Below are 72089 nucleotides of genomic sequence, written 5' to 3'. Positions count from 1 at the left end.
AACAGAGACAGGGTGATGAGACGTAATCGTGGGTAAAAAAACAAGGTGATTGGCATGTTGTGAAATGATGGCGTGATGATTTGATATTGCCCCCAACTACGGCTAGAATAATGAGTTTTAAATGTAGGGCGATCGTGGTAATAATGTTGTAATCTTCTCATTTGACTATAGTTTAATAATATTTAGACATACAAATACATACCTCATGTTTACCTTTGATTGATATTCGGAAAATATATAGTATACATTGCTAATAGATCATCAATGGTTATGGAAAAGGGGTTTTGAAAAATGAGGGTAGTTGTATGAAAGGCCTACATAATGATAGGAGAAGGCAATGAAAGAATAATGCAATAGATGATTCTCACAACTGAAAGTAATGTATATTCATTCCTTGAGAAGAATGGTGTTTTGGCGACAAGAAAAATGGTAAGAGTTAGTGTTTCAGCAATGGGAAAATGGGGAAAGGTTGGTGTTTCAGCAACGGGAAAATGGATGGAAATTGGTGTTTCAGCAACGGGGAGAAAAATGTTGCTGTAAATGGGAGAAATAAGGAAAATGTTGCTAAAAAATACTTATGATAAGAATGGGAAAGATGTTGCTGAAAAATAATGGGGGACATAAGGAGGGGAAAAGGAAGAATGATCAAAATAGGGGAATGAATTGTGAATTGGAGTGAGATAACAATGCTTCACAAGATGAAGCTTAAATCTGCTTGTAGTAAGATTGTTCTTTTCAACCAGCTTCCCTACATCTGAGATCTTCAAAATAATCAATTGTAACATGGCAACCCTTGACACGGATTATTAGTTAAGAAATCTAATCTAATACTAAAAAGAATATAATGCAGAAATTAAATACAATGAGGGGTAGCAGGCTCCCCCAAAAAGATATAATGTGAATGTACCATGCAGGTAGCTTTAAAATCCTCTTTAGAAATGGGCTGCTGGTAGGGACGAAGCCGATACCCATTTACTAATAATGGTGTTCTAGAATCATCAATTGTTAGGAGCCTTACTGTTCCATTGGGAAAAACAGTATCTATTTCATAAGGTCCCAACCATCTTGTTCATAATTTCCCTTGAAAATTTTCAAACCGAGAGTCATACAATAAAGCCCAATTACCTTTTTGGAACTGCTTATGCTTAATAGTTTTATCATGCCACCTAGTTCTTTACTGTTGAATCATAATTGTTTGATGGATGGCATCTAACCTGTTTTCATCCAATTCTTGAAGCTGCTGCAACCTGGCTATCTATGCATCAGTCAAATCAAGGTTAACAGCTAAAGCAGTTCTTAAGTTTTTAATCTCAAATTCCACAGGAAAAACAACACTTTTACCATAAACCAGTTCATAAGGAGAAAATCCTATAGTGTTCCTCCAAGTAGTTCTGTAAGCCCATAATGCCTCAGACAGCCTTTGAGACCAATCCTTCCTATTTTCCTTCACTGTTTTTGTTAAAATAGCTTCTATGACCTTGTTTGTACTTTCCACCTGACCATTGGCTTGGGGGTGGTAAGTCGTAGTCATTTTATGATGAATATGATATTTTTGAAGCGTGGATTTAAAACCATGAGAATTAAAAGGAGGTCCTCCATCTGTAACTAGTTCTCTAGGCACTCAAAATCTAACAAAGATTTCTTCAAATAGAAAAGTTAAAACAACTTCTTCATTAGCTCTAATAAGTGCCTTAGCTTCCACCCATTTAGTCATATAGTCTGTACAGACCAATATGTAAACTCTTTGACTGGATGGAGGATTGATGGGTCCTATAAAGTCTAGAGCCCATCTTTCAAAGGGTTCAAGTATTACCTAGGGATTCAATGGCATTTCATCTCTATGATTAGGTTGACCCATTCTCTGACAGCTATCACAGGCCCTAACATATTTCTTTGCATCCTTGAAAAGTGAGGGCCAATAATAGCCCATTATGAGAATTTTATGTGTTGTCCTCTTATTAGCAAAATGCCCTCCACAAGGGCCATCATGACAAGCCTTCAATATATCATAAACCTCATCTTCTCTAATGCATCTTCTAATTTCATGATCAAGTCCTGTATGGAAAAGACACCCACTTATCCAGCTATACCGAGCACTTTTTTGAATAATATTTCTTTTCTCCCGATGTGATAAGTGTGATGGTAGCTTCCCTACAACCAGATAATTGGCAATGTCTACATATCAAGGTGAGTGAGCAGATACTGCAAATAAATACTCATCAGGAAAGGAATCATCTACTAGAGTATTATCATCAATTTTTATTTGAGAAAAGAAATCAGCAACTACATTTTCTTTACCTGGTCGATCTACAATTGTAATACCAAATTCTTGTAATAGCAATAACCATCTGGTAACTCGAGCATTTGTGACAGATTTGTTCATTAAATACTTAATATCCGAGTGGTCAGTATGAACAAAAGTAGGATAACCAGTGATGTAATGTCGAAATTTATTAATAGCATAAATGACTACTAAAAATTCTTTCTCAGTAACTGTGTAATTAAGCTCAACAGGGGTCATATTCTTACTAATGAAATAAATAGCATAAGGAAGATGATTTTCTTCTTGTCCCAAGACAGCTCCAATTGCAGTATCCGAAGCATTAGAGGATATATGAAAGGGAAGTTCCCAATCAGGTCCCCTTAGAATAGGAGTTGTAGACAACTGATACTTAAGTTCATCAAATGCTTAATGGCAAAGATCAGTCCACTTAAATTCAGCGTTATTCATAAGTAACAAAAACAAAGGAGAAGTTATTTTAGAAAAAAAATTGATAAATCTCCTGTAATATCCAACATGTCCTAAAAAAATTCTTACATCAGTTTGTGTTTTAGGGATAGGAAAGGTCTGAATTACCTGTACTTTGGATGGATCTACCTGAATCCCTAGGAATGAAATGAAGTGCCCTAGTACAATTCCTTCGTTCATCATCATATGACTTTCTTTAGTACTCAAGGAAAGGTGAGCTTGTATACAATGTTTAAGTACTCTCTCAAGGTTTTGTAATGCATCTTCAAAAGTCACACCATAAGGAGTAAAGTCATCCATAAATATCTCCATAGAGTCATTAAGGATATCAGAAAAGATTCCTATCACTACTCTTTGAAACATTGCTGGAGCGTTACGTAGTCCAAATGGGAGAACTCTATAAGCAAAAGTTCCCCAAGGACTACTAAAAGTGGTCTTGTCTTGGTCTTGGAGTGCAATTTTGATTTGGTTATATCCGCTAAATCCATCTAAAAAGGAAAAGAATCTCTTCCCTGACAAACTATCTAGAACCTGATCAATGAATGGCAAGGGGAAATGATTTTTTTGAGTGACTTTGTTTAAGGCTCTATAGTCTACACACACTCTCCATTTCCCATTTTTATTAGGTACTATCACCAATGGAGAAACCCATTCACTGTCAGATATGGGGTATATAAACCCTGAATTAAGCAATTTTTGAAGTTCTTATTTAACAATTTCCCTCAAATTGGGATTCATTCGCCACTGGGGTTGATAGACTGGTCGGCACCCTTCCTTAATATAGATACGATGAGTACATAATTCAGGAGAGATCCCCTTCATATCTGTATTGTCCCATGAGAATGCTTCCTTGTTTTCTCGAAGTAACTTCATTAGCTGTTTTGTTTCAACATCTGATAAGTTGGGGTTTATGTTCAATGTTTTGCCAGGTTCAATTTCTACTATTATGCTTTTGGAGGAGATAGCAGTTGATGTTTGAGGTAAATTTTCAGATTTAATCTTTTCCTGGGTTTCAGGTTCGAAAATTGCAGTCAACTGATTATATGTTTCAAAAGTGATCGAGGAGGGTTTGGAAATAAAATTACTAATTAGTTCATCCTTCGTGGTATCTTTAAGAGCTAAGGCTTGTCCGATAGTCAAAATAGGTTGAGTAGCATTATCATCATAATCCAACCATACAGAATCATCATTATTAATCATAGGTGTGGCACGAGGATAAAGAGTAAGTTGCTTAGTTTCACATCCATTAGAAATTGCCATTGAACCTAATCTACAGCTAATAAAGGCATCTACTGTAGCCAGCCAGGGTATCCCCAAGATTAGAGGATGTCCCCCCAACTTTGTTTTAGTCTGTAATACCACAAAGTCAGCTGGGTAATTCCAGGATTCAACTAAAATGATTAGATCTTCAATGACTCCTTCTGGTTTGATTGGGGAATGGTCAGCTAACTCCAGGATGGTTGGTGTCTCTCTGATTACATTCTTTAACTGTAATAGTTGTGAGGTTTCAAGGGTCATAATATTTATAGCAGCACCTAAGTCTACCAGAACTCATGAAACAATAGTTTTTCCAATCTGTATTGTAACCATAGGATGACCGGGGTCACTGTTTGGTCAATTTAGTGTGATCTAAATTGCTAATTATAATGTCAATCCGGGGTTCATAAACTGACGAAATGAAGTGTACTATATGTACTAGATAACCATTTCCTTAATCTTTTTTCGTTTTTGAGTTTTTTTTAGTTTATTTTTGGATTTATCTTTCCCTAATGTGTGATGGTGAGAGTGAAAGTGAAGTATGAAGTATGGATGGTGATGGTGGTTTCTACGGTGATTTTCTCAAACTTGATAGTGCTCAAGAAGAAAGCTTTAAAACAACTAAACTGAAATCAATTCTTAAGAGAAAGTAAATGCATCAAAAAGTGAACTAATGACAATGGCCCAGTATCCTTGCTGCTGAATGAAAAGAAAGTAAAAATTGAACTTAAAGCAACTCAAACCAAAAGCAAAGCAACTAATTCACACTACTTAAACTCTTCAGATCCTTTACCCTTCAGCTCAATCTACCTTGTGGGAAGTAATCATGAATAAGTCAAGCAATATGCTATCTAAATGGCAAGAAATTAAATTGCATAAAAGAAACTAGTCACACTACTTTAACTCTTCTGGTCCTTTACCCTTCAGCTCAATCTACCTTGTCGGAAGCAACCATGAATAATTTTACGCAATATGATAACTAAATTGCAAGAAATTAAATTGCAGAAAGGAAACTAATCACACTACTTCAACTCTTCTCATCCTTTACCCTTCAGCTCAATGTACCTTGTGGGAAGCAATCATGAATAAGTTTAAGCAATATGATAACTAAATCACACTACAGTTAGTGATATTCTGATTTCTTGCTAATAGAGTCACTTCACTATAGAAAGAAACCATAAATTGATGAGCAGTATGATATCTAAATAACAAAAAAAAATAAGTAAGCAAATCACAACTTGGAAAAGACAGTGCTGAAATTAAACTTCAGAAAATGAAAGTTAGCAGGAAGGACAAGATGATCTCATATGCCAATAGTTATCAAAAAGATGAAAATTTACCCGGGCTGCCTAAGAAAACCTGCAGAAAAGCACTGATCAGTTGACAGTTATAAGAAAACAGAGGTGAAAATCTAAACATCAGTGAGTTACGAAACATCAAACAGTGTGTTATGTACAAGCTAATGATACAAGAACATAATAAAACCAAATTAAAACTTTACAAGGCTTCAGCGCGCAGGGGCCCTCTGCCACTTCAGCCGGTCAACAAGTAATCACACGAATAAACTCAGAAAAGTCTCCTCATATATTAAAAACAACAATATGTATAAACAGTGGGGTGACAACACAACAGTTCAAAATTTACATATCAAGGAAAAAACTCCTTTACAGTGTTCATCGACGCGTTATTTATAATGACAAAATGCTGAGACTAGCTAACTAACTCGTACGTTATTGACTGTGTTGCTAAAGACACGTAGATCCCTTCAGCCGAGATCTAGCGTAACTATCATCATGTCTATTAAATCTTTGGAGTGGTTGTTGTTAGATTTCGGTTACAGAAGTGATCTCCAAGTGTGCTGGTGTCTTCGTGAGCTGAGGACTGTGCCACGTAACGTTCACGTGCTCAAAACAGAAACGTGCCACCGCTGAACTCTTTGGTTGGCTCTACCTTTGACCTTCATTGACCGTTACCTTCCATGGATGATTTGGCTACTTCGAAGGGACACGTTACATGTATCCGTCACCTGGAGCTTGCCCATGTGGCTCGTTTCTTCATAGGACACCTGTAGCACAACTTTTAACAAAATAGTTGTGGAATCTTGTGCTGGCTGCAGAAACCTATGCTGGCTGCAAAAATTGACAAGTTTCCACAGCTGCATGAACAAAAAACTAAACCAAACAACAGTCATAAGTATAGTCAAAAAACCATGTAAAGAGCTCTTTTTAAACTACAATGCAATGATTTAGCAGCTAGGTGGATGCAATAAGTGGAAAAGGAAGGCTGAGAGAGTGTATAGGAAGGTGCAGGTTTGAGGCTCAACATACCCCCACTGTGAAGGTGTTGCATGTCCTCATGCAACCAAAATTGAGTTATTTCCCTCTAATCCATGTGTTCTGATGCTTCTGCAAGGACATCTAGCCCTCTTTTCTTCTTCCTTGATGCTAACATCATCCTTGGCTTCCTAACTAGGCATTTGAACTTGAGGTTAATCAATGCTCTGCTTAACTTTTTGCACTTCTTCTTCAGTTTTCTGTTTTTCTTTTGCCACAGTCCTAAATGGAGCATAGTATTATCATGGACAATATTGTCTACTTTACTCTGCTCTTTGAGTGCTTCATTTTCTTGTATGATATGCCTATTTAGGACTTCTAACTCAAATATTTCCTGTTTCAAAGACTGAACTTGTGCATCAGGTGGTAGAGAGGTACTTGGTCCTGCAGCTGATTGTTCTAAGGTTTCCAGGTAATTATATGCTTCTTGTTGATTAGAATCTACCTCAGGTGTCTTTCTCGGCCTAAACTCGAATTCTGGTGAAGGAGGACTGCTCTCTTTCCGGCCGAAAAGGGATTTCCTCACGTGGAGGACTTGACTCAATGCTCGGCTGAGTTGGAGATTTCTCAAGTGTCTATTTATCTAAATCAATAAAGTGAGACTGTTTTTCTTTGGTTTTATTCCCCTTCCCTTTTAGCCTAGTGCTCCTTCTTAAGTATGAACTAGTACTCTTCTCTTGTGCACTCTGTTTTCCTTTTTGCTCTTTCTTGGCTATGGCAGCAGCTTGAAGATCTATTAATCTTTCTGAAAGAGGTTGATAATCCTCTTCTATGGATTGCTCAGGGGATGGATAGACTTCTTGGATAGTCCTTTTGCCCTTTTCCTTTTTCTGTTCGTTACTTCTAGCTCTATCTTCTTTTCCTTTTTGGACTGTTTCTTGAATTTCTATTGTAGGGGAGTCTTGGATTGTAATGCTTTTTTCTTTCCTCCTACTTTTCCTTGGAATTTTTGGTGGACTGCTTCCAGAGGCCTCAGACGGCTCTTGGAAGTAGTTCCTTGTCAAGAATTGCCCCCAAGTATCCTTAGTTTTCTTCAACTATTCCTCAATAAGAATTTTGATGAGTCCATGGTGGTAAAGATGAGGTTCAATATTGCCTACATGTTTTTGAACTGTAAAACTCATCTTTTTCAAACTTGATAGCAGAAAATGAGGCAAATTAAGAGTGTGACCGTCCATGAAATTCATCATCAGTCTTACATGATATATATACATAGAGCCAAAACGACCTTCACACGTGATAAATTTCTGAATGACTAACAATAGACTAGACCATTCCTCTTTTAATACATTAACAGGGATGCCTCTTGTGAATATAGTGGTATCCATACCTTGGTTTTGTAGCATGGTTCTCCATATTTGATCTTCCACACTTCTATTTTTAAACCACCTTTCACCCTCTTGAGGTAGGCCTGTGGCAGCTGCTACTGTGGCCTCGGTCACTGTGAATTTTAAATCTCCAACCTCCACTGTTTTCCATTAAACGCCCTTGAAAAAGCTTTGGTCACCTCCTTGTTATAGCCTTTAAACTTCTAGATAAATCGTAGCCATCTGACTTTCTTCAACAATTCCTTAACTTGAGGATAACCCTCCAAGTATTTCGGTCCTTCCGGCTCAGCTCTCAGTAATTTTCCCATTCTCTGTTTTAAATTCCACTGAGAGTTCTTGTGTGTGTGAGGGTTAAGAGAAAAAATAGCTCTGTTCAGGGTTTTGGATAGACTATAATGACGGTAGTCAGGGTTTAGAGCAAACTGTAGTGACGGCAGTTGGAAATAGAGAACAGTGACTGAGCAGCGATAAACGAGTTCATAAAATGAAATGTGGACGCATGCAAGGAGTATGATATAAGTGGAGTATGAGTGGAGTGATAAGCGGTGGAGTAACGGCAAGATTCCTTCGGGTCGGATGACTGTGTATGAGATCTTACACGTCTCAACAGACGGTTGCGGAAATTACAGCTGGGAAGAGCCGTAGCACAATAGGTCACGTCTCAAGAGTACGGGTAATAACTAGAAGTGCAGTCACATTTGAGTTCAAACTCGGAGTAATCATGAGACCTTTAGGGAGATAAATGCGAGTGTGTGGAGTGACATCGCGGAATAAGAGTGATAGTGGGCTAATATATCAAATCATTGCACATAGGAGAGCCTGTTATGGTTTAATAACTATACATAATTATGACTTGAATTGTTATTTGATAAAGATTTTTTATCATACCTTTGGAAACTTTGTCAATTCTTGCTCAAGGCTTCTAACCAGTTGCTCTTCTTTGATATCTTGGAGATGCCCCATGTCTTTAGCTCAATTACACCTGCATTTCATGATTATGGCACTAACAGTTGATTGTATTTTTGAAAACAGAGTGATGTTGGCTGCGGAAACTGCTTCTGGCTACGGAAACGGTTTCCAGCTGCGGTAACTAAGACAACACCCCCTTGTCTACACAAAGATAGTTAGAAAAGAACTAACTGAATGAAAATAGTCCTGAAAGGGGTTTTTATTAATGAAATGAGATGGAATGAATGGAATGAAGTGAAAATGAAGTGGAATGAAGTGAAATGGAGATGAAAATGAGATGGAGGTGAAGTGAAATGACAAGTGAGATGAAGTGAAGATGGAAAGAGAAGGAGAGGAGATGTTTTTTTGTGGAAAATATAGTGTCAGGTGTCCCTGATTTTCACTCTATATTTTCTGCATAAGACCGCCAATCTGGGATTGGTTTTCAGGATTATACAACTTTTTTTCTCTTTTTTTTTTTTCGAAAACTGAAAGAAACAAAGATTAGGTTGGTGGAAGAGAAGGATTCTTCTCCACCAACCTTATTGCAGAATTCTCTTGGAACATTTTGAAAAACTCCTCTTTTGAAAGTGGCTTATGATAAATTTTCAATCGGTGACCATTCACAATAAGAGGAGTCTGAAATTCATTAATGGTCTTGATTCTTACTGCTCCATTGTTAAAGACTTTATCAATCTCATATGGCCCAAGCCAATGAGTCTGAAACTTCCCTTTGAAGTCTTTAAACTTGCAATCAAACAGTAAAGCCCAATCTCCCTCTTGAAACTTTCTCTCTTTAATATATCTGCCATGCCACTTAGTTTTTTGATGTTGAACTAGATCAGTCCTTAAAATTGCATCTTGTCTGATCTCATCTAGCTCATTTAGCTGCTCCATTCTGTGCTTTTGGGCTTCTGATAGATTCATCCCCAACTAAACTGCCATCTTGAAAGTCTTGACTTGAAACTCAATGGGGAGCAGGACTTCTTTCCCATAAACAAGTTCATAGGGAGAATGTCCTGTTGTGTTCCTCCATGTAGTTCTGTAGGCCCATAAGGCTTCAGGAAGCCTTTCTGCCCAATCCCTTCTATGGAGATGAACAATTTTGGTGATGATGCTCTCAAGAACTTTGTTTGTATATTCCACTTGACCATTTGCTTGAGGATGGTAAGGAGTAGATTTTCTGTGCTTGATTTTGTATTCTTCCATCAGCTTCCCCATCAAGTTAGATGTGAATTGACTTCCCTGATCTGTCACAATTTCTCTTGGGACACCAAAACGAGTAAAAATATCCTCAAAAAGAAATTGAACAACTGAATTTTCATTGGCAGAAGGCAATGCCTTGGCTTCTACCCATTTAGTGACATAATCAGTGCAAACCAATATATATTTATTTTGTCTAGATGGTGGATTAATGGGTCCAATGAAATCTAAAGCCCGTTTTTCAAAGGATTCGATAAGTACCTGTGGCTGTAATGGCATTTCATTTGAAAGAGTCGGTCTCCCAACTCTCTGGCAGCTGTCACACCTTCTGACATATTGTTTTGCATCTTTGAAGAGAGAAGGCCAATAATATCCTAAAGAAAGGATTTTATAGGCCATACTCTTGTCAACAAAGTGTCCACCGCATGGTTCATCATGACATGCCTTGAGGATGTCAGGCATTTCATCTTCCCGAACACATCTTCTGATCACACAATCTAGCCCTGTTTTAAACAATTCATTAGAAATCCATGAATAATTTGAACTCTCCTGAATAATTTTCCTTTTCTCATTAGGAAATAAGTGTGGAGGTAGCTTCCCTGTAACCAAATAGTTAGCAATATCTGCATACCAAGGAGTCTTAGTAGTTACTGCAAACAAATATTCATCTGGAAACTTATCCTCTACAGGAGAATCTTCGTTAGTATTTTGGATTCTAGACAACAAATCAGCTACTGTATTTTGTTTCCCTGGTCTATCTAACACAGTAATATTTAATTCTTGTAAAAGTAAAAGCCATCTTGTAACTCTGCCATTAGTAATAGGTTTTTTCATGAGATATCTAATTGCAGAATGATCAGTATGGACAAAAGTTTCATACCCTGTTATATAATGTCTAAACTTGTTGATTGCATGAACAACAGCTAAGAACTCTTTTTCAGTCACAGTGTAATTTAACTCAGTGGGAGTCAAATTTTTACTGGTGTAGTAAATGGCATAAGGAACTAAATCCTTTTGACCCAACACAACTCCTAGACCTATATCTGAAGCATCTGTAGAAATATGGAAAGGAAGTTAACAATTTGGCCCTCTCAAAATGGGTGCTTCAGATATTCTTGTTTTCAAAGTTTCAAATGCAGATTGACAATCAGGATCCCACTTGAATTCACAGTATTTTGTAAGTAATTTGAAGAGTGGAGATGCTATTTTGGTGAAGTTTTCAATAAATCTTCTATAATATCCAGCAAATCCAAGAAAACTTCTAACATCTTTTTGACAATTTGGAATAGGCAACTTGGAGATGTCTTCAACTTTTGATCTATCAACTTTAATCCCATCCCCTAAAATATGATGTCCTAAAACAATCCCTTCAGTAAACATCATAAAGCATTTCTCATGACTTAATGAAAGGTTTGTTTCTTTACATCTTATAAGGACTTTTTCCAAATTCTCTAATGCCTCTTTAAATGAATTACCATAAACTGTAAAATCATCCATATAAACCTCTACACAATCATGAATTAGATCAGAAAAGACTCCTAGTACTGCCCTTTGAAATGTTGCAGGTGCATTACATAATCCAAAAGGAAGTACTCGGTAAGCAAAAGTTCCCCATGGACAAGTAAATGTGGTCTTGTCCTGATCTTCAGGTGCTACCTGAATCTGATTGTAACCACTAAAACCATCCAAAAATGAGAAATACTTTTTTCCTGCTAAAGTATCTAACACTGTTGGAAATAATACTGAGAGGGGGGGTGAATCAGTATTATCAGATCAATCAAACTTTTTCAATGCTCAGAAACATATACGCTACTTCAGTTAGGTGAACCAGCGTGTACACGCTACTATGACTAAACAAAACAGCGTATAAGAAGAAAACTCATAATTTAGTTAGCTTATTCTTCAGTTAAGTTCATCAGGACATTATTCACCACATTAATAGTAAACAGGTGCAGTATAACAGAATAGATCAAAAGCCACACACATGAACACCAAGATGTAAGGTGGAAACCCAATGTGGGTGAAAACCACCTGCTGCAAGTTGTCTCTATCTTTCTTTAATATGAAACTTCAGTTTACAATCTTTTGTACTGGTGCAGCCTTATACCAGTACGCAGGCTACAACCTGCAGAAGGCTACAACCTTCTCTCGTTCTCCAAACTTCCTTGGAAGGGAGCTCCAACCCCCTTTGCTCTTGTACTAGCCAAGATACTAGTACGTAGGTGCTGACCTACAATCTTCTTTCCTTCAGGTACCACCTTTCATACATTTTCAGACTGGATATTCCTGAAGCACAACATTACAATCTGTAGACCCCAATTCATTCAATTTTCACAACAGATCATTGAAGCATAAAACAACCAAACTTTGAATCACTGAACCACTGAACCCTGTCAATCACCAGTTACCAGAACACAGAGCAGACTACAGAACTCTGCAATAACAGTCAGACCCCACTGTAAACCCAAAAACAAGCTTCAAAAGATATACGCTACTTCAATGAGCAAAACCCGCGTATACACGCGCTTTTGCCGAAGCCAACCTGCGTACAGATCTAAAAATAAATTTTCTCAATTTGCAGCTGTACCAGACATCAGTTAGACCCAGAACATAACATTGCGACAATATGCAGATCTAGAAATACGCATAATCACCCATATCATGATAGTGCATTTCAAACCATTAGATCCCGATCCATCCTTAGATCTAGTCTTCCATCAACCGATGTGATCTCTCCTTGGCTTAGATCAAGCAACCCAGCACCTGCATATCAGATCTCTTTCACTCTTAGATATTCAAGCCTTGTCGAAAGATGTCTTTGCCTAATGATCTTCTTCTCCTTATATAGCCTTAGGCCTTGCTCAATACCAAGAGCCAAAACCATAGTAACACAATACCATCAACTTCAAAACTAGGGATCGACACGCCCGTCGAGACACAATGGTCCGAAATCATAGGCACAACTTCCAAGGACTAACCACCATGGACCAAAAGGTACTTTTCCACATACACGCGCTTTTTCTGAATCCAACTAGCGTGTACACGCGACTTGAGCTTAACGAACCTGCGTATATGAACTTCCTTGGCATGCTGTACTAAGATCTGTCTTCTGATTAAGTTGCCATCACCTGTACCAACCTCTGAACACCTGTACCAACCTCTGAGTGAGTTGCCATCAAGGACAACACTTGAATCATAATGCCAACAATCTCCCCCTTTGGACTTGATGGCAACCACCACACCAAGTCACTCTCCCCCTTTGACATCAAGGGCAAAGGGCTGTGCTCCCCCTGAGGACATGCTGATACCTCTGCTTCCCCCTGAAAGTAGGCCAGATCTGCAAAAGATGTTCTTCAACAAGAACCAAGACTTATACACCATAAGGGACCTTCCTATCACCAAAAGACTCAATACATACATCCAGACTCCCTACCAAGAGGGGACATAACAGAAACAACCAATTATATTACAGCATTCATCCCAGGCATAGTGGGGAAACCAACATAGGCCGTTACATGACCTTGACACCATAAAAGAGACATCGCAAGAGAGATACATGACATAGAGACAACAGATCTAGACCAAGACTTATGAAAGTCACCAGCAGCATATGATAAACATCTTTTTAGATCAGCAACCGGGATTTCTTTCTGAGCTCCTTTTCCTGAAATCAACAACCAAAACATCTGAATGCCAACAGTGCTTTATGAGACTTTTAAGCTGCTCCCCCTGAACCTGTGCCTGCTGCACCCCCTGAAACCGTGCCTGAAGAATTCTGACATATCCATTGCTGTTCAGAACTCCAGAGTTTTCCCTTGCTGTTCAGAACTTCATATATGCGATTTCTCCTGCATGAAACAGCGTATGTACGCGGATATAATCCTGCAACAAGCGTACACCTTACACGTGACTTTCCCACCATAAATCAGCGTGTATACGCGTATATACCTTACGTAACTTGCGTATACCAACTTTTCTGTAGAACAGACAAGCTTCAACAGCAGGATGAAGCATCAACTACTCCCAGCTTTTGTCTGAGATGTTCAAAAGTTTCCCTGGGCAGTGGTTTTGTGAGAATATCAGCAACTTGTTCCTTAGAAGGAACATACTCCAACTTGACCTTCTGCTCAAGCACTTGTTCCCGGAGAAAATGGTACTTGATTGGTATGTGCTTGGTCTTTGAGTGCATGACTGGATTCTTTGAAATGCTGATTGCACTAGTATTATCACATAAGATAGAAACTGGTGGAGTGCAAGTGATTTGAAAGTCCTGCAAGGTCTGCATCATCCAAAGAAGTTGTGTGCAACAAGATGCCACAGCCACATATTCTGCTTCAGCTGTAGATAAGGCAATCGAACTCTGTTTCTTGCTGAACCAAGATACTAATCTGGAACCCATGAAGAAAGCACCACCACTTGTGCTTTTCCTATCATCCACACTTCCAGCCCAATCTGCATCTGTGTAAGCATGAAGAGTGAGATCTGTATTTCTAGGATACCATAAGCCATAGTTTTGGGTCCCTTGAAGATATTTGAAGATTCTTTTGACTGCCTGAAGATGAGTTTCCTTTGGGTTGGCTTGAAATCTTCCAACCATTCCTACAGCATGTGTAATATCTGGTCGAGTACCTGTCAAATAAAGCAAACTCCCAATCATGGATCTATAAGTGGGTTGGTGAACTGCTGCTGATTCATCATTAGCACTGAGGCTGCATCCTGTAACCATGGGTGTACAAACTGGCTTTGACTCTTCCATGCCATACTTCTTCAAGATCTGTTTGAGGTATTTGGTTTGAGACAAGAAGATACCTCCTTCATTTTGTTGGATTTGCAATCCAAGAAAATATGTCAATTCTCCAAGAAGTGACATTTCGAATTCTTTCTGCATAACCAAGGCAAAGTTTTGACTCATAGTCTCTTCATTGCTGCCAAAAATAATATCATCTACATAAACAACAAGAATTAGCAATTTGTTATTTTCAACTTTTATATAGAGATTGCTATCTGCTGATCCTTTTGAAAAGCCTTGTTGGTGAAGATATTTGTCCAACCGATAATACCAAGCCCTTGGAGCTTGTTTGAGTCCATAGAGTGCCTTTTTCAATCTGCATACAAGGTTTGGATCATTCCCAAGAATGAAGCCATCTGGCTGCTCAATATATACTTCTTCTTCTAAGTCTCCATTCAGGAAGGCTGATTTCACGTCCATTTGAAATACCTTGAAGTTTTGAAAGCTTGAGAGAGCAAGGAACATTCGGATGGCCTCTAGTCTTGCCACAGGAGCAAAGGTCTCTTCAAAATCTATTCCTTCTTACTGTGCATACCCTTTACAAACAAGTCTGGCCTTGTTTCTAATTACTTCTCCATTTTCATTTAATTTATTCTTGAAGACCCATTTTGTTCCTATTACATTCTTATCTTTTGGTCTAGGAACTAATTCCCAAGTGTTGTTCTTTTCGATTTGCTCAAGTTCTTCATCCATTGCTTTGACCCAACATTCATCTTTGCATGCCTCTTTCACATTTTGTGGTTCAGTGGAGGAGAGTAGTGCCAAGTAGCTTGAAGCTTCTGCAAGTGTCCTTCTTGTTTGTACTCCTGCTTCTTTTTGCCCCACAATCTGAGTTTCTGGATGATTCTTTTGGACATATCTGGATGGAGTCTTCTCTTCTATTCTTGTCTGCTCCTCTGGTTCTTCTTGAGATTCTTCTTCTTCTTGAGGTTCTTCTTCTACATCATTTCGCCTTTGAGAGTAACCTTCATCTTCTTCAATGTCTTCATGATGAACTTGCCTAGGAATATATCCCTTCTCATCAACCACTATATCAATACTGTCAACAATTCTGCCAAGTCTTTTATTGTAGCACTTGTATGCTTTGCTATGTGGAGAATAACCAAGAAGAATGCCCTCATCTGCTCTAGGTTCAAGTTTGCCAAGTTGCTCATCAGTATTCTTAATATAACATTTGCTCCCAAAGATTTTGGAATGCTTCACGGAAGGAGTTTTACCACTCCAAAGCTCATGAGGTGTTTGAGTGCTGTTTACTCGGACATTTGTTTTGTTAAGAATAATAACAGCAGCATGTGCAGCTTCACCCCAGAAGGTTGCAGGAGTACCTGATTCATCGAGCATAGCACGAGCCATTTGTTGGATAGTTCTGTTCATTCTTTCCACAACCCCATTTTGCTGAGGAGTTCTAGCTGTAGAGAATTCTCTTCTTATCCCATGTTCATCGCAGAAATCGAAAAATTCATTTGATGTGAACTCCCCACCTCTGTCAGATCTGAGGCACTTAATTTTGTGTCCTGATTCATTTTCAGCCAATGCTTTGAAGGATTTGAATTTTTCGAATGCTTCATCTTTGTGCTTCATAAGCCCTAACCAAACAAACCTTGAGAAATCATCAATGAATAATATCAGATATTCTTCTCCTCGAGGTGTCCTTTTCCTAAATGGACCACATACATCTGTATGGACTAGCTCAAGAGGCAAGCTAGCTGATCCTTCCTTCTCTGGAAAGTTAGTTCTGGTTTGCTTTCCAAACTGACAAGATTTGCATATGGTGTTGTCTGGAATTTTGATATCTGGAAGATCGCGAACTGCCTGATATTTGCATGCTTTCCTTATTTGTGAGAAGCTTAGATGTCCCAACCTTCGATGCCATAACCAGTGCTCTTCATCCTTGCTAAGATAGCATTGTTGTTGTCCTTCTTCAAATATGTACAGATTATTTGGAGTTCTTTTGCCTTTGAGAACTGTTTTACCTGTATCAAGATCACGAACAAGACATCCATTCGATCTGAAAATAACCTCGGTTTTTTGATCACACATCTAGCTGACACTTAGTAGATTATGCTTCAATCCATCAACATACAAAACATTTCCAGCCTTGACCTTTTCTTTCAAAGGAGCAATACCTTTTCCTTTTATAGTTGCAGGAGTATCATTTCCAAAAGATACTTTCTTTCCCTTTTCTAAAGTAGAATAAGATTCAAGTTTTTCTTTATCACCTGTCATATGTTTCGAACATCCACTGTCAATGTACCATAGATTTTCCTGTCCTTCTGCATAAAAAGCTATCCCACATCTTTCTGTCTGAGGTTCCTTTATTCTCCATTTTTTGGTGCTTGTGGCTTGTTCCTTTTTCTCCTGAAACCTGCTCCTGCATTCAGAGTCTTTATGACCAAAATTATTGCAAATAGAACATTCAACTTCATTTTCAAGAACCGAAAAGTTGTTATAGGTCCTCTTTGTAATCCCTGTCATACTTCTTTGTTTTTGAGCTTCCCTAGTCATGATTGTTTTATATGCAACACACTGAGCTGCTTTGTGACCAAAGTTATGGCAAGAAAAGCATTGTCCATTGAAGAAGCTTCTGCGGTTATTGAATCTACCAGCCAACTGATTGTAATTTCTATTTTCATCTATTCTTGAGCCAAACTGAGAGAATTTTACCTGTGGTTGGTTGTAGCTTTTGTTCACCCTTAAGAAGGATTGTCCCTGATAGTTTCTGTTTGTAATTCATCCCTGCTTTACCTGATTATCTTCATTGTTCTTCTGCTCATTTCTTCTTGCTGCATCAAGATAACTTTTTGAGGTGGATGCTTGAGAGGTTTCTCCATTATAGCCCAAACCTGTCTTGTTTAGAGGAGACCGCTGCACATTGATAATCTCATCCAAAGTTTCAGATCCTTTGACAAACTTAAGATTAATAGTTTTTGTTTTCTCAATTTCTTTTCTGAGACCAACAATTTCACCTTCTAGTTTTTCAAGATGTTTTTCCTTTTCATCAATTTGAAATTGCAAAGTATCAATGATCACACTCTTTTCTTCTATGCATCTCTTGAGTCTAGTAATTTCATTATAGAGATTATCCACATCTACAGCATCCTCATAATCATCATCTTCAAATGCCATTAACAGCTTATATTTATTACCTTGTTCATCTTCATCACTGTTTGATAAGCCATCACTATCTTCATGGGTGTAGTAGCTTTTCTTATTTGCACTTTGTTTCTTGTTCCATCTAGCAGGTTCTTTTCCTTTATCCTTATAAGGACATTTTGCAGCATAATGACCTACTCTTCCACAAGCAAAGCATTTGAAAGGTAGCTTACCTCTGAACCTTCCAGAACCCCTTTGAAGATTTCTGACAAAATTTGATTCTTCTTCCTCTTCTTCTGGAACATGGCTTGCTTCATAGTAATCTTCTTTTCCTGATGCCTTAAAAGCAGCTTCCCTTCTGTCAGATGGACCTCCCTTTCTCATTTCATAAGCAGTTAGAATTCCATGTAGCTGAGACATAGTGAGAACACGGAGATTTTCTTTTTCTTCTATTGCAGATACTTTAGATTCAAACTTGGGGGATAATGATCTTAGAATCTTTTGAACTACTATAGTCTCTTTTATTTCTTCACCCAAATTTTTCATGCAATTAACAATCTCATCTACCCGAAGAAAATAATTAGCCACACTTTCATCATTATACATCTTGAGAGTCTCATATTGAATCCTGAGAGTTTGAAGTTTAGCTTGCTTTACCTGTTCATCTCCTTCATAGCTAGTGATCATTTTGTCCCATATCTCTTTTGCTGATTTGAAGTGCATGACCTTCATGAATTCTGTTTGGGATATACTTCCTAATAGAGTACTGACTGCTTTTGCATTTGTTTCATACTGCTTTTTCTCAGCTGGATCTGTAGGAGTAGCTGAAGGAAAAGCATAGCCTGTTTCTACAATATTCCAAACTTCTGTACCAAGAGATTGAAGATATGCAGTAACTCTTACCTTCCAATAATTGAAATTTGTCCCATCAAAAATCGGTGGCCTGATTGATGCTTCTTTCTCGTAGTTGCTCATGATGAATGATCTACCTTCAAGCGATCAAGCTTCTCTGAAGGACCTGCTCTGATACCAATTGTTGGAAATAATACTGAGAGGGGGGGTGAATCAGTATTATCAGATCAATCAAACTTTTTCAATGCTCAGAAACATATACGCTACTTCAGTTAGGTGAACCAGCGTGTACACGCTACTATGACTAAACAAAACAGCGTATAAGAAGAAAACTCATAATTTAGTTAGCTTATTCTTCAGTTAAGTTCATCAGGACATTATTCACCACATTAATAGTAAACAGGTGCAGTATAACAGAATAGATCAAAAGCCACACACATGAACACCAAGATGTAAGGTGGAAACCCAATGTGGGTGAAAACCACCTGCTGCAAGTTGTCTCTATCTTTCTTTAATATGAAACTTCAGTTTACAATCTTTTGTACTGGTGCAGCCTTATACCAGTACGCAGGCTACAACCTGCAGAAGGCTACAACCTTCTCTCGTTCTCCAAACTTCCTTGGAAGGGAGCTCCAACCCCCTTTGCTCTTGTACTAGCCAAGATACTAGTACGTAGGTGCTGACCTACAATCTTCTTTCCTTCAGGTACCACCTTTCATACATTTTCAGACTGGATATTCCTGAAGCACAACATTACAATCTGTAGACCCCAATTCATTCAATTTTCACAACAGATCATTGAAGCATAAAACAACCAAACTTTGAATCACTGAACCACTGAACCCTGTCAATCACCAGTTACCAGAACACAGAGCAGACTACAGAACTCTGCAATAACAGTCAGACCCCACTGTAAACCCAAAAACAAGCTTCAAAAGATATACGCTACTTCAATGAGCAAAACCCGCGTATACACGCGCTTTTGCCGAAGCCAACCTGCGTACAGATCTAAAAATAAATTTTCTCAATTTGCAGCTGTACCAGACATCAGTTAGACCCAGAACATAACATTGCGACAATATGCAGATCTAGAAATACGCATAATCACCCATATCATGATAGTGCATTTCAAACCATTAGATCCCGATCCATCCTTAGATCTAGTCTTCCATCAACCGATGTGATCTCTCCTTGGCTTAGATCAAGCAACCCAGCACCTGCATATCAGATCTCTTTCACTCTTAGATATTCAAGCCTTGTCGAAAGATGTCTTTGCCTAATGATCTTCTTCTCCTTATATAGCCTTAGGCCTTGCTCAATACCAAGAGCCAAAACCATAGTAACACAATACCATCAACTTCAAAACTAGGGATCGACACGCCCGTCGAGACACAATGGTCCGAAATCATAGGCACAACTTCCAAGGACTAACCACCATGGACCAAAAGGTACTTTTCCACATACACGCGCTTTTTCTGAATCCAACTAGCGTGTACACGCGACTTGAGCTTAACGAACCTGCGTATATGAACTTCCTTGGCATGCTGTACTAAGATCTGTCTTCTGATTAAGTTGCCATCACCTGTACCAACCTCTGAACACCTGTACCAACCTCTGAGTGAGTTGCCATCAAGGACAACACTTGAATCATAATGCCAACAAATACCTGATCAATAAAGGGTAAAGGAAAGTGATCCTTCAAAGTTGCTTTGTTTAATTCTCTGTAATCAATGCAAACCCTCCATTTACCATTCTTTTTAGGTACTATAACCAAAGGAGAAACCCACCGGCTATCTGAAATTGGATAAATGAAGTTTACATTAAGTAACTTTTGGAGCTCTTCTTTCACTATCTCCCTAAGGTTTGGATTCATCCTTCTTTGAGGTTGTCTGATTGGTCTATTGTTTTCCTCAATGTAGATGTGATGAATGCAAGTCTTAGGGTCAATACCTTTCATATCAGTATACTCCCATGCAAATGTAGTAGAATGTTTTTGCAAGATTTTGGTTAGCTCTTCCTGTTGTGATTTTTCCAAGTTTTTGTTGATATTCAATGTTTTTCCTGGAAAAATCTCAATGGCAGAACTACCAAACTCTTCCATAGAGAAAAGAGACATTTGTCTAGATGATAGACACTCAATGTCAGAATCCAATTGAAATTGTGTGTGGTCATATTCTGAAGATGTTTCAAAGTTTTCTAATGTGTTCAGAATTTGACTATCTTCACTAATCTCAGAAATGGTAAAGACAGGTTGTATAGTATCTTCATCATCAACCCACTCATTATCTCCTATTTCTGTAATTGCTTTTGCTGGAGGATACATATTGAACTTCTTTGTCGAATTACCATCAGAAATATACATATCCCCAGACCTACAACTGATAAAAGCATCAGCTGTGGCTAGCCAAGGTCTTCCTAAGATGAGAGGATGTCCTCCTAGATTACTCTTGGGAGTTAAAATCATGAAATCCACTGGATATTCCCAAGAGTCTAAGGAGACTGAAATGTCTTCTAATACACCATCTGGTTTAATAATTGATCGATCTGCAAGTTGCAATAAAGTAGGTGTAAAAAGAAGATTAGGAAGTTTTAACTGTTCCATAGTCTGTCTACTCATGATGTTGATAGCATCCCCTAAATCAATCAAAGTATTTGGTATTTCTACCCCATTGATATGTGTTTTGACAATTGGACTACCGGGATCTACATATTTCTGCATAGTAATTTTCCCCATCATGATATCTGCAATTTTCCCTACCAGGTGGATTCTTCTTGTATAACTTGGTTTCCTTCCTGGTCTTTTAAGACTCAACCCTTTTATTGTTTTCTCTAGAATAGGAATCTCTTTAATGGCTTGTAACAAGGGAATCTTGATACAGACATTCTTCAATTCATCTAGAAAAGCATAGTCAGGCAACAAGATTTGTTTTTCCACCCCTTTGTCAATTTGTAATCTTTTAGGAAAAGGAGGTGTGGATGAAGATGCAGGTTGATCAACTATAGGAGTTGTGGGGGTTAACTCTTTTTCTTTTTCTTTTTGAGTACTTGGGTTTTGAAGAGATGCTTCAGAACCCTTATTGGCTTCAAGAGAATCTTCCTCAAAAACGTTTTGCTTTTGAGCATCTATAGAAGGCTTATCTAAGACTCTACCTGATCTGAGTTGTACATCATTGAGAGGAACAATCATATAGGCAGGAAATTGTCGACCTTCCATCATGTAAGCATTTTGAGGGTTTTTGTTATTGGGGTTTGGCAATGGCTGAGAAGGAAGTTGATTTGACTTTTGTTGGAATGGAAGCAAGAGTTGAGAATTTGGATTCTGTTGAGAAGGTTGTTTTTGTTGTGGAAATGGAAATGATAGTTGTGGGTTTTGATTTGGAAGTTTTGGAGCTTGTTGGTTTTGAAAAGATGGGGGATATTGATAAAATTGAGCAAATCTCCCATAAGGATTTTGCATGCCTTGTACCCATGATTGAAAAGGATTTTAAGGTTGGGACTAAGGTTGTTGCCAAGGATTCCAATTTGGTGGGGGTTGAAAATTCATAGAGTTGTTAAACCCTTGATTTTGTGGCCCCTGCCAAGGTCTCCTTGCAACAAAACAGAGAGATTCGATTGTATTTGGATCTTCTTGAAAGACAGCTTTGAGCCCAGGAATTGAAGGACAATCCTTGGTCTCATGATTCTCTGAACAAATTACACATGTTTCTACAACTTTTGCATCCAAGGGACATTCCCTTAGAGCATGTTTCTTCCTACACTTTGGGCAAAAGATGGCCAAAGCCTCAGCTTCTGCTTTCTTCTTATTGTGAATCTTAAGAGTGTCTAGTTGCTCACTAAGACTCCCTAAGATGTCAGTCTTGAATTCATCAAGCATGTTGCCAATCTCAGCCCTACTTACTGATCCAGTTGCAGATTTGTTTGCTATGATGAGAGAAGGATCTCTAGGCCCTTTTTGAGTTTTAGATTTCCCCCTTGAGAGATGGACACATAGCTCTGCTATATCATGAAGTGGAAGTTGAGATATGTCTCCTTTCCCCATCATGTTCAAAATATCTATCCATTCATCTCTAATGGCTTTTAATAGAAGGGCTTTCAAGGTCTCCTGTCTCCTCATCTAAGTTACTCATCTTTGCTCTTTTCAGGTTGTATTGAAATCTTTCAAGTAAATCCTCCAAGTTTTCATCTTCTCTTTGCACCATTTTGAATACCTCATCCTTGTGATTGGTGGGCATACAATAGTCCAGGTACCTATCCAAAAATGTTTGTTTCATATCATTCCAAGTCCTAATGGATTGAGTGAGTAATCCCATGAACCATTTCAAGGCTGCTCCTTTCAATGTTGAAGGAAACAGTTTGAGTTTTTGAGAGTCTTCCAGATAATCATAAGTTCGACACACGACCTCGAACTCAAATAGAAATGTTTCAGGGTCCTCATTTCTTAACCCATGAAAGTTTGGGAGGACAGATGGTGAGATGTTTTTCATTGTGGCTCGGGAGTCCTCATCGACTATAGGAAATCCAAATGAGTTATCTCCATCCCTATTTCCCCCAATGTTACCTCTACCTCCTCCATTATTTCCTCCTCCTCCTCTACCTCTACCAAATCCAGTTGCTCCTTCCTCTGTCATGGTAGTTTCCCTGGATACTTCAGAGTCCTCTGGTTCCTCTACTAAGGGTGAACGAGAAGGAATTTCTCTCTCTTCTTCTTCAGATGATTTTACTTCTTCAATTACAATTTGTCTCTCTATAGAAGGAAGGAAAGGATCTCTTTCTAGTTCAGATTCGATGGAAGGTGTGGGAGAGTCAACTACTGCCTCTTGAATTCCAGGAATCCTAGGGCTAGGAGTGTAAGTTGGAGATGATGGAGGTGTCTCTTGTCTATTCCTTGAAGTAGATGGAGCTGTAAAAATCGAACTCTTGTCTCTAGCTAAAAACCTTCCCCTAGAATCTCTTGCTCTATGCATGTCACTTTTTATTTTTCTTCAAGTCGGGCTAATAATTCTCTTTCTGATCTTCTAGGTCACTCTAGGTGCAAGAAGAGAGCATGCTCAAGAAATTATTAAACCAATAACTTTCTCTTTTCTTATCCTCGAGATCACACTAAGTGCAAGAGGAGAGCATACTTTGAGGGGTTATCAATTTTCCTTCCTTGAAATTTTCTTGTTTTTTTTTTAGAAATTGGCTACCTAATTTCACTTCCCCGGCAACGGCGCCAAAATGTTTAGTCAATTTAGTGTGATCTAAATTGCTATTTATAATGTCAATCCGGGGTTCGTAAACTGACGAAGTGAAGTGTACTATATGTACTAGATAACCATTTCCTTAATCTTTTGTCATTTTTGAGTTTTTTTTAGTTTATTTTTGGATTTATCTTTCCCTAATGTGTGATGGTGAGAGTGAAAGTGAAGTATGAAGTATGGATGGTGATGGTGGTTTCTACGGTGATTTTCTCAAACTTGAAAGTGCTCAAGAAGAAAGATTTAAAACAACTAAACTGAAATCAATTCTTAAGAGAAAGTAAATGCATCAAAAAGTGAACTAATGACAATGGCCCAGTATCCTTGCTGCTGAATGAAAAGAAAGTAAAAACTGAACTTAAAGCAACTCAAACCAAAAGCAAAGCAACTAATTCACACTACTTAAACTCTTCAGATCCTTTACCCTTCAGCTCAATCTACCTTGTGGGAAGTAATCATGAATAAGTCAAGCAATATGCTATCTAAATGGCAAGAAATTAAATTGCATAAAAGAAACTAGTCACACTACTTTAACTCTTCTGGTCCTTTACCCTTCAGCTCAATCTACCTTGTGGGAAGCAACCATGAATAAGTTTAAGCAATATGATAACTAAATTGCAAGAAATTAAATTGCAGAAAGGAAACTAATCACACTACTTCAACTCTTCTCATCCTTTACCCTTCAGCTCAATCTACCTTGTGGGAAGCAATCATGAATAAGTTTAAGCAATATGATAACTAAATCACACTACAGTTAGTGATATTCTGATTTCTTGCCAATAGAGTCACTTCACTATAGAAAGAAACCATAAATTGATGAGCAGTATGATATCTAAATAAAATAAAAAAAATAAGTAAGCAAATCACAACTTGGAAAAGACAGTGCTGAAATTAAACTTCAGAAAATGAAAGTTAGCAGGAAGGACAAGATGATCTCATATGCCAATAGTTATCAAAAAGATGAAAATTTGCCCGAGCTGCCTAAGAAAACCTGCAGAAAAGCACTGATCAGTTGACAGTTATAAGAAAACAGAGGTGAAAATCTAAACAGCAGTGAGTTAAGAAACATCAAACAGTGTGTTATGTACAAGCTAATGATACAAGAACATAATAAAACCAAATGAAAACTTTACAAGGCTTCAGCGCGCAGGGGCCCTCTGCCACTTCAGCCGGTCAACAAGTAATCACACGAATAAACTTAGAAAAGTCTCCTCATATATTAAAACAACAATATGTATAAACAGTGGGGTGACAACACAATAGTTCAGAATTTACATATCAAGGAAAAAAACTCCTTTACAGCGTTCATCGACGCGTTATTTATAATGACAAAATGCTGAGACTAGCTAACTAACTCCTACGTTATTGACTGTGTTGCTAAAGACACGTAGATCCCTTCAGCCGAGATCTAGCGTAACTGTCATCATGTCTATTAAATCTCTGGAGTGGTTGCTGTTAGATTCCAGTTACAGAAGTGATCTCCAAGTGTGCTGGTGTCTTCGTGAGCTGAGGACTATGCCACGTAACGTTCACGTGCTCAAAACAGAAACGTGCCACCGTTGAACTCTTTGGTTGGCTCTACCTTTGACCTTCGTTGACCGTGACCTTCCATGGATGATTTGGCTGCTTCGAAGGGACACGTTCCATGTATCCGTCACCTGGAGCTTGCTCATGTGGCTCATTTCTTCATAGGACACCTGTAGCACAGCTTTTAACAAAATAGCTGCGGAATCCTGTGCTGGCTGCGGAAACCTGTGCTGGCTGCGGAAATTGACAAGTTTTCGCAGCTGCATGAACAAAAAACTAAACGAAACAACAATCATAAGTATAGTCAGAAAACCATGTAAAGAGCTCTTTTTAAACTACAATGCAATGATTTAGCAGCTGGGTGGATGCAATAAGTGGAAAAGGAAGGCTGAGAGGGTGTATAGGAAGGTGCAGGTTTAAGGCTCAACAGTCACCATATTTAACAGGGGCAGTTTTTCCGGACATTAAAGCAGCGAGATCAACCATCACATGAACTGTAAGGGGATCTTTAGATTTCCTATCAGGTTTCTTAATACAAATGTCTCTGACGGTTCTGGCATAAATTGGTACATCTCTGAATGCTTGTAAAAGTGGGATTTTAACATAAAGATTTTGTAATTCCCCTAAAAGATTAAAATCAGGCGGCTCTAGTGTCTTAGTGAGAGCTAGACGCTCTAGAAATGGTGGCTCTGCTGCTTCAGCACCTTTATTAGAGGGTGGCTACTGTTTCAGCACCTTTATTAGGTAAATTATTCTTTTCTGTCTCTTCTTTGTCAGAGTCAGAAGAGGTAATATCATCAATAATCAGCTCAACTACTCTTCCAGATCGTAAATGAATATCATTACACTACACAGGGTAAACAGGAGATGTAGGCAGGTTCTGAATATCGATGACTTGCACAGCTTTGTTATTATTAGGGTTAGGGTTCAGTTGTACAAGCAGCTGGGGTCTCATTGTCTGATTATTTGGTGGAGCACCTGACGATAGAGATAGTGGTTGCTGAAACTGAGGAAATTGGTTTGGGAACGGGATTTGTTGAGCTCTCCAGTTTGGGTTCCATTGATTAAAATAAGATTGCTATGGAGGCCAAGGAGTCCACATTACAGGGTCTACAAAGGGAGGGTTTGTTTTTTGCATGGGTGGGAAATTCATTTGATTAAAGGGTTGGTATTGCATTTGGTTGAAGGGCAGGTAGTTTGCTTGATTAAAAGAAGGATAATTATTCCAACGATTAAATGGCATATTAGAGTTCATACCTTGTCCTCGTGGTTGCCATTGCCTCCTTTGTGTCAACAAATAAACTGCTTCAGCTTCCTCCTCGGTTGGTTGCAACGCTGCTTTTATTCCCGGTAAAGAAGGGCATTGTTGAGTTTGGTCCTTCTTGCAAATGGTGCAAATTGGTACCTTGTCCAATGAGCATTCCCTTGGTGGATGTTTTTCTCTACATTTAGGATAGAAGATGGCCAAAGCAGCTTCCGCCTTTGCTTGTTTCTTCTTAACCTGCAAGGTATCAATTTGTGAAGCAAAAGAACATAACATTTCAGTTTTGAATTCCTCAAGTAGATTACCTATTTCAGCTCTTGTTGCTCCTCCACTGGCTGATTTTTGGACTCTTGAATATGTATTATCCCTGCTTTTTGATATATTTTCAGCTCCTCTTGAACATCTCTTGCAAAGGTTGACAATTTCATCATACGATTCTTTAGATATGTCCCCTTTACCAAGCATATTTAGCATGTCTAAACAATCATCCCTTACCCCTTTCAATAATATTGTCTTAAGAATATCTTTACTTACATTGGGGTGATCGGCTCTCTACAGATTGTATTGTAGTCTTTCCACAAAGTCCTCCAGATTTTCGTCATCCTTCTGAACCATCTTAAATAATGCTTCCCTTTTTTCTCTTGTCCGGCAGTAGTCTTGATATTTGGTCAAGAACTTCTCCTTCATTTGTTCCCATGTCGTGATTACCTGACTTCCCAGACTCATAAACCATCTTAGTGCATATCCTTTTAATGCTGCTGGAAATAGCTTCAATTTTTTAGCATTAGTAACATAATCATAACTTCTACACAATATATCAAACTCAGAAAGAAACTCATCAGGATCCTCAGAAGATAAACCATGGAAGTTAGGTAAGGCTGAGAGTGGGATATTCTTCATAGGAGTTGCCCCCCTAGGAAGGTCCCCAATAGGAAATCCCAACGTAGAGAGAGAAGTTTCCCCTCTTCGTTCCTGCCTTCTATTATAGAATCCTTCATTATTCTCTTCCATTGGTTTCTCTCCCATTGCACTTGCCCTGTCTTCAATGTTTTCTGTTAGCTCCTCAATGTCCTTAACTGGTTCCTCAGCGTCCTCAATTGATCCCTCAATGTCTTCAGCTGGTTCCTTGAAATCTTCTGCTAATTTTTCAATTTCTTCTATTGTTTCCTCAACTTTTTCAGGACCCACAACTTCCTCTGTTTCGTAGTTTGTTTGGAGGGAGAGCTGAGGCTTGGGCTTCCAAGAGCTCAGCCTCTAAGAAGTTTCAGCCTTTGATATAATATCATCAATAAAGGTCTTTCTTCCTCCTCCTTTACCCTTGCCACCTGTATGGTTGTTTTTCTTGTGTCCTCTCATGCACTCTATATATCTAAAAGAAAAACGTTAATGCTTTTTGAAATCTACAATTGCCTTCCCTGGCAACGGCGCCAAAATGTTGGTCACTTTAATTGCTTATTAATTCAAACAACTAAGTGCTACATAAATTGTCAACCCAGGGAAGTCTACTTATTTCAAAGGCAACTACACACTATATGTGCTCAATCTCAAAAGCAATAGAAGTTGTAATAATAAATAAATTGGTCACACCTTGCTCTAAGTAAACTAAAGTTCCACTCGGAGTTACAGCAAAAACAATCTATTGCAGAAAATCACCAAAGAATGCTTAATTTCATTAAAAGAGTAATCTCATGGAAAAGGAGTCAACCTACAAAGGAAAGCACTAGCTATGTTGTAACAGAGAACAGGACCCTATTCCCAAAGCAGGAATCTTCAGCACTTGTTTCTGATTACTATGCTTTCCAACTCACTCTGTAAACTCAATTTCCAATGGAACACTCATGAATTAACTGTAGATGAACTAAATAATGCAGCAATCAATTGGAAAAACAGAGTTCAGCAACAATGCATAAGCACATTCAGTAAATAGAACTTTTAACAAGGTATGAATAGGAAACACACTTAACACACTACAGAAATATAATGGGTGAATCTTGTGATGAAGGTGGGCCCTGTCCTTCTCACAAGATTCCCCAGGAAAAAAGAACTAAAAAAAAATATTCAGAACAATATTTTATTCATCCATCAAAATTTCATGTTACAAAAAGATTCGAGTTCTTCTCCTTCAGCTAAAAAACCCTTCCACGGTCTATTCGTCCCCTCTAATGTAGATGTCTCCTCTTTTTAAAGAAGAGACATCTATTACAATTGATTACATTGTAAGTCCTATCTTTAACCCAATATACCAAAATAGGGAAATCAGTTTTCCCATTAACAAAATGTTGTTACAATGGTTATGGTAATGCTGAATTTGGAATGTGGTAGTTACAGCCAATGTAGCAGCTCCTTCGATGATCTTTTTCTGTTGTTGTCGAATCTAGAATGCAAATCACAACTGCTTCAGCAACGAGATCTTCTCCTTGTTCTAACTGTTACAACAACATGACCTGTAATAATAGCCGTGCAGTCTTCGGGTTGTTTCAGCAACGTAAACTGCAATGATAATTGTTTTAGCAACTATCCATTTCAATCAATAAATTATGAAAGTAATGTAATTGTATGTAAATTAAATTAAACATATAGTAATGAGAAGAAATATTGTACACCTTTGGCAAAGTGGGTTAAAGCAATAACAAGGACTTTAAATATGGGTTGAAAACGGATGACATAATAGCAAAATATATGGTCAAAAAGGGACAATATGAGGTCCTAACAGCCTTGTTGGGTTGCATTCCTGTGAATCCAACTCGAAGGTATTCTACATCTCCTCACTGTGAAGTCCTAGTCCTTCTATTGAGGATGATGTCTTCGGGAAATTCATCGAGATATTCTAGTGCGAAATCATTGATGGTAGGAAATATGCCCACCTCATGAGTGTCCATGATCAAAGGAGTTTCCTACAGCTTTAGGTTCTCCACATTCACTACTGAGTACATCTGCATATATACCAGCAAGTCAAGACGAAAGGCATTGTTCCCAATCTTCTCCAATATGGTGAATGGTCCATACCGGATTGGCAGTAGCTTATTTCCTTCTCCCTTCATCCTGTCTTTGCTGATGTGGAACCACACCTTGTCACCCACTTGGAATTGACGGTCGACCCGGTGTTTATCATGTCGAGCCTTATAATGGGCTTCACTTTTTTCCAACTGTTCTTGCACTGCTTGGTGAATCAATTGGATTCATTGAATGAACCGCTGAGCTTTGTCCTTATCATTATGTCCACTGGAGCCATCCTCCCTTCCAAACACCATATCAAAAGGGTCTTTTGGCAGGTAACCAAAGCATGTCTCGAATGATGAACGTTGCGTCGATGATTGCACTGCTCGGTTATAGGAATGTTGTATATAGGGGTGATGTTCATCCCACAACTTGGGATGTTCCCCACAATAGCCTCGTAATAGGTGTACCACGGTACGGTTAACAACCTCTGTCTATCTGTCGTTATGCGGGTGAAATGTCATGCTTCTTTTCAGTTTGGTGTCCATCATCCTCCACAAGCTAGTCCAGAACTCCCCAAGGAAGCGAGAGTCTCGATCTGACACAATTTATATGGGTAATCCAAAGTGGACCCAAACATGCTGAAAGAAAAGAGAAGCAGTCTGCTCTGCAGTAATCTGCTTTTTACAAGGCATAAGTATACACATTTTGCTAAAACAGTCAATGACGACATACAAATAGTCGTGACCCTTCCTAGACAAAGGTAAACCTCCTACAAATTCCATTGACACACTTTCCCACGGACGACTCGGAATAGGGAGTGGCGTGTAGAGCCCAATTTTTCTATTAGAGGGCTTTGAAACAGAACACATCACACAACCCTTTACATAGCGAGTCACAATGTTTTTCATATGAGGCCAAAAAAAAATCTTTTTACATGACATAAAGTCTTCTCAACACCAAAGTGTCTAGACACAAGAGAGGTGTGGGCCTCTCGAATTACATGCACTCTTTCTCTTGTGGGAATACATAATTTACCAAGGTGATACAACAATTTCCCCTACAAGTGATAGTTGTCCACCTGTGAACCATGGGTTAGTTTTGCATAAACCTCCTTAAAAACATCATCATTAGCATATTGTTCAGCATAACTTTCAAAAGATAACGAAGCATTATGCAAAATAACAGAAGCATAAATAGGATGGCGAGATAGCATATCGGCCACTTTATTGCTAGTGCCCTTCTTATACTTTATTACCAGGTGAAACTATTGAAGAAAGCCCATCCACTTGAAATGACAAGTTTTCTGCAACTTGGTTTGTGACTGAAGATACTGCAAGGGCTGATGATCTGTATGGATGATGGTCTCCTTTCCGATAAGGTAGTGTTTCCACTTTTTCACACTCTTCACCGGGTCATAAAGCTCCTTGTCATAGGTGGGATAGTTTATCACAACTTGAGAAAACTCCTCAAAATGGTAACAAAATGGCTTCTTTTGCTGCATCAGTACAACTCCGATGGCATAACCGCTAGCATCGGTTTCGATCTCAAATGGCTGTTGGAGATCGGGTAAGGCTAAAACTAGAGCGGTGCTAATTTTTTCCTTCAATGTTTCGAAGGAGTTCCGATGTCTTCCTCCCCATTGGAAGATTTGTTTCACGCTTTTCAATGTGTGCAAAGGTGTTGCAATAACAGAGAAATTAGCAATAAATCTCCTCCAATACTAGACTGCACCTAGAAAGCTACGGACCTCAGTTACACTAGTAGGCTTAGGCCAATTTACAATTGCTTCAACTTTAGCGGGATCAATTTTTAACTAACCATGACCAACAATATGACCTAGGTAACCCAAAGATGTTTTCCCAAACTCACACTTTGACAATTTTACAAAGCGTTTTGCCTTTTTCAGCACATTAAGCACTTTCTTTAACTGACTCACATGTTCAAACCAATTCTTGCTAAAAACTAGTATATAATCTAAATATACAAGAACAAACTCATCAATGAAGGGCTGAAATATATTATTCATAACCCGCATAAAGGTGGTTGGTGTTAGGTAAACTTGACTCAGGATAGAGTCAAATTTGAACAAGTTAAACAGTGATGGTTTTGGGCCACATGGTATTGTGCACCCATAGTATTATGCCCGTGGTATTATATGTAATGGAGCTTATAAAAGGCTAAAAGGACTTCATTGTAATGAAAGACCTAGAGGTGAGCAGTGAAGGCTCACTTGGTCGGATTGGCCAAGTTTTTGGCCAATGCTAATGAGATCTTATTAGGTTTTATTTTTCCCCAGATTTGGGGTTTTCCCAGATAAACATTTGTGTTTATGCTTGTTGCTGGTTATTTTTTATATTTATTCCTCTCAGTAATTATTTAATAGTTGGATCATTGCAAAGCTCGAATGGCATTACCATCCATTCGAACAGCCCCTGCTTGGTTTTGAAAGCGGTTTTTCACATGTCCTGCTCCGCAATTCGGACCTGGTGATAACCATTGTGCAAATCCAACTTTGAGAAATATACAACATTTTTTAATTGATCCAATAAATCATCTATGCGTGGGAGGGGATAGCGATTTTTTACTGATATTTTGTTGAGCGCGCGGTAATCCACGCACATCCTCCAGCTACCGTCCTTCTTTGGCACTAGAACAATCGGTGAACCGCGTGGAGAGGAGCTTGACCTGATTACGCCTTGGTCCAACAATTCCTACACTTTCCACTTAATCTCCTCCATTTCAACTGTTGACATCCTGTACATGCCGATATTCAGTAGAGGGGCGTCATGCAACAGGTGGATTTCATGTTGGATTTCCCTCTTTGGAGGTAGTCCCCGCGGCTCCTGAAACAATTCATTATAATCAGAAATTAAGTCCATCAATTCCTGTTTATGCCTCCCATCGTAGCCCTGGAACGTGTCAGCAAATTCGGCCCCTTTCTCCCTTACGACCATAAGCATGCATGTCTTGCTGGAATTCACTAGTTGTTTCATCTGCCCAGCACTTACGACGCTGGCGTTAATCTTATTTTTATGAGCCTGCACTATGTATTCTACTCCATCCTTGGTGACGTGATATTTATTCTCATGGCAGAAAAAGAATACTTTCCTGTCATACAGGTATGGGCTCCCCAATACCATGCCACGGATATCCAGTGGTATTACATCCATCTCTACTTCGTCTACCAACTTAAACGCAATCACAAATTTTACCTTGCACTGTTGGGTTACATTTAATTTAGCTTTATCATGTATCCATCCCAGTAGGTAAGGCTTTTGGTGCGGTTTTGTTTCTAAGCCAAGCTTCTTTACCAGGGATTCTGCAACTAAATTTGCTTGAGACCCAATATCAAATAGAGTTTCAACCTTGGTGTGATTTACTACAACTCTGATATGAAATAATTCAAGTCTTTTTCTATCATTCGAAAGGGACTCATCTACAGAACTGGTGCTTCCATGTGATTTAGAATCAACAGGGGGTGTAAGGGTACCTTTTGTTCCCGCTGCTGTGACTAGCGCTTCTTCTTCCGAATCTGATCCAAGGTCTTGCTATGTTGTTGCCACTGTTTTCTGCTTTCCTTTTCCTCCATACTCCTTTGGACGCTTTTCTGGGTGCTTCTTCCAAAAGTGATCATCATAGTGGCCTTCATTCTTGCAGTGATTGCAATAAGGCCGCTCTCTCTCTTTGGTTGTTGCTATTTTCTTCTTCTTCCCTTTCCATTTCATTTTGGATTTTCCATTGGGAGGTTTGAACGGTGGCTTTCTGGACTGGTCCTCTCTTTCATTCTTGCCCCTGTTCTCAATATGAATTGCTTTTACACTAGTTTTGTCAATAGTGGTTGGTTCAAACAATGACAATTAATGCCTAATATAACTATGCAGTGAGCAAATATACTTAGTTACAACTTCAGGTGTATCAAGTGCAATACCCAAATTCAGTGCTTGCTTCCTAAATTCTTCTGTAAAACTCTAAACATCTTGCCCTTTGCCTTGCCTTAAATATTGCCAATTCATCAAAGCTTTCTGTTTGTATCCTAAGGGATAAAATTTTTCCCTTAACGCAGAAGTAAAATTAGACCACGAGGAAAAGAGCTTACCCACATTTTTACTGCTCTGCAATTTTCTCTCCCACCAAATGAGAGTTGTGCTACCCAATCGTAGAGAGACCAGCTGGATTTTCGCCTCATCCTCTATGATTTGTTGAATCTTGCAGTAAACCTCAATCTGCCTGATCCAATTATTAAGCTTCTCTGCGTTACTTTCTCCATTAAATACAGGAAGATCAAATTTAACATCTAATTTAAAGAAAGGTTTCTTAGATGTGTCCTTGGGATTTCTGGGATTATTATGGGGAGGGGAAGAAAAACCTTCATTCGCGGGAGGAGAAGGAGGGGGATCTCCTCCACCATCTCCATGTGCTGAGCCTAGTCTTCTGCAATTCTTTCCTCTTCTCTCTCCAACCTTAGAACCAATTGACTAACATTCTCTGCTATCAAATAGAAAGTCTTTCTGAAATTGTGCTCCTCTTCAATATGAGCTTCCTCTTCAGCCATGTTTCTTCTTCGAGGTGCACACCCTGCCCCTGCCTCTGGATCGAAAGGTTCTAGATTACCTTCGCCTCTTTGAAGCCTGCCTCTTGTTAGTATACAAACATGCAATTCACATCTAAAAAGCCCTACTTTGATACCACTTGATCCAGGATGTTTTCGCTTATAGATGTATAGAAAAGAATTACATATAAAATTGCAGCTTAACACGAAAATGTGCGCATAAGAAAAGAAGAAGTAAACACATAAAAGGCACAAAGTAGGACACCAAGGCTTGATAACGGATTTCATCCAATTCGGACTACGTCTCCGGGCCCAGCTCAACAATGGGGAGGCCTTTATTATTAAATGGCATGAAAGAACAGAATTACATTCATCAAACTGTCACACAAGAGGCTTATACCTCCAATCTGCAAGATGGTTGTGCAATAGATGCCTAATATGGATAGGTAAGCAACACCAAAGCATCCCCTGGCAAAGAAAGGGGCTGGAGTATGTAAACTATCCAAACAGATCAACATGTGCTCTCGGCCTCCTGCGAAACAGCATGCTGCCACCAAAATTGCCTCCCCTCGCTCTTTCCAACGATCCTCTTTTATAATGGATTCTTGGACATGATCCCATTTAAATCAAGGCTTGCCTGGTTAACTATGGAGGTTGGTAGCGTGGAATGATCGGCGGGCACAACCATTCCTGTAAATGGCCTTCTATTGTTTGAAACGATAAAACTTAAAAAAAATCCCGAAAAACACTGAAATCCGCCCAAAAACCATATACCCGGACTTCATAAAACATAAAATCGGGTTTATTTCCCATATCGGGTCCGCGCTAAGGTCACAAATCGACATATCGGGGGTGTCCCTGTCCTGGTTATTAGGAATGTCCGACCACCGATCGCTGATCGCCGATATTGGCATCGGCCGATCGCGTTGGCATCCCACACATATATCGCCCCGGGTGTCTGATAGTGGTTCCGCCGATCCGATCTGATCGCCGATCGCACCCTGCTACCGTTGATATGCATATAGGTAAGACCTCTGATTGCGATTGGCTCCGATCCACTGATCCGATCTAATTAGAGATCGGCGATCGAGGGTTCCACTGCCCAAAGCTTAAGTCCACCTCTATGCAACCTCCGATTGTGATTTAGCCTTAAAGGCTTAAGACTCATTTTCGAAGGAAATCCTCATTTTCTTAAGGATTGAAGAACCCTTCTTTGTGCAATAACTTCATCATCCAGACTCGGATTGAAGTACCGTTTGCGTCATTGGAATCAGGAAGACGAGATCTCTGCTTTGGTCCTAAGTTGACTTCATTCTGCTCACTTTGAGTTTTCTAAGTTTTTCCATGCCATTGTATCTGAAGATCCACCTGGATCACCACACTATCGATTGATCGATCTTGTACCTTCCCTGGTTGTCGGATAACCTTGCGATCCACTCATACAGTTCAGAAGAGAAGGATGCGAAGAATATCTCATGGATTTCCATATATATATAGCGATCCAGCCACCTCTTCGCAGATATCTGCGGAGTTTTGTTTTCCTGTGTCACGAACTCGTGAAGCTTCTTGTCCAACCACTCTTCAATTTCCTCCTTTGTAGGGTTCCAATGGCACGACATCAGAGATCCCTTAGGCGGATCCCGGTCCTAGCAACGAAACCATATGTTGGCTACTTGGGGCCTGACCCAGGTTCAACAGTGAATTAAACCAAGAAAATCCCGATACTACCGGCCCTTTCAGCAACAATCCACGATGCGCGGACTGAGGTCTCACCCGAGGTAGTATGGGAGGGTGCTGGTGTTAGGATATTCCGACACATAGGATATAGTTAAGTTCAACTTGGTCTAGTGTAGAGTTAGGTATAGAGTTAGGTAAAGTGTGTTTCTTTACCATTGTATATTTTGTAACTTACAATCCGACGGTCACGATATGTAGTGATCCGAAGGTTCATTCTCTCCTCGGTATTACCGACACTTGATCCGTGGCTTAACACCCGATTGGTCCATGAATTCTATTTAAAGCGCATGGAGGGTCATTTGTAGGGTAATCCGTGCATGAGAGAAGCTTATGTAAATTTTCATTCTTTGATTAATAAATTACCTGAAGTGGCCGCGTTGGCTCAGGCCGTGGACTGTTTCCCTCTTTCAGGATTTTAACCACGTCAAAAATACTGGTGTATTGATCTGTGATCTGGTTGTGAGAGGTGTCCTTTTGGTGTTCTTTCTGAGGAACTTACCCTGTAAATTCCTACATGGTATCAGAGCTATTTGAGGGCCGCGTCCGTTGGTGATCCAAATCTGAAGCCGGTAGAACTGCATCCGTCTGCCGTTTCCTAAATCTGTTGTTTCTGACTGCTTTCGGGCCGAGAGGACTGCTCTGTTGTGTTCGGAGCATCTGTTCCAGTGAGGAACCCCTTTCGTTTCACGCGAAAAGGTTTCCGGTAGCCCTAGCTGTGTCATTTTTAAGATCTGGAGGCATATAGTGTTTATTTGCAGTTTACTGTTATTTTCTCTCTGCTTATTTCGGTTTCGGTTTATTTAGCTTTTTTTTAACCAGATCTATACCTTTCATTTCTGCGTATGTTCTTTGCCCTGCGACTCTGTGCGATCTGGGCAAATCAGAAACAAAAAGGAAGGATTTTTCTCATGCATATGCTCTTTTCCCTGCACCTTAGTGTGATCTCGGAAAATCAGAAACATTGAGAAAAATATTTAGTTTTTTCGGCTAAAGCTAACTTTGAGCCGCAAGGTTCAATTTTTGAAAATATTTAGTTTTTTGGGTAAAGCTAACTTCGAGCCATAAGGTTCGTTTTCTTTTCATGTCCGTGTTGGGTTTTGTGTTTTTGTTTTGTAGGGAAAAAGAGTTTTCTCAAAGCAAGCACGCAACCCAAGGCTCTCTCTCTCTCTCTCTCTCTCTCTCATTTTTTGTATAGATCAATTGGTTCAAAGCTATTTTAAGAGAGTAGAGATCTTGGGTTCAAGTCTCCATTTTGTGGGGGCGGACTTTTTCATTTCCGCACATTCCCGCACTTCGTCGGCAACTTCAACAACTTTTTTTAAAAAAAGCCATAACTTCTTCATCTTGAAGCCTTTTTCAGAGCCGTTTTTTTTAAACCAGCCTAATTTTTCGAGATCTATCCATTGGAACACTTACTTTCAGCATCTTCAGCTTCATTTTCTGTTGAAATGGAAAGTCAATACCAAGTTACCCTTGACAGCACCAACTACTTCCAATGGTTGTCCTACATGGAGGATTTACTTAGAAGTAAAGGTCTCTACCGAATAGCCACAGGCCAAGAAAAGAAACCGAAAGATGAAGAAAAGGCTGCTAAATGGGAAAATAGACAAGATCAAGCGCGTGGTTTGATAGGGATGTCTATTTCTCCAGATCTTAGATTCCATATTGCAGAACTTGAAACTCCTCATGAAGCAATGGAACAAATCAATAAAGTTTTTGGGATTAAAAATGAAATTAGAGCCCATCAACTTGAAAATGAGTTGCTTACATTGGACCCTAATAATTTTTCTTGCATTGAAGATTTCTTGTCTAAGTTCAAGACCCTTAGATATCTTTTGGAAGGTGTTAAGGTTAAGAAAGAAGATAGTAACCTTATTTATTCCATCCTTACTAAGTTGGGACCAGCCTACTCTGTATTTGTTTCCACCTTCCATTCTACAAGAGAAGCCTTCATTTCTCAAGGAAAAGACTACAAGCCCCCTTCCTTTGCCTCTTTTTGTGATTCTTTAATAAGAGAACAAGAAAAACGCTTACACCTTGGTCTTCTTAATCTTGGAAACTCTTCCAAGAAAGCGTTAGCCGCCCAGCAGCAACCAAATTCAAAGAATCCTAAAAAGTCATATCCTAAAAGGAATGGTCCTAAACCAAACAAGGGTCCTAAGCAAACTCAACCTCAAAATGAAAGATCATTTCAGCAAAATGATAAGACCAATAAAAACAAATGGAAGAAGACTGACATACATTGCACTTTTTGTAATCGAGATGGGCACTTAGAATCAAAATGCTTTAAGAAGATGGAAGCCTTGGAAGCAGCAATGAAGAAGCATAACATCCATTTGGGGCAATCTTCAACTTCAACTTCATCTTCAGGAATGGCACTTACTGCATGTGGTTGTCAATCATCTCGGTCTGGTTATGCATTAAATGTATCTTCTTCTTCTCATTCTCATGAGTGGCTCATTGATTCTGGAGCTTCTTATCACATGGCCAAAAACAAAGCCATGTTTTCTTCTTTAAATGATTGTAACACCAAAAATATCTATGTTGGTGATGATAGATCTCTTAATGTTGTAGGGACTGGAACTGTTCATCTAGACAATGGTCAGTTTAATGATGTATTATGTGTTCCAACCTTATCCTGCAACCTTCTATCTGTATATCAGATAACTCATTCAGGTGAAGGTAAAATCGTTGAATTTTCACCTCATGATGTTGTAATCAAGGACTTAAAAGATCCTAAACAAATTTTGGCTACTGGCATTGCTGATGATTCTACAAGGTTGTATAAGTTTCACAACTTTGGGTCATCAAATCTTCCCTCAGTATTTGTTGCTCATAACGATGAAGTGAGAAAACTTTGGCATGAGCGATTTGGTCACTTAAACTATCCCTCCCTTCAGCATCTATGTAAAGAAAATATGGTGACAGGTCTTCCTATGGTATCTTGCAGAGATGGTGTTTGTTCCGGATGTGTACTCGGAAAACATCATCGGGACAGTTTTGAAAAACGTGCCTCTTGGCATGCCTCAGCCCCTTTACAGCTTGTGCATAGTGATTTATGTGGTCCACTTCCAGTTGTGTCATTCTCTAGTTGCAAGTATTTCTTAACTTTCATTGATGATTTCTCTAGACGCACTTGGGTATACTTCTTAAAACTCAAGAGTGAAGTATTTAACACTTTTTTGGCCTTCAAGGCCTTTGTTGAAAAACAATCTGGACATCAAATTCTTAAGTTAAGATCCGATAATGGCTGAGAATATGTTAAAAACACATTCATCAACTATTGCATTGAGAATGGAATTCAAATGCAACATACTGTTCCATATACTCCACAACAAAATGGTGTAGCTGAAAGGAAGAATCGCACCTTAAAGGAAATGGTTAATTGTATGCTACAATCTAAAGGACTTGGTCTTAGTTTTTGGGCAGAAGCAATTAACTGTGCAAATTACATAATAAATCGCACTCCTACTAAGGCTTTAAAGAATATCACTCCAGAAGAAGCATGGAGCTCAATCAAACCAGATGTAAGTCACTTTCGTGTTTTTGGAAGTGAAGCGTGGGCCCATATTCTAGATGAAAAGCATAAAGCTTTAGAACCTAAGAGTGAAAAATGTACTTTTGTTGGATATTCTGAAGGTGTCAAAGGCTATAGACTTATTCCATTTAAGTCCAAAAATGTTATCATTAGAAGAGATGTAAAATTTGATGAAAATATATCAGCCTACGAGCCTAGTCCGGCGAATGTGCCACCTCTCCCTATCTCTTCTACCTTTGAAAACATTTCTTCTTCATATGATGAAAGTGAGGATGACAATCCTCCCCCGCCATCTCAGGATCCTCCTTCAGCTCCTGAGCTTCCAAAATGGGTTCGTGCTACTCGAGATGCAGCAGGTGATCTTGCCGGTGATCCTACAGATCGGCGACGCACACGTTCTCAGTTCGAGAGAGCCTCTTCTTTACTGGCTCAAGCTCCAGTAACTTATGATCCTGACACCTTTGCAGAAGCTTCAGGCCATCCAGATTGGGAAGCAGCTATGAATGAAGAATATCATTCATTATTGGCAAATGATACATGGGATCTTGTTCCTTTACCAAAGGGACGAAAACTTGTTGGATGCAAATGGGTTTACAGAACCAAGTATGGACCAGATGGGAAAGTTGATAAACATAAAGCTCGTCTTGTTGCTAAGGGCTTTCCACAGGTTGAAGGCATTGACTACACTGAAACCTTCTCCCCTATTGCCCAAATGAACTCTATCTGCCTTGTTCTTTCCCTTGCTGCCTCTTTCAAATGGAAAGTCCATCAGATGGATGTTAAATCTGCCTTCTTGCATGGGGACTTGCATGAAGAAATCTATATGGAACAACCCATTGGCTTCATACAAACAGACTCCAGCCTTGTTTGTTGACTTAAGAAATCCCTTTATGGTCTCAAGCAAGCTCCTCGGGCTTGGTATGCCAAAATGGATAGCTTTCTTTTAGAATCTGGCTTTTCTAGGTGTCATTCTGACAATACTGTCTACACCAAGAAAGTGGGCAACTCTCTTATCATCCTTGTTCTTTATGTTGATGATCTTATCCTTACTGGTCGTGATCCCAACCTTATAAACCATGTGAAGTCTAGCCTCAAAAGGAAATTTGAAATGACAGACTTAGGACTCTTACACTATTTTCTCGGTCTTCAAGTCTTGCAATCCAAGGAGGGTATTTCCCTTTCCCAGTCCAAGTATGCTTGTGATATTCTACGTCATTTTCACATGGAAGACTGTAAGCCAGCCCCTTCTCCCTTTCAGTCTGGAGTCAAACTCTCAGTCACTTGTACTTCTCCTGAAGTTGATGCTACCTTATACCGTCAACTTGTAGGAAAACTTTTGTATCTAACCCATACTCGTCCTGACCTTTCCTTTGTTGTTGGCCTTGTTGCTCGGTTCATGCAAAACCCCCGTGAAAGTCATTGGAAAGCAGCTAAAAGAATACTTCGTTATGTTCGAGGTACAGTTCAGTTTGGCATTCATTACAGTGCCAAAGCATCTCCTCTATTGGTTGGTTTCACTGATTCCGATTGGGCTGGTGACCCTGATGATTGGAAGTCTACTGCCGGTTATGTGTTCACTCTTGGTTCAGGACCTATTACATGGGCTTGTAAGAAACAAGCTGCCATTTCTCTTTCATCAGCAGAAGCAGAGTATCGTGGTGCCGTAGAAGCTAGTAAGGAAGCCTTGTGGCTTCGTCAGATCTTGTTAGAATTTGGCCTTCAGCAGCAGCATCTGACTACACTTTGGTGTGATAATCAAAGTGTCATTCAGCTATGCAAAGATCCAGTCCAACATCAGCGCAACAAACACATTGAACTGCACATGCACTTCATCAGAAATCTCATTCACGACCATGTTCTTGAAGTGCAATATTGTTCAACAGATGATCAAGTTGCAGACATCTTCACAAAGGCTCTCACAGAGGCAAAGTTCACTAAACTTCGATTTATGGTTGGAGTTCAGGAAGTTGTCACTAAGGGGGAATAGGCTCTAGTGCCTCCTTCCTTCTCCTATTGTGTCATATTTGTAAATCCTTCAATCCTATCCCAAGTTGTTCTTAAGGGGGGATGTTAGGATATTCCGACACATAGGATATAGTTAAGTTCAACTTGGTCTAGTGTAGAGTTAGGTAAAGTCTGTTTCTTTACCGTTGTAACTTACAATCCGACGGTCATGATATGTAGTGATCCGACGGTTCATTCTCTCCTCGATATTACCGACACTTGATCCGTGGCTTGACACCCGATTGGTCCATGAATTCTATTTAAAGCGCATGGAGGGTCATTTGTAGGGTAATCCGTGCATGAGAGAAGCTTATGTAAATTTTCATTCTTTGATTAATAAATTGCCTGAAGTGGCCGCGTTGGCTCAGGCCGTGCACTGTTTCCCTCTTTGAGGGTTTTAACCACGTCAAAAATACTGGTGTATTGATCTGTGATCTGGTTGTGAGCGGTGTCCTTTTGGTGTTCTTTCTGAGGAACTTACCCTGTAAATTCCTACAGCTGGAACTAGGTTTCTGCACCCTAGGGATGTCTGGATGAAGTCTGGGAAGTTCGCGAACCGATCCTACATGCTTGCATTTTTCCGCGTAGCCATCTGTCCTTCGCGGCTTATGCAACTTCTCCCGCGTAGCTCTGTAAAGGCACGAAGAGACGTTGTCTAGATCCTTTATCCTTACTGTGGCTTTATTATAGATCTTAACTTAATTATGTGGGCCCAATATTCTTATTAATCATTCAACATTTATAACCAATGCACGCAATCATAAACTATAAAGAGATGCATAAATATCACAGAAACAATAGCACATAGTATTCCCTAATCAACTTATCTTTTATTAATCTTATGTTCCAATGCAATCCCAACTCTACCCTGTGCACTCAGCTGCATGGGTCTACGCACATAGCTGCGGACTCTACTAAGCCTTTGCACACTCAGCTGCAGAGCCTCTCCCTACTACTACTACCCAAGACTCGGACTTACAAACTCAGAGTGAATGCGTCACCCAAAGAATATATGGCCTGAGATCAAGACTAAAAATTGACTTTCCACTCAGAGCCTCGCTCTATTTATACAATCACATGGTCTGCGGACCATGGGTAGGCCGACACATTCTATATTTAATTACATTATCTTAGGGCGGACAACCCTAGACTCTCGCACTCCGCGTCCACATTTTGAGGGGTATTTACAATACATTGACCAAAACTTGAGCTTTAAGCCCCAAAACTTGCTATGGGGGGATGCGCTACCCAACAGGGATCCCACGCCCAACACCTACCCTAGGAATCAAATTCTTGATCAATTCATTCTCTCCGTGTGTGTTTCCAAATGAACCCCAAGCCTCCATTTTATACTTTTCGTGTTTAGTCTTGAACGACCGAGATTAAGTCTCTAATCAATGACTAAGATTAAAACATGACTTGATTTTCCTTCTAGATCATTCTCACCCATATTTTGATTAATACCCATTAATATTTTAATTTTCCTAAGTCTAGACTTAGGAACGCTATTAAAAATATTAATTAATTTAACAAAATACAATCCGGGTGGAATTTCACCAAACGGTTTCTGGGTTCTTTACAACTCATGTGCCTTAGCCTCTCCACCAATTTTTAAGGCTAGATCACTTTTGGTGCTACAAAAACTAACAATAGTGGGTTCATAGGAGCATTCTCGCAAAAGTTATTCAGGTTAGCAAGAACATAACTCACTACTAGTACAATTTACCACCCGCAAATATATGGAGAAACATAAGTTGTAAATAAATGGGTGGAAGGTTACTTATGAAACTATGTAATAGAGAAATAGAGAGCATGGACTAAGTGTTTGTATTTAAGAGAATATTGTTATAACACCACTTATCACATTTCCATAGGGATGTCACCTTTCCGAGCCTTATATGGAAATGAGGCACTGTCTTTTGTAGACAAAAATTTTGGAGATAACAGGGCACCATTAGCAAAGGATTGGATCCAAGGATGTCAAGATATTCTCTGGGCACTCAAAGATAATTTACAGACAGCTCAAAATCGACAAAAGTTATATGTGGATCGACAAAGGCTAGAAAGGAGTTTCAAAGTGGGAGATGTAGTCTACCTCCAGCTACAACTATACAAATAGTCTACATTGAAGCATAAAGGAGCAGAAAAGTTAAAGCCATGATTTTACGGGCCTTATCGAATTATCTGGAAAATAGGAGAAGTAGCATATGAATTGGAGCTTCCAGCAAAGAGAAAAATTCATAACATATTTCATGTTTCTTTCTTGAAGAAGGTGATAGGGGAGAACATCAAATCATCACTTAACTTACCACCATTAGATGAAGAGGGACATCTTCAACTAGTTCTAGAGGAGGTGTTGGAGGTTTGAGAAAGGAAGCTTCAGAGTACAACCACCTGTGAATATGTGGTACTATGGAAATATTTTCCCGTCGAAGATGCCACCTAGGAAGGAGAGAACATATTGTAGCATCAAACATTGAAATTACTTGAGGGGAAGCAATTTTGGATAGGGGAACTATAATATCCCCATCCAATTGACCCATTTGGACCAAGACTTATATATATATATATATATATATATATAACTAAATAAGCGACATAGAGCCCATAGTTTTGGCCCAAACTAATTCTCAATCAAGGTAATTACCTGTGGTATTTTTCCAACCATTGAGATTTAAAAGGGCCAGAGGAGGAACGAAAGCTAACATGGAATTTAGGATTTTCTTCATCCGTGTTTGAGAGCTTAGACGAGTTTTCAAGTGAGATCCTTAGCCTCTCTTTAGTGGGATCCAATATCTCACCCTAGTAGGAAAACCCAATTTCGGTGGTGTCTCTAATCACCCTACCTAGTCCAATTTATTTGATTTTAATTTGAGAGAGGTTTTGTGTATCTTCTATCTCCCCAACCGAGAATGTGAGTTTGAGATTTTCTCTGCAGGGTTCTCTATAATTTATGGGAGTTGAGACACTGGGTTCCTGGTGTCACAGACCTCCGCGATTGGAGATAACAAAGACAGGGCCGAAAGGCCATTGATTTCCTAGGCCTGCGACGTCGAGCAATTGACTGCGTAGTGTTGTGTGGCAACTTCATTGTGGGGATTCTGCCACCTGTGACTTGTAAGGAACCATGGCCGCTGAGTACATGTTTTTCGGTGAGTCATAATAGCACTCTGGGCGTGTAAGATTCCTAGCGGCGGACTGAGCATTGTTTGGAGTCAACGACCGCATAGAATAATCGACGCCCTCATCCACCCCCTAAGGATCCATAGTCGTCGAGTACTAGCTTCTTTGTGAGGAGAATACAAGGTTAACCTTCGATTTATTGAGGTGGAATAAATTAAATTAGAAAATGTGGTAAAAGCCCTCTTTTATACATTGGAGCACCTTGTATTCTCCTCACAAAGAATACAAGGTTAACCTTCGATTTATTGAGGTGGAATAAATTAAATTAGAAAATGTGGTAAAAGCCCTCTTTTATACATTGGAGCTTTTATACATTGGAGTGATACGTGAATACAATTGGATTTTGGGCTTGGACCAATTTTATTATCGAATGAATACACAATGTTATATGGGAAATATTATATGAACATAATATTTCATTTACTAGAACATATTAAGATAAGATGCAGTGCTCAAAGTATACTCAAAATATGAAGATAAGATGCAGTGCTCGTGCATCATACGTATACGTATACATAAATTTCATCGTATAAAAATGTTTAATTTTATAATTATGTTTAAAGTTTTAGATTGTTTTGTTTTTTTAAATCTAGGATAATCGGTAACTGGTGAGAGTTATCCTGAACAGATTCAAGATCAAATCTAATTGGCTGCCACTATAAACCTAGATTACGTGCAACAACCTGCAAGCCGCACAATAGCAGGAAACTTATGCCTCAACAAGAGCCGAGACGTCCTCTATGGGGTCGCCTACTCTTCTAGCCAAGACACAATAGGTCATATATATACTCAATGAGATTTGAACCTTCATCTCATGGGTTTTACCCAGCGAAACTCATCGCTAAACCCCATATCATTGTATTAATGTTTTAGATTGTTATTTTGAATATATTATTGCATTGAGAGACACTCACGAGTCCAACATAGAAAATGTAATGTTATGTTATGTAAACATTTGCACTTTTTGGACTCTAGGTTTTGATAACTCATGGTTTTTCCTAGGGTACTCTTCTCAACTGTAGTTTATTTAAAGGCATAACATTAAAATAAACATAAACATAAAAATTAAATTAAATTAAAAATTGAGGTCATAGAGTCAATTTTGCGTTGGCCGTTTTTTAGCTCCAAGTTTTAACGACCCACAATTTTTCTAATGGTGTGTATATATATCCATCTTAACTCTAGATCTATCAAGCGTCGAGAGGGATCGAAACTTTCGAGGTGCAAACCTTTCCTTAGGTTTTGCGCTAAAAAAAGAAGTTTGCGCCTTGAGAGATTTGTGTCCTCTCGACACTTTGAGAAATCGAAAATTAAGATGGATCTAGGCTTAATAATTATGAATTTTAACTATTGTCCTAGAAATAGATCCTCTTTTGAATTCAAAACATCAACAACAATAAAACATCATCATAAAAAATATAAATTATTTATTTGCAAAAACACATCACAAAAACCTAAAATCTATCGATATATAATAAATTATATTTAAAATTATAAATATAAATATTACTACTTTAACGAAAGCTTCAATTATATATTAAAATTTAACATTTTAAATAATTTAAAAAAATAATATTTTATTTCAAATATTTTTAAATATAAATTTAACTTATGTTTTAGCAATCAAAACACTATTTATTTTGTTTTTATCGGAATCAAAACATTATTTTTTCTCTATTTTACATCAAATCATAACTACTAATATCAAGTCACGGCCATTTTGACATTTGATATTAAGAAAAAGTACAAATCAAACCCACTGCCATTTGACATTAAAGAAGAAGTATGGAAAGAGCTAATCAGTCATATATTTGGTATTTAATGCCCTCAGAGTAGCACGCGATTTAACGCGATAACACTGGAGCGGGAAAATTCGGCATTAAATAATATTTTCCCGCTCCCGTGTTATCGGGCTAAGTGGCGTGCTGCTCTGAGGGCATTAAATACCCAATATATGACTAGTTAGCTCCAGCCAAAAAGTACAGCCTGATCTCTTGATCCATTAAAGTGCCCTTTTGACCTAATCTCTTGATCCATTAAAAAAATGTTTATTGTAAATGATGTGACATCCCAGTGAAGTACATGCATCCCATTACAAAATTCTAAATTAATGAGTAACAAGTTTAACCTATATCCTTCAATTCTAAATTTGCAAATCGCTGCACATTTTTGTTCACCTTTTATTTATTTATTTTAAATTGGGGAATAATTTTTCACTTTTACTTATGATATTCAATATGTGAAAACCAGCATACACCTATATTGTCTATCATCAACAACTTGAGGAAACACAAAAAGAGTTAACCACCTAAATATGGCTACTCTAAAAAATTGCAAACAAAATAGAGCATAGGCTCAAAACCCAGCCAAATGGAATGGCTCCTTCTTCCATCATGACTACGTTCTGTAGAAGACCTAAGTGAATGAGTCCCAATACCGTTGGAAGGCCTTTCTCTGATACGCAGTCTGTTGTAAGAGATGGTTTCAAAGGACTTTTTTAGATTTTCAATGTGTTGCAATCAGTTTGAGAGTATGGAAGCACAAAGTATTGATTGATTTTTCCTTTTTTTTATGGATTAGATTTTTGTGATCCATAATGTTTAGTGAGAAAAATTTTTAATGTTTATGTTTATTTATTTAATTTTAAATTTTTTATTTTTTTTGAAAATTTGTATGATTCTTAATTATTCATTTTTTTATATTTTTTTATTGTCTTTTATAATTTATGTTATTTTATTTGTTATTATTTATTATTTTTATTATTCATTTTTTATTTTTATTTTTATTTATTTAATTTATTTATTTTTTTATGAGGATTTTTTTAAACTAACTCTCATGAGCTTTATAGTGAAATGGGTCGTTGGGCAGTTCCTAAAATACCATGGATGGAAAGGTTCTGCCATCTCTGTGAGAATACGAATATCGAGGATGAAAATCACTTCCTCTTAGAGTGCCCCACGTACAACCACATTAGATCTCAATTTCAAAATCTTTGTTGCAATACTAACCTTCCAAGCATTTTACGATGTCAAAATTACAGTGAGCTCGGGAGGTTTCTCTCCAAGCTTTTTGAGCATAGGAATAAAATCTTAAATCAAACTAAATCATTTGTTTATTTAGGTCCAATAGACCAAAGTTTGGTCTCAGTGGATGTTAACCATCATCATCAATTACTTTGACTTTATAGCATTTCAATAAAATTTAATTTTTATTTAATTAATTTTTATTTTTGACTTTCTAGCTCCAATAAATTATTTGATGTGATTTCTTCGGAAAATTTATTCCCATATTTTATTGTTGACCCTGTTTTATTTATTGATTTTTTTTTATATATATATATATATATATATATTTCTTTTGACTGGTATATATTTTTGTTTTATTTTATTTATTTTTCCATTAATTATTTTTAATTTAGTTTATTTTATTTTTATTAATTATTTTATTTATTAAATGATCTTGTCTTGATTAGGGTCTTGACTCCATTTTATAATTTGCGACTTCACTCCTTGTTTAGAGTTTTATTTTTTTAATAATTATTTTAAATATTATTTCTCAAAACTGTTTGATATAGTGATTACTTATTAATATTTGTTTTTAATAAATTAATAAACTAATATCATAATTTAAAAATAATTTAATCTTTTGAGAAGAGGCTTGGTAATCTTAATAGGGATGACGGATGGAAAATTAGTAGTTGTTGGGTTCCTGCCCTTTCCTCTAGATTCTTTCTCTATCTTAGTGTGATTCCTTTTATAATAATAATAATAATTTCCAATCTAACTAAATAAAAATGGCTTCTCATTAACATAGTCGTTTTTATAACCGTTTCCTTTCAGTTGTTAGAAGACCACCCATATCCCTATTTCACCTACAACTATGATCTGATTCTTCATCTTGTCCTGATGATGAATCACATAGGTTGGTTCTTTTGATGTGATTTCTTCAAAAAATGTTTTTATTCAATTTAAATATTATTTTTCAAAACTAGCATTTTAATATAGTCGTTACTTATTAATATTTTTTAGTAAATTAATAAACTAATATCACTATTTAAATATTATTTTTCAGTTATTTAATAATATTTGTTTTTAATATATTAATAAATTAATATCATAATTTAAATATTATTGTTCAAATATACTCGTTACTTGATCTGGTCCTAATGATGAACCACACTTGTTGGTTCGAAATGCATAGGCCAAAAATTTCTCATATATAATTTGTACTGAAAAACTTTGCTTAATAGATTATTAAATATTTCATTTTTTAATTTCTTAAAATTAAAATAAATAAATTAATAACTTAGAGGTGAATCCCTTGATTCCCATGACTAAAATTCTATATTAATTAATTGTAACAATATCTTCTTCCAAATTTGTAATTTAAAAATACAAATTATTGCCATTTTTCCCTTCTCTTAAATTGTTAACTTAAAAAAAATGGTAATATAACATATAATTTTTCTTTAATTTCTATATTATTTAAATATTATTCAAATTATTTAAATAAAAATATTATATATTTTTAATTTCTATATTATTTAAATAAATTTAAATGAAAGTATGATGATGATGGTGGTGGTGGTGGTGGTGGTGGTTAACATCCACTGAGACCAAATTTTGGTCTATCGGACCTAAAGAAACGAATTATTTAGTTTGATTTAAGATTTTATTCCTATGCTCAAAAAGTTTGGAGAGAAGCCTCCCGAGCTCACTGTAATTTTGACAACGTAAAAGGCTAGGAAGGTCAGTATTGCAACAAAGATTTTGAAACTGAGATCTAATGTGGTTGTACGCGGGGCATTCTAAGAGGAAGTAATTTTCATCCTCGATGTTTGTATTCTCATAGAGATGGAAAAACCTTTCCATCCATGGTGTTTTAGGAACCACCCAATGACCCGTTTCACTATGGAGCTCATGAGAGTTCGTTCTAATCTTGGCTATATTAATTTTCTTCTTTGAGCTAGCTAAAATAGAGAGATACTTTTGATCTTCTAGGGTGGGGTTGATGACCTCCTTATAATATATTAATTTTCTTCTTTCAGCTAGTTAAAACAGAGAGATACTTTTGATCTTCTAGGGTGGGGTTGATGACCTCCTTATAATATCTTAATTTTCTTTTAGCTCCTAAATATTTATCACACCACATTTTTTCTTTGAACTTAGAAGTAACAATATTTTTAATGTTATTAATGTTTTGTAATGCAACATTCTTGTCGATCTCCCAATGGTTTAACTAGGCCCCGGTGCCTTTATACCAACCTCATTTGAGCCTTAGTTGGTTTTGGCTGGAATTTAAAGCTAGCTTAGGAAGTCTATGGTCTCCTATGTTATTGAGTTTGTGCTTCTACAACAAAAGCCTAGTCATAGCTAGGCTTTCGATAGGGGAAAGACCCACTTCTATAAGGAGAATAGGATTGGGTGTGTTGCTTTTAATTTTGAGGTTATACGTTATAAAACGCTTTTGGATTTGCTCAATATTTCTCCAGGATTCTCTAGAGATGCTACAACCCCAAACCTCACATCCATATAAGATAATCGAAGTGACTAAAGTTTCAAAGGGGAACTTCTTTCTATCACACATTATGAGGTTTGTCGTTTTACAATTATTTTCAAGACCAAAATAAGATTTCCATCCCCCATTAATCCTTTTCTCAATGCTATAGTTCCAGTTGAGCTTGTGATCAATACAAATTCCTAGGTACTTGTAGGAAGACACTTCCTCCAAGTTACTATTGTCATACATAAAATTAGCGTAAGTGTCCTTCTTGGATTTGATAACCATAACTTTTTTTTTGTCAGTGTTAACAATCATACCCATGGTAGAGCAGAAATCCTTAAGAAGTATAAGTTTCTTATCAAGATCAGATGGGCACCTTGTGAGAAGAACAATATCGTTAGCGTAGAGAAGAACGATGATGACTATCCTAGCTATGATCTTGCCAGCACATCCTGGTTCCTCTAAACAACCTTCTAGATTGTCGATGTAAATGACAAATAGGGTAGGGGAGAGGGGGAAACCTTGTTTAACTGTGATATTACACTTAATTTCTTTTTACCACCCATCATTTCTCTGTAACTTGGCAATTACATTCTCGTATAACCTTATAGCGACAGCTCTCAACTCAAAAGGAACCTTTAGCTCTTCTAATATGTTCCAAAGGTTGTTTCTAGGAACCGTATCGAAAGCCTTTCTAAAGTCCACAAAGCAACAAAAGGGATTGGATTTATCATTGCAACATTCCTTCACAATGATCCTAAGTGTAATGAGGTGGTCTGTTGTTGAGTGTTGCTTTCTAAAACCCGCTTGGCCTTTAACTCGCTTACCTTCACTTTCAAGCCATATGCTCAACTTCCTTTCCAAAATAATACCATATAACTTGGCTTAGGAGAGGGCTGATCATAATTGTCCTATAATTAGAGAGGTTATTTGTATCCCCACTTTTAAAAATAGGGATAATGAGGCTTTGAGTCCATGGTTTAGGGAACCCTTGCTTGACCGCTTGATTGAAAAGCTTATGAATGTGGGGGATGAGGACAGGACCTCCAATTTTTAAGATTTCTGCCTGGTAACCTTCAATGTCTTTAGCTTTCCCATTAGCCAAGTGATTAACCCCAAAATCAATGTCTTCTAATGAGAAAAATTCTTTCGTTGTGCGCAGGGTTTCAAAGTTATCCATGACATTTGGAGATTCATAAAGCTTTTTAAGATCAGAATTCTAGTCATGTAAAGCAATTTTATTATTATCTTTAGTTTTCCTAGTTAGAATCTGCCTCCAGAATTTCTTAGGAGTTACCTTAGAGAGGTGTAAGAGATTGTCTTGTCTTTTATGAATATACTGCATTTTTTTCCTTTTAGTTAGGGCTTTGTATATTTTTATCTTGCCAATTTTAAGATATTCACCAACAACTTCCTTAATTCCTCTCCTCGCACTTTTACAATCTTTTTCATACCATGGGTTGGTTTTACTACTTCTTTTATTACTTGAAACTTCAATTGAGAACTTGTTAATAGGATATGAGAGGGTTGTAGTAAAATTATGATAGAGATCTTCTATGTTGTCTATACTAGATAAGGGAAGCAAATTAGTTTTTAATTCATTTAGAAAGAGATCTTTTTTATTTCTATCAAAGATTAACTTCTTTTGGCTATAAGTATTATCTTCTATGGATTCTCTATGCATGACAAAATTGAGAGTTATAAGTAAAGGCCTATGATTAGAGTTAGGATCGTGGTCATTTAAGATGTCAAAATTTGTTATGTCATTGTATAGAGGGAGATTGGAGATAACATAGTCTACCACGCTGCTACCAAGCCCATGGATGCAAGTCATCTAGCTAGAATTGGGCCACTTCTTTAGATCGTTGCAAATTATGAGATCCTGAGCACTACAGAGCTTGACTAGCTCCGACCCAAACAAATTCTCCCTGAGGTCTTCAGATCTCCTTTTGTACTAGCTAGCCAGAGGGAGGTCTTCATCTAACCAAAGAGGATTAGGCTTGGAATGATTTCTTAGAAGAATAGCTTGGTTGCTTGAAGTTAGAGCATTAAAGTCACCCATTAAAAGGATATTTCCTTCATTCCTTAGGCTAGAAATATCATTCTCTAAACCATTGTAAGGACTATTTTTATCTAGATTCTTTTTCGTATAGAAGTTAGAATTGATGGGGAGAAAATAACAGATTGCTATGTAGGTCTTTTTATCATAAATGTCAGTAATTTCTATCCAACTATATTGGTTGTAAGGGTCGTTTTTATAAATCCTAGCATGGGGAGAGATGTTTTTCTTAATGTAACAAGTTATACCCCCAATGCCTCTATGAGAGGATCGCTTATTCCAGGTAGACCATAATGTAAAGCCATCTATGTTAGGGACCTTAGTTTCTTTGTGCTCTCAAGTTTTAAAAGAAAATTAATATCAACATCATTCGAGATCCAACTTAGCTTGGGACCTTTGTTCCATGGAAAGCCCCGACAATTCCAAGAAAGAATCCGTAGCATGTTGAGTTGCTATTTATTATTATCTTTTTTGTTTCTATCTCGAATAACGACTTTTCTATTTCTGATTATTACCCATTTTCCTTCCTTCCTAGCTTCTTTACCTTTTGAACCTCCTTTCTCAATTTTGCTTGATCTTCTAAAATGAGATCTTCATTTATAAATATTCTCGTTCCTTTTAGACTTGAAGTTTTACTAAGTATGTGATACTTATGGTCAGTAGAGCTCACCTTTATTCGGATCAGCCTTCCTTTATTCTCAGTTAGTTTCCCCAATCTTGTTGCTTCTGTGAGACACATTGTTTCAATTTGTAATCTGTTATGTAATTCTGTCTGGGCTATGACTAAAGTATCCTCGTCTACCTCCTCTTTCAAACCGAAGATTATAAGGTTCAAGGCCCTTTTGTTACGCTCATGGTCTAATTCTATCAATTTTTTCATTTCATCTTTAATTGGTTTGATATCTAATTTACCTGCCACACTATTTAGGGTGAGGTGGCTATTAACTTTTTCTTCTAGCTCTTTAATCATGTTCTTCATTTTAAGACTCTCTAAAGTATCAAAAACTACTTGCTGGGATGTTTGGTTCATATCTTGGTTTTGTTTTCCTATAACCTGCAACCTAGTCTCCATTGCCTCCATCTTATTCTCCAATAGTTCTATTTTATTTTCTATTTGTTTTTGGATCTTGTCTGTGAGAGATGTGAATTTATTTTCCAGCATGGCTGCTAACTCTGTTTGTAGCTTGACTTCTCTTTCTTGCCTATGTTTCTCTAAAGACTCTATATACTCATAGAGACTCTGTAAAGTAACTGTGCTAAGTCTACCTTTGGTAACCTTTGGTAATTGTGGTGAATTATTCATACTTGAAAATATATGAGCATATATGTATTAGAAGAATATAAGGAATGTGTGTACCTGATATCAGCAAGCCGGACCACAGACGCATGTGCCCCAGATTGTTTTTCTATTATCGCAGAGAGATCGTGAATTATTTTCTACTACCACAGAGAGATCGTGAATTATTACCGCAGAGAAATCGTAAATTATGACCGCAGAGATCATAAATTATTACTACAGAGAGATCGTAAATTATTACCGTAGATTATATATAGGAATGATAAATTTGAAAAAAAAAAATTTCGAACATCTTTTTTTCTTATATATGAAGATCTTTTTTTCTTATATATGAAATGTAAGGTATAGTAAAATTTTCATAATTTTTCTTTTAATTTGAGATTTTTTTACTCGATTTTTATTAAATTTAAAGTTTTTAATAAATTTATTTTTTTATCTTTTTAAATTTAAAGTTCCTAATAAGTTGAGAGCGAAAGTTAATAGTGAGCCTTATAACTAAATTTAAAGAAGTTTAATATAATTTTAATCATAGATATATATATATATATATATATATATATATATATATATATATATATATTATTTTTTATAAGTAGGTTTATTTTAAAATTGAGCTTTTAATATTTTAATTTAATTATTAATAATTATTAAATGAGCATTAGAGATCTATATGTTAAAAAATATTTTAAAATATATACAAATTAAAGGTTGGTATATTTATTTTGGAATTGGGTTTCTAGAATTTTAATTTATTTATCAATAATTATTAGATGGATGGTAAGGATTTTATTTCCAGAGCATATTTTAAAATAATTTCAGTATTATATACAAATCAAAAGTTGATATTTATTTTCAAAGTAGTTGTGCATTTTTACCTTTTTATTTAAATTCATTAATAAAAAAAATGTCATATTAACAAGTGTCATAGTTTTTTGTGCATATGGTATTGATAAGCCATGGTATTGTAAGAAACCCTATTTACTAATTAAGAATCTCCATAACAAAATGGGGTGAATCGTCGTGCTTGATATATATATATATATATATATATATATATATATATATACTTTTTAGGATTTTTTTATTTTATTTTAACAACTTAAGATGTATGATGAAGTAAGTGTTTATATGCTTATTATGGATCGATGCCAATAGACATTTACTAGCCATTTAATTTATATAGTTGCACTAGTTATTAAGAATATTATAACTTTAATCTTATGATTTCATATCTTAATACTTGGTATGAGTATTCACGCTTGTATGAATATCTAATTTTTTTAATCTTATTAGTCCTTACTAAAGCATGACTCTATCAATGAATTTTCTGGTTCACCACTATTACTTTATCATTAACCAGTACAACTTATAATTTTTAACTATATATATATATATATAGTAAGTAATTTTATTGTCAAAAAAAGAATGACCAAGTCATTGATAATTACATCAACATAAATTTTGACACTAGTGCATAGCAAATCAGATTGCAATATAAACCTATAACAAGAAAACTTGTTCCCAATTTATCCAAAAATATTAAAAAAATAAAAAATCCGTACAACAAGAGCTTGAGCCTGACCATCACAGAAAAAAATAGAGATACCAGCATGAAAAAAATACAACCCAAAAATTAACGGAACGACCCACCCATCAATAAATCCAAACATCAAACAAATAAGAAGCCAACCAATCAACTGAGTAGAATATACTTGCTTAACATAACAAAGCCGTGTGCCCATATGACTTTATGGTGATACTAAGGGATGAGGGTGACAAAAACAATACTATGTTCCCTCGTTTATACCAAGAGTTGCATGCCTTCAATACACGTCAAGTTGATGGTTGTATAATTGAACTCGTAGAATAACAAGAGTTGCATGCCTTCAATACACGTCAAGTTGATGGTTGTATAATCGAACTCGTAGAATAACTTGGTGATAGAGTTTTTTTTGTTTATCAGAAGGTACCATTTTGGCTTGTTAGTAATCTCATCCCTTAGGCATTTATTGAATTTAGATAAATATCAATTAAAACGCAATTTGTGATCATATTTTTAATGATAATTTATATGGAAGAGGTACAAACTATTTGAACTATTTGTCATTGTTTTTAGATTTTAAGAAAACTTGTGTTCTATAATTTTTCGAGGGTGTTTTTTTGAACATTTAATTAAACCATAACTTGAAGGTTTTATTACAACCTTTGCACAATGTAAAACTATGCAAATCACTGCTTCACATATTTTATGCCATAATTTATGGACATAGTTGCAATATCTGTTAGACTAAACAATGCGTAACGGAAATAAAATTAAACAAACATACACAACACATTAAAAAACACAAAATCATAACACACAGATTTAACGTGGTTCACCCAACCAATCTGAGCTACGTCCACCAGAATAGAGGCATCGGCTATCTTATTATTCAACAGGAGATTACAACAATTTTAATTCTTCACACATACTCTCAGCTCTCCCTATTTTCTCTACACTCTCTACACACACTTACAATCCTCTACGGGATTACATTTCTTATAGCTGGAGTATAAAACTGAATCATAAATTCCCTCACAACAAATATAGGATGCATTAACTCCTCCTCAAAAAATACTGGAGCTAATACAACAACTAATTCTATTGTTGTCACATACATGAGATTTTTTCCTAAATTAATTAAAACAGAAAATATCAACAATCTCCACCTTGACAACAATTAGCCTGATACCCTATTCATTTATTATTTTTATCTTTTCTACAAGCCAAGAGAAGCCAAACACCAATGTAGCTTCTCTAACAAAATTGGTTTCGTGAACATGTTTGCACAGTTTTCCTTCGTATGCACCTTTTCAAGAGAAACACCCCTTTCAGTGATCACTTGTCTTACAAAATGGTACTTGATAGGTATATGCTGAGATTTACTATGATAGGCCGGATTCTTAGCCAAATGAATTGCACTTTGACTATCACAAAATAACTTGATGTTGTCCTGTAACCTACCAAACTCACCAATCAAACCTTTCAACCAAACCGCTTCTTTGCAAGCACGCGAAGCAGCTATGTATTCTGCTTCAGTAGTGGATAAAGCAACAATATCCTGTAGCTTTGACATCCAGCTAATAGCTCCACCTGCAAGAGTAAAGAAATACCCTGAAGTTGACCTTCTCTTATCCAAATCACCTGCAAAATCGGAATCAACATATCCGCAAACAAATTCAGTACTTTTGTTATAAGTGATACAATAATCACTTGTGCCTCTCAAATACCGAAGAACCCATTTCACTACTAATCAGTGTTCTTTTCCTGGATTTGCCATATACCTGCTGACAAACCCAACTGCATGTGAAATATCTGGTCGAGTACAAACCATCGCATACATCAAACAACCTACTACATTGGCATATGGAATTCGAGACATATATTCCTTTTCTTCATTTGTATTAGGACATAAACTTGAAGAAAGCTTAAAATGGGAAGCTAAAGGAACTGAAACAGGCTTCACATTGTTCATACCAAACCTCAAGAGTATTTTCTCAATATACTTCTATTGTGATAGCCATAGCTTACCATTGCTCCTGTCTCTGAAAATCTCCATGCCCAAAATTTGCCTTGCTGCTCCTAGATCTTTCATATCAAATGTCCTAGCCATATAAGTGATACAATAATCACTTGTTGGTCTCTGTTATGCTTTTTCTTGCTAAAAGCATATCGTCAACATATAACACTAAGATAATGAACATGCCATTACTTAATTTCTTAAAATAAACACAATGATCATATTCACTTCTTATATAATTTTGACTCAACATTAAAGAATCAAATTTCTTGTACCATTGTCAAGGAGATTGCTTCAGACCATACAATGATTTCTTGAGCCTGCAGACAAATTTCTTGTTCCGATCTTGAACAAACCCTTCCGGTTGTTCCATGTAAATCTCATCATCTAAATCTCCATGTAAAAATGCAGTTTTAACATCTAGTTGTTGTAATTCTAAATCAAGTAAGGCAACTAATGCTAATACAATTCGAATTGAAACAATTTTTACAACTAGTGAAAATATCTCATGAAAATCAATGTTTGCTTTCTGAGAAAAACCTTTCGCAACCAGCCTTGCTTTGTACCTGTACTTTGAACCATCAACACCCCTTTTCAATTTGTACACCCATTTACATCCCATAGTTTTTCTGTCTTTAGGAAGTTCTACCAGATCCCATGTGTCATTCTTGTCTAATGCCATCATCTCGTCCTTCATAGCTTCTTTCCACTTCTCACTTTTAGAACCTTCTACAGCTTCCTGATAGCAAAAAGGTTCATCATCGTTAGCGGTTAAAGCAAGTGAAGTAAAATAATCATCATACCTTTTAGGAGGACGTTTAATTCTTGTGGACCTCCTTAAAGATGTTTCTGGTACTTCCACAATTTGCTGATTAGTATCTGTAGGAACTTGTTCATGACCTGCATCTGAAACTTGTTCATGACTTACATCTGAACCATGTTCATCTTGATCATCACCAATATTTGGACTGGTTTCAAACTGAATGTTTTTAAGCTTAGATACATTATCATGTTTCAATTTATCATCTACATCTGAATTTTCAAGTGAGGATTCATTAAATTTAACATCTCTGTTAATGATGATCTTGTGAGTAGTAGGATCCCACAGTCTGTATCCCTTAGTCCCATCACCATATCCAACAAAGATATATCTTTCTGACTTAGGATCTAATTTAGAACACTGATGTTTTGGAACTAGAGCATATGCATCACAACCAAAAACTTTCAGTTTAGAATAATCACAAGGATGACCTTTCCATACCTCTTGAGAAATTTTTCATCCTATTGCAGTTGATGGTGATCGATTTATCAAATAGCAAGCTGTAGCAACCGCTTCTGTCCACAATTCCTTCTGCAAATTGGTGTTACTCAGCATACTTCTTGCTCTCTCTAAAAGAGTCATGTTCATGCGTTCAGCAACTCCATTTTGCTGAGGAGTATACACAGTGGTTTTATGTCTTTCGATCCCAGCTTCCTTGCAATAATTATCAAATTCCTTTCAAGTAAACTCACCACCATTGTCAGTTCTTAAACATTTAATAGTTCTTCCAGTGATGTTTTCAACTAATGCTCTAAACTGTTTGAAAACTGTAAACACATCAGACTTCTTCTTTAACATGTAGACCCATACTTTTCTAGAGAAATCATCAATAAAAGATACAAAATATGACGAACCTCCATATGAGGTAGGAGGAGATGGACCCCAAACATCAGAATGGATATAATCAAGGATTCCCTTACTAGTATGTTTTCCAGTTTGAAACTTCTGCTTTCTTTGTTTCCCAAATAGACAATGTTTGCAGAAATCTAACTTAACAGACTTTAGACTAGGAAGTAACTTACGATAAGATAAAATCTTTAAACCTCTTTCGCTCATATGGCCCAACCTTTGATACCATAAACGAATAGAATTACTGTCGTTTTCAGACACTATAGAAACATGATCTGACTCTGTTCTTCCTTCTAACTGAAAAAGATTTCCAACCTTATTTGCTTTCATTACTAGTAAAATTCCTTTATAAATTTTCATTACTCCACCTTGAATAAAAGTTTTATATCCATTTGTGTCCAGTACTCCTAATGAAATGAGGTTTTTCCTTAGTTCAGGTACATGTCTTACATCAGTTAAAATTTTATTTGTCCCATCAAACATTTTACGCCGAATGCTTCCAATTCCCACAATGTTACAAGTGACATCATTTCCCATGTAAACTACTCCATCATTGATTGGTTTATAAGTTTTAAACCATTCCCTATGAATACAAATGTGATTTGATGCACCAGAATCTAACAGCCAATGTTGATCATGACTAGACAAATCAACTGATAACACTTCACTACTCATACCTATTTTGGATGCCAAACTTGTATTTGTTGTGTTTGCTTCTTTCTTCTCTGTTGAAGAGTCTTCTTTGGATGCTTGCTGTCGCTTCCAACAGTCCTTCTTCAAATGTCCCGATTTGCCACAAAACCAACGCTTTACCTTACTCTTCTTCCATTTCGATTTTGAACGTAAGTCGTTGTGCTTACTAGAGCGTCTTTCTCTAAAACGACCTCTAGCCATCATTGCTTCTGATGTAGAGGTTTCGAAATTTGACCTCTTCCTTGTCTCTTCGGACAACAAAGCTCCAACAACATCATCAAATTCAAGGGTTTCTGATATACTTAGACTTATAGAAGTAACAAAATGATCCCATGACTCGGGCAATGAGCATAATAAAGTTATAGCTTTATCTTCTGATTCAAATTTTACTTCTATACTTTCTAATTGCACCATGAGAGTATTAAAGACATTCAAATGATCAGTAATAGTTGTACCTTCTTTCATGTGCAGACTGTAGAATTGTCGCTTAAGAAAAATCCTATTGGTTAAGGATTTTGTCATGTACAGCTTCTCAAGCTTTGTCCACAAACCAGCGACAATTTTCTTTGACACGATGTTAAACAAAACATCATCCGCCAAACGCAGTCGAATACCACTCAAAGCTCTTCCATCCAATTCATTCCATTCATCATCTGTCATGGTGTAAGGCTGTTTGGTTTTTCCCAATAGCGCCTTTTCCACGCCTTGTTGCACAAGCAGATCATGCATCTTCACTTTCGAGATTTCGAAGTTATTTCTGCCATTGAACTTCTCGATCTCAAAACGAGCACTTTGAGTTTTTTCCATGTTGTAACAAACTGAATCTCCAATTCCAACTTAATAAATAAAGTTAATATCTAACAAAAAATGCCTTTGCCTTCTACTGTGCTACCTTTACCTTATCATACAATCCTTCTGTTGTACAAACTGCATATTACAAATAATAAAATGCAGTTTTACCAAAGCGATCCTCGCTTGGTGCGTTGGCGCTTCCTTGACAGCAGACGATCCACGCCAGAACAAAAATGGTGATTGGCGCGCTTAAACCCGTCGATTCTGCGCCAATCGGGATACTGGCGCTCTTGCGTGAGTATTAAACTCGGATCCGCGCCATTGGCGCGTCTGTTCCAAAATAAAGCGCGCCAACCCAATCACTGTCAGAAATTGGCGCGACTGTCTCTGCCGAAACCGCGCCAATCGCCAAAACTCCACCTTTAGCAGCTCTGTCACACGCACCAGCTCCACAACCAGAGACCTGTAGGTTATGGGCCCTCCACGCTTCCGCTGCGCCGCTCTGATACCACTTGTTAGACTAAACGATGTGCAGTGGAAATAAAATTAAACAAACATACACAACACATTAAAAAGCACAAAACTATAACACACAGATTTAACGTGGTTCACCCAACCAATCTGGGCTATGTCCACCAAACAGAGGCATCGACAATCTTATTATTCAACAGGAGATTACAACAATTTTAATTCTTCACACATATTCTCAGCTTTCCCTATTTTCTCTACACTCTCTACGCACACTTACAATCCTCTAGGGGATTACATTTCTTATAGCTGGAGTACAAAACTGAATCATAAATTCCCTCACAACAAATATAGGATGCATTAATTCCTCCTCAAAAAACACTGGAGCTAATATAGCAACTAATCCTATTGTTGTCACATACATGAGATTTTTTCCTAAATTAATTAAAACAGAAAATCTCAACAATATCCATGCATGATTTTTTAGATATTTTTGTGGTGATTTTTTATTTTAACGCTTTCCAAAAAAAAATCCAAAAAGAAAGTTCTTGAAAATAATTCATAGGTCAAGGCATATTTTATGCCATAATTTATGGACATAGTTTCAATATTCATGCATGATTTTTGGATATTTGTGTGGTGATTTTTTTATTGTAAAGCTTGGCAAAAAAACAATCCAAAATGAAAGTCCTTGAAAATAATTCATACGACCTAAATGAAATATTTATTATCAATGGCTTTCCACCATAATTTAAGCAAGTCTTTGCTTAAAAAATGGATAGGATTAAGATGTAAATAAATATACTTAGTTACTTCTTGCCACTATTTATGTTTTTCTCATCACTTATGCAGTGGTAAAACTATAAATGTGTAGACTCACTAGTGATTACTGCCACTAAAATTTATGCAAGTACAAACATTTAATTTATCCACTTTACATCTCAATTTATTAGGTCTTGCCAAAGAAAAAATATAAAATTCAATTTACCTATTAACCATTATTAATTTAGCATCAACAATATAAATTATAAGTTTATATAAAAAAATTATAAAACATAATTTCTAAATTTTCATATAGTAATACTTTGTAACATAGGAAAAGTCTATTGAATGAAAAATGGAGCAGTTATAGACATGTAATGAAAGTTTATAAGATTCTGGAATGAATGGAAAGTGCTAATAATTATTTGTCTTTGATTTATTAACAAAATATTGATTCATATCATTTCATTGGATGAAAATGATTGCCTTGTGATTAGAAATAAAATATTTTTTGTTTTCAAATCTATAAATCATTGCACTACGGAACTAACTTAGCTAGGTCAAACAACAAAGTTAAAATTCACGAGAGCAATCATTTTGTTTTTTTTTTTGTGGACTACACAGATGAAGCAGCCTGTCAGATAAAGCGACGTTAAAAAACAAAATAATGGGATGAGTATGACCAGAGAAGGGCATGAGAATTTTGACCCATTTTCAAACATAGATGTTGTTTGAATAAATCAGTCTTTATCATAAAACTTTACGATAATAGTGTACTCTTGACCGAGGGACAGTGCATATCATAGATATAAGTTTAAATGGTCTCTAATCCCATTCATCTCCTTAGAATACCACTTTACGGTATTCCAGTTCTTCCGAAGACATGGAGACATTATGATTTAGATCTCTGCAAAACCTTTAATGGCCATAGCCCTCCACAGTCCTTTTATGTTGAAAATAATATCATCTCGGTGCCCCAGAATGGTACCTTGTGCAGACAGAGTGCATTTGGCTCATACTCTATGGTACCTTATACCCACTTTCTCTATGTTAAAAATGGCAGAGGGAATCTAACAAAAAAAATGCTTCAAGTTTCTCAGAAAAATAGACGAGAGGAGAAGAGAGGTTCAAATGTTGAGTCACGCTTCCTACATCCAAGGACATCATGAGTTCAATGTCTCACTGCAAAACAAGGTGGCCTTTTGCCATATGATCGCGGAGCTTAATAGGAGAGTCTAACTGAAAGAGCATTTCTCGACACTGTATTCTCTTAAGTGAACTTAAGTCGATTACAGATTCCCAAAATATTTTGGGATCCGATACACATGAGTGCGGTCAAAAAATTCACCGTGCTCATGCCCATTATATTCCGACTTAAGGATGGCCCATTCTCTCCTGCCTCGCAATTCCAAGGTATTATAATTTTTCAAAGTATTATAATATTTTAATTGTAGTGTTGAAGATATTGTTTAATAGTTGGGTAGGGCGATTTGGTGGTTACGGATTTTGTAGCAAACTTGTAATCCAATTTTTTACAAGACTGTCTATGTTTGAAAGTTACTTTAAAGACTTTTCAATTACACGCTTTTATATATAAAAACAAGAACGAGTAAATAATCTTATTGTCGAAAAAAGAGGGTGAATGAGTCATTGATAATTACATTAACATAAATTTTGACACTGGTGCATAAAGGATTAGATTGCAATATAAAAATATAACAAGAAAACGTGTACCCAGTCTATCAAAAAAACATCCGGTACAACAAGAGCTTGCGCCTGACCATCATGGGGTAAGATAGAAATACAACCTGGAAAAAATACGACACAAAAATTAAGTGATAGAACGACCCCACCTATCAATCAGTCCAAACACCGAACACATAAGAAGCCAACCAATCAACTAAATAGAGTATACTTGCCTCACATAACAAGTCGTTTGCCCAGATGACTTTACGTTGATACTAAGGGATGAGGGTGACAAAAACAATACTATGTTCCCTCGTTTATATAAATAGTTGCATACCTTCAATACACGTCAAGTTGATGGTTGTATATATTATAATTGAACTTGTAGAATAAAAAGAGTTGCATGTGTTCAATATGATAGTTCAGAGCATACATAGACACAGCAGATTTATATCTAGAGATTTAGACGACAATAGCAAAGGATAATTTCAGAGACAGACAAATAGAAAAACAACAAGATTACTCAATCAGAAATAGCAAAATAGATAAAACAATCGCTGGAGAACAAAAATCACTTAGCATTACAAAATAGGCTTGGACCTTGGCTTGCTTTCCTTGGCCAGAGAAATTACAAATTTATATAGGCTGAAGAAGGATCTAGAATCCTGCATGTGATTTAGATGGAGATCTAGAAGCTAATTGCAATGTAGAAGGATCTAGAATCCTGCATGGAGATCTAGAAGCTAATGGCGGCGTAGAAGGATCTAGAATCTTGCATGGAAATCTAGAAACCAATGGTGGTGTAGAAAGATTTAGAATCCTACATGAATTTGGCTTCACACTTAACATTCTCCCATTTGAAGCCAAATAAGAGTCATGAATCAAGTCACACCAAGTCCTACCATGCCTCTACATAACTCATGTTTATTTCATGGTAGAGTCTTAATGAACATATCAGCAGGGTTGCTATCTGTATGGATTTTTTCCAAGGATAACTATTCATCCTCCAACATATGCCGGATCCAAGGTACCTTAAGTCAATGTGCTTGGTTTTTGAATGAAATGCTGGGTTTTTCGCTAAGTGAATGACACTCTGACTATCAAAATATAACACATACTTTTCCTGCTTTATTCCTATCTCTCCTAGGAATTGCTGCATCCACAACATCTCTTTACAAGCTTCTGTTGTAGCTATGTACTCTACTTCTGTTGTAGAGAGGGCTAATGTTCTTTGTAGCCTTGACACCCAAGATACTACTGCTCATACAAATGTATACAAGTAACCTATAGTGGACTTTTTGGTGTCCATATCTCCAGCCATATCAGCATCTGTAAATCCTTAAAGCACAGAGTCATCATGACCAAAACATAAACAATAATGACTAGTACCCTTGAGATACCTCAAAATCCATTTTACTGCTTGCCAATGTTGTTTGCCTAGATTGGCAAGGAACCTACTCACTACTCCCACTGAATATGAAATGTTTGGTCATGTGTATACCATGGCATACATCAAGTTGCCAATCGCTGAAGCACAAGGAATCTTGTTCATCTCTTATTTCTCCTTGTCATCACTAGGACATAATTCAGTACTCAGCTTGAAGTGGGCTGCAAGGGGTGTACCAAATGGCTCGGCATCCTTCATATTAAACTTGTCAAGCACCTTCTTGATATATTTTTCTTGTGACAGCCACATCCTTTTGTTTTTCCTATCACGCATAATCTACATGCCCAATATCTGTTGTGCTGGTCCCAAATCCTTCATTGCAAATTTGCTACCCAAATCTTTCTTCAACCTATTGATCTTATTCTTATCATGCCCAATAATCAACATGCCATCCACATATAACAATAATATGATATACTTTCCTTGATCATACCTTTTGATATAGACACAATGGTCAGCTCCCAACCTTTAAAAACCATGTTCCAACATGAATGAATCAAATTTCTTGTACCATTGTTGAGGTGTTTGTTTCAACCCATAGAGACTCTTCTTCAACTTGCAAACAAGGTCTTCTTTTCCTTTTTCTATGAAGCCTTCTAGCTGCTCCATATAAATTTCTTCCTCCAATTCTCTATGAAGGAATGCAGATTTTACATCTAATTGTTCACATTCTAGGTCTAAAGTAGCAACTAGACCAAGAATAACTCTAATGGATGACATTTTAACAATAGGTGAGAAAATTTCAGTGAAGTCAATACCTTCTTTTTGGGCAAAACCTTTCACCACCAGCCTTGCTTTATACCTCTCCTTCTTTTTGTCACCTTCATGCTTAATCCTATAAACACATTTGTTTTGTAGAGCCTTTCTACCTTTTGGGAGGTTTACCGACTCCCAATTTTTATTTTCCAGCAAAGAGTTCATTTCTTCTTCCATTCTTCACTATGCTCAACTTTACAAGCTTATTGAAAACAATTAGGTTCACCTTCATCAGTCAACAAAATATAGTTTGAAGGAGGATACCTTTGTGAAGACTTATGAGGTCTAGAAGATCTGTGAACCAATTGTGGTGGTGCATTATCAGGTTGAATCTCTTGTAAAGGTTCCTACAAGCTTCTTTCTTCTTGTTGTTCATCATTTTCCACTTGTTGTTCTTCATGCTCCTGAATTTGCTGTTCATTTTCTTGTATTGGTGGTATGTTTTCCTGCTGCTCTTCAAACCTGTCAATAACCTTCTTGACCTCCAACTCACCTACAGTCCTCTTGAACATTTTTGACTCATTAAATATAACATCCCTGCTTCTAATAATTTTATGTTTGACTGGATCCGATAGACGATAAGCAAATTCTTCATCCACATATCCCAAAAAAATGCATTTCATAGATTTATCATCTAGCTTAGTTCTATTTTCTTTGGGAATATGTACAAATGCTTCACATCCAAAGATTTTCGAGTGAGAATAATTCAAATTCTTACCAGTCCAAACTTCTTCACTGATACCGCCATCCAAGGATGTAGTTGGAGCTCTATTTATGAGGTAGCAAGCGGTCCTGACTGCTTCAGCCCAAAAATTCTTCTCCAAACCAGAATTGGAAAACATACTTCGCAGCTTTTCCATAATGGTGCGATTCATCCTTTCTGCAACACCATTGTGCTGAGGAGTATCAGGCACAGCCTTCTCATGGTTTATGCCAAGCCTATTACAATATTCCTTAAATGCATTTGAGAAATATTCTCCACCATTATCTGTTCTTAAACACTTGAGCAATTTGTTAGTCTCTCTTTCAACAACAACATGAAATTTTCGAAATATTCCAAACACTTCACTTTTACTTTTCATAGGATATTCCCAAACTTTCCTAGATGCATCATCTATAAATGTTACAAAATATGATGTTCCTCCTAATGATTTGATGTTAACAGGCCCAAACACATTTGAGTATACCAATCCTAACACAATTTTCTTTTTGTCATGGCCACCTCTAAGGAATGAAATCCTTCTTTGTCTACCATATATGCAATGCTCACAAAGATCAAGATTGTAGGATTTCAAACATGGCAATAATTTTTTACAACAAGGATTTTTAAGCCCTTCTCGCTCATGTGACCCAAATGCTTATGCCATAGATCTGCTGAATTTCCTTCTTTTGTGACAGTAGCCAAGTCTGATTTTTCTATCATTGTCTTCAATGTGTATAATGTTCCTGTCTTGGGTCCTTTGGCCACAACCAATGCTCCTTTGCTAATTTTCTAGCCTTTTTTTCTAAATCTTGTAGAATAGCCTTCATCATCTAGTCGTCCCATATAGATTAAACTCATGCACTTTTCTGGTACATGCCTGACCTGTTTCAACAATATATCTTGTCCATATTTCATCTTGATCTGGACATATACCACTCCAACAATACTGCAAAAATTATTACTCCCCAAACGCACTCTACCATAATCACCAGGATTATATGAAACAAAACTATCTTTGCATGGGGTTACATGGTGAGATGCCCCAGAGTCAAGGATCCAATCAAAGCTACTACTAGATGTATATACACATGCATCCTCTACTGAAACAGTAAACAACGCATCACCATCTGTGGCTATAGCAGTAGTCTCACCTTCATTTGTGTTGGATGACTTGTGGTTTGTACTAGACGGTCTCTGATCCTTTTGTCCTTTCTTCCAGAATCGATATTCTTTCTTCATGTGATTGGATTTGCCACAATGAAAGAATATGATCTTGCCTCTCCTTGATTTTGATCGCCTATCGATCTTGATCGCCCTTATCGGCCTCGATCCATTCTCCTACCACGATCAGGTAGAGCTAGAGCTTCTCCTCCCTGGTTTTCCGCAATTGACTTGCGTCGCAGTTCCTCATTCATTAAACTACTGCTGACATCATCAAACTTCAGGGTCCCTGCAATTTTTGAAGTGCTCATAGCTACAATTAAATTTTTCTAGTTGTCTGGAATAGAACACATTATTAAAATAGCTCTAATTTCATTATCTAAAATGATTTTAACAGAGGCAAGCTGATTAGTAATAATAATAAATGCATTCAAGTGCTCAGCAACTGAAGAACCCTCCCTCATTTTAAGACTATAAAGCTTCTTCTTCAAGAACACTTTGATTGATGTCGTGTTCTTCTCATATAGATCATGGAGCTTCTTCCATAATCCTTTAACCATCTTTTCTCTGAACACATTGAAATACACATTCTTTGCTAGATATTGGCAGATTGTTGCAATCACCTTTCTATCTAGCTTATTCCATTCTTCATTTGCCATCGATGAGGGTTTCCTTTTTGTGCCTTCAATCAGCAAATACTGATCCTTCAAAATCAGTATATCCTCCATCTATGCTTTCCATAGGGAAAAATTAGCCCCGCTCAACTTCTCCATATATGTAATTGTTGTCTCCATTGATGCCCAAAAACAAAAGCTCCACTTAAAAATAAAAATTTAATTATTACTCTTTAAATTTTAGTAATAATGACCTTCCTCCTTTTAAAATACCCTTTTCAAAATTCCTGCTCCCTTTTAAAATATACTTTTCAAAATTCCAACATATAATTATATAAATATAAAAACATATATAATTTTTAACCTTTTCCCATTTCACACATACATATGTTGGTTTGTATACATGCAAGCTTGAAGAAAAAAAAACTACAAACTCCACGTAAAGCACTTACGCACTCCACATTTCAGGCTTCATGGCACGTTTCACCATATGGCCACGACCTTTTTATTTCTTGCAACAACTGTCTTAATGTTCCTCAGCTAATTCCTCAGTTATTTCCTGAACAGATCTTTTTCCTGGACTCTCTTCTTTGCAGAGATTTCCGATTTCCTAGACAGATCCTTCAAAAGCTCCAAAGGTAACATCCAACGTTTTAATGAACGCTGCGACAGTAAGGCGATGGAACTTAGCAACTTGTACAGTGGATATTCGAACTTGGCTCTAATACCAGTTGATAGTTCACAGCATACATCACACACAACAGATTTATACTTAGAGACTTAGACAGCAATAACAAAGAATAATTTCAGAGACAGACAAATGGAGAAACAACAAGATTACTCAATTAGAAACAACGGAATAGATAAAACAATCATTGGAGTACAAAAATCACTTAGCATTATGAAACAAGCCTGGAACTTAGCTTGCTTTCCTTGGCCAGAGAAATTACAAATTTATAGAGGTTGATGAAGGATATAGAATCCTGCATGTGATTTAGATGGAGATCTAGAAGCCAATGGAGGTGTAGAAGGATCTAGAATCCTGCATGGAGATCTAGAAGCTAATGGCGGTGTAGAAGGATCTAGAATCCTGCATGGAGATCTAGAAACTAATGGCAGTGTAGAAGGATTTAGAATCCTGCATGAATTTGGCTTCACACTTAACACAATACACGTCAAGTTGATGGTTGTATAATCGAACTCGTAGAATAAGTTGGTGATAGAGTTTGTTGTTTATCATAAGGTGCCATTTTGGCTTGTTAATAATCTCATCCTTGAGGCATTTATTGAATTCATATAAATATCAACTAAAATGTAATTTGTGACCATATTTCTAATGATAATTTTGGAATCACTTATAATAATTATGGAAGAGGTACAAACTATTTGTTATTGTTCCTAGATTCTAAGAGAACTTGTGTTTTGTAATTTTTCTAGGGTGTCTTTCTGAACATTTAATTGGATCATAACTTGAAGCTTTTACTACAACTTTTGCACAATGTAATAACTGCTTCTCATATTTTATGCCATAATTTATGGACATAATTGCAATATTCATGCGTAATTTTTTAGATATTTTTGTGGTGACTTTTTATTTTAAAGCCTTGCAAGAAAACAATCCAAAAAGAAAGTCCTTGAAAATAATTCATAGGTGGAGGCATATTTTATGCCATAATTTATGGACATAGTTGCAATATTCATGCACGATTTTTAGATATTTGTGTGATTATTTTTTTATTGTAAAGCTTTGGAAGAAAAAAATCCAAAAAGAAAGTCCTTGAAAATAATTCATACCAGCTAAATGAAATATTTATTATCAATGACTTTTCACCATAATTTAAGCAAGTCCTTGCTTAAAAAATGGATAGGAATAAGATGTAAAGAAATATACTAAGTTACTTATTGCCATTATTTAGGCAAGTGCGAGCACTTAATTTATCCACTTTACATCTAAATTTATTAGATCTTGCCAAAGAAAAAATTTAGAATTCAATTTATCTATTAACCATTATTAATTTAACATTAATCAATATAAATTATAATTTTTTATCCAAAAAAATTACGAAACATAATTTATAATTTCTAAATTTTGGTATAGTAATATTTTCTAACATATGAAACGTATATTAAATGAAAAATGGAGCGGTTATAGACCTGTGATGAAATATTATAAGATTCTAGGATGAATGGAAAGTGCTAATAGTTATTTGTCTTTGATTTATTAAAGAAATATTGATTCATATCATTTCATTGGATGAAAATGATTGCCTTGTAATTAGAAATAAAATAATTTTGTTTTTCAAATCTATAAATCATTGCACTATAGAACTAACTTAGATAGGTCAAACAACAAAGTTAAAATGCATGAGAGCAATCATTTTGTTTGTTTTTTTGTGGACTACACGATGAAGCAGCCTATCGGATCAAGGGACGCTAAAAAACAATGGGATGAATATGACTAGAGAAGAGCATGAGAATTTTGACCCATTTTCACCCATAGATATTGTTGAATAAATCAGTCTTATCATAAAACTTTACGACAATAGTGTACTGTTGACCGAGGGACAGTGGATATCATAGATATAAGTTTAAATGGTCTCTGATCCCATTCATCTCCTTAGAATACCACTTTACGGTATTCCAGTAAAGTGGTATACCTTTATGATTTAGATCTCTGCAATACCTTTATGATTTAGATCTCTGCAATACCTTTAATGGCCATATCCCCCCACAGTCCTTTTATGTTGAAAATAATATCATCTCGGTGCCCCAGAATGGTACCTTGTGCAAACAGAGTGCATTCGGCTCATACTCAAGACCTTATACCCACTTTCTCTATTTTAAAATGGCAGAGGGAATCTAACGAAAAAATGCTTCAAGTTTCTCAGAAAAATAGACGAGAGGAGAAGGGAGGTTCAAACGTTGAGTCACGCTTCCTACATCCAACGACATCAAGACTTCAATGCCTCATTGCAAAACAAGGCCGCCTTTCGCCATATGAAACAGCATTTCTCGACACTGCATTCTCTCCTGCCTCACAATTCCAAGGTTTTATAGTTTTTAAAAGTATTATAACTTTTAAATTGTAGTGTTGAAGATATTAACAGTTGGGTAGGGAGATTGGGTGGTTACTGATTTTGTAGTAAACTTGTAATCCAATTTTTTACAAGACTGTTTATGTTTGAAAGTTACTTTAAAGACTTTTAAATTACACGCTTATATATATATAAACAAGAACGAGTAAATAATTTTATTGTCGAAAAAAGAGGGTGAATGAGTCATTGATAATTACATTAACATAAATTTTGACACTGGTGCATAAAGGAATTGCTATATAGACATATAACAAGAAAACGTGTATCCAGTCTATCAAAAAAACATCCGGTATAAGAGCTTGAGCCTGACCATCAAGGGGTAAGATAGAAATACAACATGAAAAAAATACGACCCAAAAATTAAGTGACAGAACGACCCACCTATCAATCAATCCAAACACCGAACACATAAGAAGCCAACCAATCAACTAAATAGAGTATACTTGCCTCACATAACAAGTCGTGTGCCCAGATGACTTTATCGTGATACTTAAGGGATGAGGGTGACAAAAACAATACCATGTTCCCTCGTTTATACCAATAGTTTGCATCCCTTCAATACACGTCACGTTGATGGCCGTATATATTATAATTGAACTTGTAGAATGAGAAGAGTTGTATGTGTTCAATATGATAGTTCAGAGCATACATACGTAGTAGATTTATACTCAGAGATTTAGATGGCAATAGCAAAGAATTATTTTAGAGACACATAAATGGAGAAACAACAAGATTACTCAATCAGAAACAATGGAATAGATAAAACAATCACATAAAACAATCACTCGAAAACAGAAATCACTTAGCATTACGAAACAAGCCTGGACCTTGGCTTACTTTGGCTAGAGAAATTGCAAATTTATAGAGGCTGAAGAAGGATCTAGAATCCTGCATGGGATTTAGATGGAGATCTAGAAGCTAATGGCGATGCAGAAGGATCTAGAATCGTGCATGGAGATCTAGAAGCTAATGGTGGTGTAGAAGGATCTAGAATCTTGCATGAATTTGGCTTCACACTTAACATTCTCCCACTTGAAGCCAAATAAGAGTCATGAATTAAGTCACCCCGAGTCCTACCATGCCTCTACATAACTCATGTTTATTTCATGGTAGAATCTTAGTGAGCATATAAGCAGGGTTCCTATTTGTATAGATCTTTTCCAAGGAAAACCGTTCTTCCTCCAACACATGTTGGATCCAATGGTACCTTAACTCAATGTGCTTGGTTTTTGAATGAAATGTTGGGTTTTTCACCAAGTGAATGGCACTCTGACTATCACAATATAACACATAC

The sequence above is a fragment of the Pinus tabuliformis genome, chromosome 9, assembly GCF_031772625.1.
Source record: "Pinus tabuliformis cultivar Carrire ecotype Pingquan chromosome 9, CPIR1, whole genome shotgun sequence".
Classification (NCBI taxonomy): domain Eukaryota; kingdom Viridiplantae; phylum Streptophyta; class Pinopsida; order Pinales; family Pinaceae; genus Pinus; species Pinus tabuliformis.
The sequence above is the reverse complement of the archived record's forward strand: the minus strand, read 5'-3'. Positions refer to the sequence as shown.